Source organism: Thunnus maccoyii, chromosome 17 (assembly GCF_910596095.1).
Source record: "Thunnus maccoyii chromosome 17, fThuMac1.1, whole genome shotgun sequence".
Classification (NCBI taxonomy): Eukaryota; Metazoa; Chordata; class Actinopteri; order Scombriformes; family Scombridae; genus Thunnus; species Thunnus maccoyii.
Window position 1 is genome coordinate 8,336,888 of NC_056549.1, and position 59,612 is coordinate 8,396,499.

Sequence of the window (59,612 nt, forward strand, 5' to 3'; positions counted from 1 at the left end):
TGAACGTAATACAATAGTACAACAGACACTAATGATGAGATTGTCCAACCTAGTTTGAGCAGGTTAGTTTGAGTGTTTGGTATAATGAACTTGGATAATGATGCCCCTTTAGGTTACAATCAGCGATGATGATGATCATACACGTGAGAGGTCTTGAAAGTCATTGGTCTTAATTCCACAGTCCAATCTAGATGTAGATTTTGAAGAGTATATTTCTTCAAAATGTCAGTTTTTAGGCTATGAAATGATTCTGGGTGTCTTGTTTGATGTTCAGAAGACGCCAAACTGAGTTTACAAGGAGCTGTGATGATTCAAATGTGGCTTTAATATAAAAAAACAAATCAAAATTCATATAAAAATGAACCTAGTCACATAATTTAGCTTGAATAATTCACGTCGCCCCCGCTGGAGACAAGGTGAATTATTCCTTTCATCAGTATGGAAATAGATTCATATATTAACACAGAGTTAAATAAGAAAAAAAAAGAGAAGTGAAAGAGATCCAAAAATAAGCTTCTTTTAAAAAAAAAACCTTGCTCTGTTAAGAATCACATATCATTTATTCAGAATTTTAAGATATTTTTGGCCTTTCATTAAGAGAAATGTTTATTACAAAAACCACACAGATTAAGAAGAGGAGTCACTTAAAACATGTCAAAACCTCCAACACAACTATCATTCAGAGCACGGCCACAAAACAATCTAATAAAACATTTGGTGGGTTGATTTGCTGCTGTGATTCGTGATCACGGCGTTTTTCAATCATCTTTACCTCTCCGTTAAAGCCAACTTTGACATACAGGATCTTAACTGGATGTGCAAAGTAAGTTTTATGTTCACAGTGGATTTATTTGATCAGGAACTGTACACCAGGATGAATATTGAGGAAGAAAAAAAAACAGCTGACCATAATAATAAAAAAAAAAAAACACTCTTAGCAATACATCAAACCAGTCAATCCCTTTCAATATGTAGCCCTTCACTGCAACAGAAACGTCCAACAACGACATTGATTGATATTGTATTGTCATAAAATCCAATTCTATGTGCACTAAGTGATAAAACAGCATGATACCGCTTCACTTGTGTTAAATATTTTGGGTTTTTCTTTAAATGAATTTGTGTCAGGATTTAAAATTTTTCAAAAAAAAGACAAAAAAAAAAAAAATTTTGCTTCAAGAATCTGGTTGAATTTGACTAAAACCTGTAATCTTTGACTAAATCCATTGGCAAATAAAAGATTGAAAAAGATTAGTTAAGAGCTTACAGACATTTTTATGCTGCCTTGAGTGGATTTTCAAGTGCTGCTTGCAGAAAACTGTTATATAAGGCTGATAGGTATCCAACATTTGTGCTTTGACAGCTGATAACAGTAGAGGTTTTTTTTTTTTTTTTGCGAAGTAGAAGGTACATGTTCTGCAGGTTTCAATAACTTGGAGGGAATGACTGTAAATACACACAAGTATTAACATCGCGTCTTTTTAAATAATGTAAACATATACATCTTATTTGAGGTCAGAGCATTGATCCTCTTCATATCTATTTATATTTTTTTTTTTAAAAAAAAGAACAAACATTACTGGAGCATCGTCCGGATGTTTTTCGGAGTGGACTCGTCATTCAGGTGTTTTGTGGTGAATCTGAAGAGACAAAAAAAAAAGGTGATTTTCATTACTTCCTCAATTGACACCCTAAAATTAAACACTTCATTAACATAAACTGGATTTTCATGGTTATCCGGAAGCTGCCGACAATTAAACATTTGTGTCAATATTCAGCATCTTGATTCACTTCACGTCAAAAAAAACCATTACACACATCAACATTTCCCTGCAGATTTATCTTCTCGTCTGTGCGGAAACATTTCTGGAAGCGCAGAACACTAAAACCCAGACTGATGACATTTTAATGAAATAACCTACTTGAGGGCGTTCAGCAGGCCTTCTACGTTGTCTGCCGGCTGGTCCTTCAGGACTTTTATGCAGCCTTTCATCTGAGAGGAAATGAACAGAGAATGATCCACCATCCATCCAGAGCGCCGCCGTTACATCATTTGCACAGTTTAAACCATCTATGTGTGTGCCTTACGTCTATCTTGGACGACTTGTTGAAGGCGCCGTTCGGGTGGACGTGGTCGTAAAGGATGATGACCCCGACCATGACCCTCATGCAAAACAAGAGCGTGTCCTCGCTGCTGAAACGACTCGAATATTCCCTGAATACACAGACAAAGAAAGAGAGAGAGTAAAAGTGAAGAAAACGTGGATTAGAAAATAGGAACATTCCTGTTAAAGAGTGTCTAAACTGAAAGCTACTGATTAAATAAAATGCTTATGGTATATCATTTGTTGGTGTGCAGTTGGATGAATATATAAGTACATCCTGTATGTATGAACAATGTGTGAAAGAGCTGTTCTGTATACTGTGTATCCAGCAGGGTTCACACAACCAAATGGGCATAAACTCTGACTTTCAATGTCTTGTCTTGCAATTCAAGAACTGAACTTGACATGTTTTTGGGCAAAACTTAATGTCCGTAACAAATTGTGTCATTTATTGTTCATGATCTTATCAAGGCAAAAAAAAAAAAAGATAGTAAAATATTTTTAACTGCTGATGTATCAACACAACATCACAGGATTTGAAGTGTTGCTGTAAGAATGGAGACGGTTGACTTTTACGAACAGGAGTTTTTGTGTGTGTGTGTGTGTGTGTGTGTGTGTGTGTATGTGTGTGTGTGTGTGTGTGTGTGTGTGTGTAAAAGCGTTGTAACTCACGGTGTCTCCAGCATGACTTTACAGACGCTGGCCATGGTGCTGAGACAGTCCGTCGTGTTCTCCAGTGGAAGAGTCTTGTTCTACAGAAGATACACAAACAACACACATTATAACCATTGACTAAATTGATTTACCAAAAACACGATGCTGTGCGACGATTTTGTTATATCACTACTGTATGTATGTGAGGAATTTAGATTTATTGTTCCTGTGAAATGTATAAAACCCACCACAGTGTAACAAAGTGTGACTGTGATGCACGTTTGTCACATTCTTAGTGTGAACAGCAGCGTTCTCACCTCTGTCACAAAGTTTGTGGTCGCGTTGCTGAGCGTCTTCAGCATGGGTGTGGCCTCAGCGTAGAACAGAGACATCCTGTTGGCCATCTCGTTGTTGACTTCACTCTCAATATCCAACTGTCAGTGCAGAAACACACGACTCACATTAACTGGAGGTGTCAGTGTAGGAGAGTTCATTATTTGGTTTTATATGAACTGTTATTTGAACAGTTGAACAGGTATTCCAGTTTTAATGCTTCTGTGTCTGATAAAATGTGAGTCTGGCCTATTTTCTGGAGTCTGATGTGACATAAATAAAACAAAACCACAGTTGTCCTTTCTTGTATGATTAGACTGGGAGAGTCAGATATAAATAAGTGGATTTGTCCCCCTTTACTGCCAACTATGCAGATGTGAATCAATATTTTTATTTTCCCGAACAACTCACATTCATGTTGTTTATCCGGTTTCGACTGATGGTTCTTCTGTAGTAGCTGAAGTCGTTCTGGATGGCAGGAATTCTCATCTGATGGAAAACAATAAAACAGTCGATACGTTTAACCACCACTGTTGAAGAAACATGTTGTTTGATACAGTATGTGGCACTGAGTAAAGTAAAAGCGTGACAGCGAGCGTTTCAGACCTTGAGCTCATCAAAGCGGAGAGTGAAGTGGAGGATCTCGGCGAACTGTTTGGCCAGCGCCTGCTCCTTCTCCAGGTGCTGAGTGGGCGTGTGGGGTGGACATGTCAGGCACTCCAACAAACTCTTCAGAGCCTCCTCTGCAGACAGACGCAGACAGACGTCAGGTGTTGTATCAGTGTCGGGTCTCCAATTCAAAATTTCTCTACATTTATCTTGTTATATATTAAGTTCTTATAGGACTAAATAATTAACAACAATGTTACAGCCTCCTATGAGAAATATTATTCATGTCTCCACCCAGTTACTGCACAAAATCAAGCGCACCTGCAGAGCAGCCGCCCCACACTACACTGATATAACAACCTACATGAGCCTCATAAATAAGACTTGTGTTTTAATGCTGTTGTTCATCACCTGTGATGTGAAAACATCATATTTTCATACATTCAAGAGAAATAAAGTGTGCATCCTGGTGTCAGTTTAGTTATAAAATCCAAGCGCAGCACAGCGTCTCTCCTGCCAAGCCGCTGACGGTGCTGTCAGCCGAAGAGACGACCACACCGGACGGCGGAGGAGGAGACGGTAGAGACGCTGGTACACGTCTGTTTAAACAGTAGTTTAGCTGACTTCACTGAGCTGAGCGCTCTGAGCTGGAAACACAGTCACTCTGCGTCGCTCTGTTTCCATCACTTATGCATTTAGGCCATTTAGAGAACAGAATCTGTAAAGCCCGTCATGCTCTCACCCTGCGTTAGTCTGTGTATAATGACACAGCTAAAAAACCCAGAACGATTCGCTGACAAAACGCGAGTCGACTCAGCAACATTTACTGCAGACAACCAAATGTTCCAGTCATATGACGGGATTTCCCAGACTTCCTAATCACAAATTTTCAAATTAGTTGAACATCCTCTATGGCTGAAATTAGGGAAGCTAAATCTCCAAAGTCACATCTTTAATTTTAACTTTCATTTTCTGCATATGAGGTACATTTTCTCCTAAATCCTAAGAAAACACAAGTCAGCACTCTCACTTTGACCATGATGTGCTCTGTTCACTGGAAATACAAAAAAATCAACATCAAACAAAACATTTTTTGTTCAACACTGAGACATTCACACACCTAGTCTGAGAGAGAAACTGTAGAACTTCTTGAGCTTGATGACAAGCGGGCAGACGGAGTTCCAGGCTCGCTCCTGCAGCGTGTGGTCGCTGGGGTTTTGAATAGCCTAAAAAGAACGCAAACAGCAGAGCCACATCAGAAAACAACCATGATGAAGGACGTAATGATCAACCAGCGAGTTCACCACAAACTCTTCTGGCTAGTCATGCATTTCAGTGCAACATGATGTTAGTTCAACTTTTATTTTCTCCTCTGGAGTGCAAACAGTGCAGCTGGTTTTACATGTAGAAACTTTGTATAGTTCTAAATCATCAGATGTGGAAGTGAAGTGGATTTCTGTCAGTGTTCCTTACATCTCTGATCTCTTGACCGGCTCCTTTGTACGCCTGCAGGCCCGACAGGATGCTCTCAGAGTCCTGGAGGACTGAGTTCACCTGGTTCCACACCTCACGCTCTCCTTCTGTCGGCTGTGCATCTAACGCACAAACACACACACACAACAGTTAGCTTACAGTCAATATCAATACAAATACATTTGAAAACTCGCCTTTTCACATCAAGAATCTATTTGCAAATGATTCGTAGGTGCACAAAGATTAAAGTGTAGCAGATTTAATCTTCTAGTCTAAGTTTTACACTGTGACTTGATGTGAAACGGCTTTAATTCAATAAATAATAATGACATTTTGTATTAAATCACCATGAAACACTCACTCGGGGAACAAGCGCATTTGTGTGCTGAATGTTTCTGTCACTAAAAAAGTAGCTCATTGAAGTTTGTTCATTTCTGTTTTGAACTCTTTTATTTAAAAAAGACGAGTACAAAAACATTCAGCGTGATTAAATGTGTTCAGGTCAAAGCTTACAGCGTTATTTCACTTGTAAGCAAACATTTTTAGCTTTCAGCGCATACGGCGTTTCCACATGTCACTTGACGAGTCAGCCGACCAAAACGTACTGCCTCGGGCATCCGGAGTGATGCCGTTATTTGAGATGCAAACCTCAAATGTTAGATGTCTGCTAAAAACATAATCAGAACTACACTGATAAGACTGGAGCAGAGTGCGTTACTGAATCCTGCTTTCAGCTCTCAAAGTAGTCACGATTCCCTGTTCTCAACAATAAAGAAGCTTAAACACTAGATGCATTCAAAGCAGCAATATTTGAAGGCTGACTGTAAGAGAACTAGTGTGGAGGTGTAATATGTGCTGGAAACTGTAAATGTTCTACTACAATGAAATATTTTGGAGCAAGCTCTTAGATAGACATGGAGCTACAGTAGAACCTGGTTTATGAGGTGAATAATGACATGTTTTCAATAGTCAGAGCATTTTGTTTTATAAGAATGATTTCATGTTTTGTATAGATTCGTTTTTGGAGGTCTATAGTTCACATACACCTAATTCTACTGCACTCTGCCATGCCTGCAGCCTGCAGACAGGTTGAATGTTTTGTTTCATATTTCCTGCTTTGTTACAGCAAGAATACACTGAATATGCCTCGGTAAGGAGAGGCCGTAAATCTCCCATAAGCTTGGCTTGCTTCATTGTTCAGGAAATATTTTATTACGCGAGCAAATGCGCGCTCTGAAATACAATAAATAATGATACGCTTTCTGCAGAAAACTTCTCCGATAACAAGCTTTTGGCTATCGTGACCACAGAGAGTCAAACTCTACGAGACTTTAACTCTACGAGCTGCTCTAAATATAGAGCATCACTGACATTAAAAAACTCTGTGTGTCTGGGGCCTGTTTTGCATTTCAAAACCCTTCCACTCCCATCATTTCCTCTTTGCTGAATAAACAAAGCCTGAGGTCGGCTACATTGTGAGTGTGGCTGAAATGCCACTGTGGAGGCGTATTGTGTTTCTTTTTCTGTGGGAGGTTTTAGAAAAAAAAAAAAAAAAAAAAAGGACAAAGAAGATTTATTTGCTGTGTTAAAAATTGAGCTAATTGTCTATTTTATGTGAATATTAGGAAGCAGAACAGTAATTTAGTTGATTTAATATTCATCATACTCTATTCAATGCTATTTTCTGTCTTTGTTTAATGGTGATAAGAACTAATATTGACTATATAATGAAATCATAGGTTTAACTATAGGCAGTATTATGCAGGAAGGGAAACAAACATGATGTTAAACACAATATACATGCGACTTGATCAATAATGTGTTAGTACACACATTGTGCCACATGTGAGAGATGTTTCGGTTGATACTTATCATTAGTACACATGCATGCAGATGAGTTAGTAAAAGCAGACAGCAAAGGTCAAGGGTCAGCTCTATTTTTAATTCAAGTTGGCATGAAGTGAATGGATTTTTAAAACCATATTGAAATCAATCATGAATTATAATAATAGCAGCCTTCAGGAGGAGGTGATAGACATTCAGAGGAGGATGGTTGACTGTTCAATAGTTGAATAGGCTGACCCCTGACTAGTCAGAGCAGCTAAAGAGAGGTTAAAGGAAAAATGAATTTGGGATTTGGAGGGGGGAGAAGGGGAGAAGGGGAGAAGGGGAGAAGGGGAGAGGAGGGTGGGGGGTGTTGGCCTAGCAGGAAGACAGGCATAAGCTGTGCTCACTTTCAAAGTCAAGGAAAAAGTTTGGCCCCTGTTCAAGCTCTGTGCAAGTGAGCACTTTTAACAGATTCCCCATTTGGTTTCTGCAAGAGAGAAAATAAAAAAAAAAAGGCAAGAGACAGAAAGACAGACAGAGAGAGAGAGAGAGAGAGAGAGAGACACAGAGAGAGAAAGGAAAGAAAAAGTACGTGTGATGTTAAAAAGTCATCAATAAGTTATTCGAACAGAGACGGGAGAAACGGCAGCAGATCGGAGCTGAAAGAGCAGGAGGTCATGACCGAAGGGGAAAGAAAAGGAAAGGTGAAAAAGCAAAAAAGGAGAAAAAGAGAGAGAGAGGAGCATAAGCGGACTCCTTCATGGCTCCGTCATCGAGAGCAGAGAGACCTGCTGATAGAAAGGAAACAGCTGAGCGGGTTCCACCTTTATCCCCCCTCCTCCCCCTCCTCCTCCTCCTCCTCCCCTCATCTCTCTCTCTCTCCATCTTGTCTCTCTTTGTTCCGCTGCTCCGCCAGACTTACTTTCAAAGTCCAGGAAAAAGTGTGGATAGTTCTCTATTTCCCTTGTTAGGACTTTTAGCAGGTTACCCATTCCAGCAAACCTGATGGTCAAAATACAGTGGTAAAAAAAAGACATCAATACAAACATTTTTACACAAAATACAAGGATGGTGTAGTTTACTTGTGACATAACAGAGACAGTCATGATAACTTAAAGCAAGTTTATCACCCAAATATGACTCCGACTCAACAGAGGTTGTTTCTATTTGTTTTGACATTCAGTTTTCAAATGGATGTGTAGTGTAGCTGTTCTGGATGTTGTGTGGTCGTGTGTGTGTGTGTGTTTCTGACTCTACATGCAAATATTTGCAGCAAAGCAAACCGCAAGTCAAATGATTCAACTGTCACTGAATTTGTCACGAGAAACTAAAAAAAAAACACAACACCCGTTTCAGGCCACGATTGTCTACTCGTATCACTGTAAGAGATACAAGAAAAATACAACACAGTTCATGTTTTTTCAGATATAAAAGCTGCAAATGTGTGATTTTTTTTTTTTGGAGAAAATTTCAAATAGGAGACAAAGACAGTCGATGCTTTTGGCTGCAGGGAAGTTTTGTCTTAGCTGCAAATATCTGCAGTTACTCCAGAGTGAGATGATTAACTGCGACATACTTCAACTATGACCCTGTCTAAACACTGGAGCATGGTTAGGAGGCTCATGATTTGCGTTTATATTGCACATAAAGTGCAATGATTTTGACCCATGACATCTTAAACAAATCCTCTCATATCAAAGTGATGAAACTGAAGGGAAAACAAAATATTTTTAATTGTGATTTGCATGTTTTTTTTAATCAACAATGAACATTTTCTCATTTAAAAAGTGAGGCTCCCTACTTTGTCTGCACATTGTACACGTGAGTCTGTATGTTGTGTGTTTCATGGTCAGTAAAAAGGCTGAGAAAGCAAAAATATTCTTCCACCCTCACTGGACAAAGCCGTTGAGGTTCTGAACCAGTTTCTTGGCCTTTTTTTTTTTTTTTTTTACTCTTTGCTTTTCTAAAACGTGGCCAAACACAGGGATGTAGTCCTAAATAGCAGTTACACTCTATAAAGATTTTATTGGAGGCAAAAGGCAGAAGGTAGGTAGCAATTTACAGTGAGGAGTCTACCTCCCTCAGTCGTGGAGGGTGGTCACAAACTCTGTAATCACAGCAGGCCTTAAACTTACAGTAGCATAACATGAGGCCACGATTACGGTAAAAGAAAAGGAACTGGGAGTAGTATAACACAGCCAGGCTCAAAGGATTCCAGACAGGACGTTAACGGTGAGTGGGAAATAAAAGTTGTTATCTAAACGTCTTCTGCAAAAAAAATCAAATCCAGATGAACTATAAAAACATTTTAGAGTGGGTCTATATAGGACACGTAGCTGCATATTTATAAAACGCCTTCGTACTGTACAGTGAAAGTGTAAAAGCACACAGGCTTTTCTTCTCGCACACAGAGATCCAAGTTCCCTCCCCGACTTAAGTCATAGTGTGAAGTGACAACAAAAGAGACACTGTGCTGCAGTGTGCACATGATAATCACACCGCATTTCTCTGCACAGCCTCCAGCAGGCTGTTGACTATTTTTCAATCATGCTATTCATTCCTCATATTGCGCTCCCTCATACATTCCTCCATAAGTGACAATCTTGGGTAAAAACAGCCTCCTTACTGCTTCCTGCTGTAACATATTTGATCCTAGGAAAATTAGAAACCTTATAATGCGTCTGATTATCATGCAGATTTCATGCAGCCATGATGAAATCACGCTGATTAACTACGAGGTTGTACCAGCAGGGGGCGGTGCTGGTTTAGGTTTCACTAACAGGGACAGGAGCTGGATTGAAATGGTGTCATGTTGGTACATGTGCTGCGGTAGTCAGTCTACAGCCAGATTTTTCCAGACGAACCCTTAACCTGCGGCTAAAACAAGTTCCTCAGGAGTCTCACTCGCCTTAATCTCAAGCCAAACACTGGTTATGCTACCCTCGGGTACCAGTTACAGGTGTCAGTTTAACCGCCAAAACTGACCGCCAGTTTATCACGGATAACTGTTCAAGGACTTCTCAGCAACATCTAAAGGGGAAACCGAAGACCATGTGATGATAGAGGTCTGGTTAATATAAAACCAATAAAAGAAATATCAGCTTTGAGAAACATTCATTACAGTAAGTGTGTCACTTTAGAAGCTTTTAAGTAATCCCTAAAGGAAAATCTTTCACACTGTTGAATATGATTCATTTATCATTTCCCACACCGCAGCAGAATCACGTTTTACAACCTCAATAGAACAAATTTATAGCTTTGAATCTTTGAATGTGTGTTTGCATATTAACATTAGCTTGTGAGCCAACTAGATTGTGAACACCAGGGGAGTGTCGATGATTGCAGTGAGGTCATACAAAAATGTAGCTGCATTGCATTCTGGTATGTTAAAGCTACTGTTCATGAAGACAGTCATAATTCAGAGCAACACTTTGACCAGACAAGAGCCTTTGATATCTGTGTCTCCAGATGTGGAAGAAAGAGAAGGCAATAAAAAAAAAAAAAAAGAAGTTTCCAACTTTTCCACGGAGAAAAAAAAATGTAAGATACATTTTCAGAACATTAAAGATAAAGGGACAAAACATGACATAAATCAAGCTAACACTATGGATGACAGTAAGACTTAACAAGGAGAATGATACATGCAGCAGCTGTTTTCTAGTGCAGCTGCAAGGTACAAAAGTCAAGACGAACTCTATAGTTTATCACAAAGTCTCTGCAGAGTAGGAACTTGACTCACAAGCAATCTGACCAGAATTCTTAAGTCCGTAAGTAAAACAAGCCGAAGTGTGTGTGTGCCAATTCAAGCCTGCAATAAAACCCTGCGACAGTTAACTTGCAGTTAAGTGTGTGCTTTATTTCCCCCCTGAGGTAAACAAACCAGCTCCAGCAGCCTTCTCTACTATTTCTCGTCTCTCGTGAAGCCAAGACGGAAATGAAACAAATAGGCAGGCCTCCACCCCAAACAAGCTGAAGATATAGCGTACGCTCGGAGGAAAGTGCACGCAGTAAAAAAAAAAAAAAAAAAAAGACGGCATGAACTGTGAATAGTGAGTGACATCATGAGAACAGTTTCTTTTTTTTCCCTGTCTGAGTGAACTACATCTGTGTCAGCCTCTTTATGCTACTTGGGTTGAAAGAAAAAAGAAGCAAAACACAGCAAACACACAATTTCCTGCGTGAACGTCACAACAAAGTTTTCACAGCAGAGTCGACACAGCGGCGCAGGTGTAACTAATAACCTTAACGATCGCTCCGTTCCATTAAGAGTCCCCCGTAAGCCATAACACCCGAATTAAACGCATTTGTTATTGATTAATGTAACTGATCACACCTGTGCTTTTTCAAAAAAGGTTTATGGTGAACAATAAAGCACAGACTTTGGTAATGCTTCTGTGAAAGCCTTGAATCTATCTCACAGAGAGCTTTCTAAATGCATTAAATATTCCACATAAACTCTCACATGAGTTGTCATGTTTAGTCCATCTTTCATATCTCGCTCATTAATTCTTTATTAATACTCTTGATAACATGTCAGGCACATGGTTTAAAAAGGGCTCATCATTTGACCTAGCTTCGAAACCCTCCTTCTGACCGAACACAGGTCAGCAGAAGAGATGGTAGTTTCATTTAATGCTATTATCAGCCTTCGACTACTCGCTAAACAAAAAAAAAAAAAGGGTGAGAGAACCAGAGCGACCTGAGTGACTGAGCGAGAGACCGCATGGACTGACCTGAAAGCTTAACCTCATTTGGTACTTATGTAATTCTGTGTCATTCAGTGGTTTAACAGTAGTGTTTATAGAGCTACAGTTGCACACTCCAGTCTTTGAATGGTATCTACAAAAAAACAAACAAAAAACCTGTGACCGTTTTGTATGAATCAAACTAGGCCTTCAACCCACACCCAGTTAACACCTTCGCCCAAGATAACAAGCAGACCGACTGACTGTTAGTATCTACTGAGCTTCACAGAGCCATAAACTGCTCCCAGACACACACACACACACACACACACACACACACACACACACACAAACACAAGGTTTTACCGTTTTTAGTCTTCAGTCTTAATACCAGACAGGGAAGGAAAAACTACTCAGGGAATTTTCTCGTCTGCTCGGTTCCTCTTTCACAACCACTTATCTATATGGCCTGGACTGAAAGCGTGGAAACTTTGACTTTTCCCTTTCCCATAGCATCAACCGCTGGCTGACATGGGTTCGATTAAAGGGGAATAGCACGTAAAGGATACCATATAAAGAGATACTTTTGTGAAAAAGACACTGACGGTGCAACTAAAAAAAAAATAAAAAATTATGAATTACATACATATTTCCCTTTATGTCGCTCTCTACAAGAAGACCTGATGAGAAAAGTTTGGAACTACTAATCCAACTTTTAACATGCAAAATGAATTGAAAGTTTCAAATGGAACTTAATATTATCCTGTCAGTCAACTTGTCAGTGTTGATCAATGACCAATGCCTTTCCATTACACTTGTATGGTGCCACAAATTGTTCTCAGTGACAGAAACTGACAGTGAGACCCGCTGTCCTCTTTTAACCTCAATTTAAAACCTCTTGCTTCCAAAAAAAAAAAAAAGTGCCTATGAAGCTGTGCTGCAGGTTATTTGTGCTTTATAATTAAAGCAAGCACCGAGTGCTTTAAATGCATAGAGCGCCATGTTGAGTGCCACGTTTAAATTGCCTTCCTCTGCTTTCTGGAATTTGGAAACAACCTCTGTTGAGAGAGAAATCATGTTGTGAGCTGACAGACAAACCAAATGGTATATTGTATTACTACAACATTTAATACTGGTCTTCTATGTGAAAGGTAGAAATCATTTTAAGTAGCAGATTATAAGACGCCAACAGTATTTTAACATCTAATCTGAGTGTTATAAACCTACAAACCAACAATGTGGACAGAGAAGCATCAAAGTGTTTGAATACCAGAATTTCTGGATGAGGAACATTTTTCTTCGCAAAAGACAAACCCAAACCCAAAATTGTGTAACATTTAAGCGAAAACACATTTTGTTATCATTTCTGCAGTGAGAAAAGCAGCTCTAAACATGCACAAGCTAAACAACTGTTGTGCTCATGATATTCTTGTTTTCATTTACCAGTGTGACATGGTATTTGACATCTGCAGGCTTCAGCCCTTTTTTTCACTGATACAAAAATGCTCATTTAAATCCTCAAGAAAAGCCTGAATAAAGTCACAGAATTATGTTTAATCCTCTGTGGAAGCAGTGGAAGTTGTTGCAAACTTTTAACTGTATGATGTGTATATCTTTGGGTACCTTATGTGGGAAAGTTATGGAAGTTTTGGGAACCATAAAGAGACATTTAAGAGCCTTGAGGACGAGCAGTTCAACAGCCTCTGAGGGAGAAAGTTTTGCACTAACAAGTGCAGGCTAATCCCCGTTGTAATCATCTACATCGTAGCATTGTTGTTGGGCTGATGTGCTTACACTGCAGTCTTACTGAAACATGAATGTACTAGCCCGAAAACAAGTTCTGCTCTGTTCTGTGTGTGTGTGTGTGTGTGTGTGTGTGTGTGTGTGTGTTTGTTTTATGTACCTTCTCTGGTGGAGGACCTCGGGTTGCTGTCTATATCATCCGCTTTCTCTTTGTCTCTGAAAGAAGAGAGAAAAAAAATGTTAAAATCAATACGGATTGAATAGAGGTGATACGGGAAAGAAAAACAATCACACAGCATGTTTTAAAAATATGCATGTGTGTGTGTGTGTGTATTTCAGGGACACACACCAGACTTAAGACCAGTTCATTGAGGACGACTTGTGCAACTGAGGACAAAAACGGCGTCCCATATTGGTAAAACACTGATTTTGGGGTCAGTGGTTGAGATTAGGGTCTCCAGGAAGTTAATGTAAGTCTGTGTAAATACCCCAAAAGTGAGTAAACCTGTGTGTGAGTGTGCGTGTGTTGCCGCATGCACATGCATCCCACACACACGCACGGGATAGTCGGACAGGTACAGCATCATTTGTCCACATTAACCGACTTCCCCTTTTCTCCCGACACATACAAGCATTCAGATAACAAATACAACCCTCCCCCCCCACATCACAGAGCACACCACTGAATTATTCAAAACTGAAACCTACACCCTTGTCTGTTATGTCCGAAATAAAGCTGATTAAGCTTCTGTCTGTCGCGTGTTCGCTCGAGTATTAAATATCCTGTGACAAGCGGCAGCTGCTAATGGTCACTGGGATGCAACGCGACTCCCTCCAGGGTCAGGACAGAAAATAGATAACTACTTGCCGCGGTCATATTCTGTAAGAGAAATGAGCATAATGAACATTCAATGTGACACTTATTACAATGTTCACCTTGGAAAAAAACATCTCTTTATATGTAGCAGGCTCTCATTCCAGGTGCTAAAAGTCAAATTTAAAAATAAATATATATATATAAAAAGGATCATCTAAAACTCATCATTCATAACAGTTATACAGTAACCTTTACAAAATTACTTTTATTGATTTTGTGCTCTCGTTTTGTAATGGATACGTTTCCCTCCACAAAATAGCAGGTTACTTAAATATAAGGTCAAACTCTTCTGCTGCAAACACTCAATCATTCACTCAGTTCTCAATTAAAATAATAATCATTTGGAAAAGCTGTTCTCCCAGTGCTTAGAGTCCTGCCATCTAAATCAGGAACTGATTTACCTCTGGGACATCAGCTAAGTCACATTATTGGTGTTAAAGTCAGTTTCTGGACAAAACTTTGGACCGGTGTCGTCCTAAAACAAGTTTAGAGAGTGTAAAAATATGAGAGTAGATGTATCTTCTTCACTGTAGTTCTGAATTACAATAAAATAAGTGGCTAGAATGGGGTTTTTTTCATACTCTGTTGTGGATGGTTACCACATCTCACATGTACATGTTGTGTTGTTGCTTGACATGTTTTAGTTGTATGACCCCCATATACACAAGACTCTTAGCTGGAGTAGCCTTTATATATTACACATGCATGGATACTACTACAAAAGCATTTTGTTTCAAAACCACACAAAGTTAATGATACAGAGTAACTTCCTGTTTGCATGATGAAGCGATACGCAGTGGATGGTAAGGTTTTCTTATGCTGCTTTACTCAGAAGTTCATAAAGTGTCACACACACAGACACACACACACACACACACGTATTTACAGGACAAACTCACCCTTATCCACATGAAAGCAAAGTAGTGAACGTACCGGGCAGCAGGAAGCATACACCTTATTGTGTAAATATTCTCCCACACACACACACAAGCTAATGTTGCATTTAATGTACACAAACAAACACACACACACGTACTATGAGTAGTAGTGCAACAATCAGCTCTTAATGAACAGCTACTAAATGTCACTTATACAAACTATCTTTATTGAGACTAAAGATTAAGACACACTCTTCATCCCCATCTGTCACAGGAAGTAGTCTTCACTGGTCTGTGCTGACCCCCCCCCCCCTCTCCCCGTCTCTCCATTTGGAGAACCTGAACAGCAACAGAGCGAGGGGGGAAAAAAAAAAAAAAAAAGGTGGGATGCTGCAGATGGATGGATGGATGGATGGAAGGATGGAGGCCCCACAGGGACACTAGACACTCTCCTTAAAAGGGCATGATAGTGTGTGGCAGCTCCCTGTGGTCTGACACATGAGTGGACTTCACCTCTTCGCTATCACGCTATATCCATAGACACACACACACACACACACACACACACACTTCAGATGTCCCTTCTGGACCTCTTACACACACACACACACTTGCCAAAACACCATGTGGACAGCACAGACTGAGCGCTGATGAGAGCAGACACTTCACCATCACACTCACTTCACTTGTTAAAACACTCAACTTCTCTCTTTCCTTGCACATCAGCTTCGTTATCTTCCCTTTTCTCCCCCCTCCCCTCCTCGATTTTCTTTTTTTTTCCCTTTTCACTTCTTTCGCTTCCTCTTTCTGACAAACGTGGCTAGATTTCCTTTGGTTTTCCAGCAGGCCAGACAGTCAAGTCATTTACAGGATGACACGGAATATGATTCATTCAATTAACCAGGGAGTCCATTTACAAACTCTGCCGGCAGATATGGTTCCAGATTAAACAAATAGCCGTTAGCTTGCCGAGCAGTCATCCACACAGCTCGTTATTTAGCCAGTAAGTTAGCCCGATGAGTGTAAACGAGCCATACATCGAGCCAGGCAGTAAGCAGATGAATCAGTCAGTTTAGTAGTCCGTCAGCTAGTAAATCTGTCAATCATCCCTGCAGGTGGTGGAGCCAGACAGAGAAGGGAGGCACGTGCAGACTCCAAGAAAATAAACATGTTTTTCAGGAAACATCAATCGAGAGCCAGGATGGAATTTTCCAGTGACACCACAGGAATAATACACATAATAATAATACAGGCCATTATGTACCGTGGTGAGCTATTAAACAGTATGATTGTGCTCTAAAAAGAAGAGAGCAGTAATGTATTTGAACATGAGAGTTCAAGAATATGACATCCAGACTTAAAGCATGTTATCTATTAACAAACAAGAAGTTTTCATCACCTCACAAATCGCATCTGTTGACGTCTCTCGACTCACCCTGAACTGAAATATCAAAAAACATCAGTGTTTTTGAATCCTTTAGACATTTAGCTGCTGCTGTAATTGCAAATGACTTTAAGTGAGTAATAAGTTAGTGTCCTCTAACCACGACCGTACCTTGTGATATAGCTGCTGTGAGCACATATTGAAGGGAAAATTCATTCAAAAACCTGAAACACAAACATTTTAAAGTGCTGTAATTGATGTGGGGTTTTTGCAGAATCATCCGATATCGATGTTCTGTTTGGCCTTGAGGCTGCTTATCTCGCTCTATGTTGCAGCTTTGCTCATGAACACCATGACAGCTCGACTGTTTCTCTTTCTCCTGACAGATTTCACCTGTCCGGACTATAATTTGAGACACTATGACCTTCCGTTACAAAGCTGTTTTAATAACTAGCCTGGACCAGTACAAACAGGAGTGATAAAGACAAATAAAAAATTTTAAAAAGCCGTTCTGTTTAATCCTTTGACACTTAACTTTAAACCCTCATGTGTCGATGAATTATGGTGACCGACTTAAGCTGTGGTGTTTTCCTTTATAAACACCCGCCCACACGGATATAAAACACTCACTCGCATGAAAACATTAACAGCCTCCTTTCATGCAACAACCACACATCCCGCCTGCAAGGCCTTGCCTAAAAGCTATCCGTTTCCATGGCGACTACAGAGACGTCCGTTAAAAACAGGGGAAGCACATGATAGAGTGGAACCCAAGAGAGGGACGCGAACATACACACTTTGTTCTTCAATAGTTTACTGTATAGAAAAAAAAGGGAAGGTGTGTGTGTGATAAAAAGCTGTTTCACTTCTGGTTGAAGAGGCTGCAAACCCTACTGGGTAGAGAGTGACAGACCGCGAGCGTGTGATGAAGACGAAGAGGAAACGCTTGAAATAATCCTGGGGGGGAAAAAGGGGAGGAAAAAAAAATATTGCCAAGAGAAAGGAGGTGTGTATCCAAACAAATCATAAAGAAGGAGAGCATCATTTCAGTGTGTTGCTGAAGGGAACGAACTGTGACTAAAGAAAGTAGAGCGTAACTGACTGAACAACACTGAAGAATATGATCCACATATAAACAGAGAAACAACATCTTCCACTGTTGTTGCTGCTGCGGATGACGGGCTGAAAAAGGTACAGCTCTCTCTTTGAGGCGGATTAACGTGTATGACATGGAAACTTCACATTGACAGAGCGTAATGAATGTTCTACTCCAACAGTCTGTAGCCAAAGTTTACACAAGAGGACAAAAGACCTCATATTCCACAGTTCACCAGGTTAAATGGACCATAACGGCGAACATTCACGAGTCCCTCTTATCTGGCTCTCATATCAGCTGTTTTCACAGCGTGTTTACAAGCCCGTATCGGCCTCAAACCACTGAGTACTCAATAAATCAGTGAGCACATATTACAATCTAAAGTATATTTGTCCAACATCAGTTTGAAGTGTGGATTTCTTCCCGACGAAGCCAAAAACTACAGCGTTTACACACATCTTACGCTTTCTTTTTTTTGTGAGTGTTTTCTCAATTTAAATACTTTGGACTTCTTTCAACGTATCCTGCGAGCTGTAAGCTACATACTCTATAAATGGCATCTGTTGCTGAGGCTGACATTTATTGTTGCCATTTGACCTGAACTGACTCACCTGTGCAGTCGCCTTTGTAGCAGTGATTTTTTTTACAGTAGCCACCAGAATGACTGGTGAATGAGTCATCGACACAATGCAAAGTGACAAGCAGAAAAACCCTCAAATCACGCCGGCGTATGCCATCGCACAGGAAACTGCATTAGCAAACAGTGATTTCAGCTATGGCATTACTAACAGTGAGTTAAAGAGAGCTGACAGGAACTTAGCGAAGCCACAAACCAGCTTGAAAAATTACCCCAAACCTCTAACTAGGACAACAACAACGACAAAAAAACCCATTATAAACCTGAACGAACTGGATTTTAAAGCAAGACTATTGAATTGTATGATAAGGTTTGTATCATACTGGATGTCCTCTCCACATATTTTCACTACAGCCATCAGTCTATGGATCTGGACAAGCTCAATGAATTAACATAACTTCCTGTGCGTTTTTGGCTTGCAGTGATGGGGAGAGTGATGAGCACACACACACACACACACACACACACACACACAGATACAAAGTCAGTCAAGGGAGAATTTGACAAGGCCGACTGACTGCAGGAGAGGAGACGACTAGCTCGGAGAAAAAAAGTCAAGAGTCAAGGTCGTCACGCTGGACTGGGAATACAATGCTTCCTTGAAAAAGGCGGTCGTATAAAAACAACAAGAGCTCTAAAAGTGTAGGGATGCATACTGTTTTAGTGCAAGTCTCTCCTCTCTCCGCTTAGTCAAAACATTTTCTTTTCCTGAAGGAGGAAATAGGCCATGACCCACGGATCCATTCCTGATGTTTTTTTTTCTCTGCTAGATTTAATTTCCACAATCAAAATGAGCCTTAATTCAAATTTAGCAAAGGCTACAAATATGATAAACATGCTTTAGAGCACAGGGTTGGAGGAAAAACATAACTTTGCAGCCCTGTATAGTTCAGTCGGTACATTATGGTGATAACATTATAGAGCCCAGGAGCTATCATGGGTAAGGCCGTAATCAGACCGAATCAGGCGTTGTGGCGGATCTCCGCAGGGGTCTCTCTAGCTCGTTCTACCACCACTTCTCTCTCTCTCTCTCTCTTGAAATGAGTCGGGAAGCCGTCAGCAAAGTCTAACTTTGCTTTTAATGTTATCAAACGAAGAGAAATATCCTCCCCTTTTCCTTGTAACGTCTTTGTTCTCCCTCATGGCGGTGTTGTACAGCTCTGATATGATCGCCGGGTTGCATATCTCCAAAAGTTGATTCTGGTTCAACTTTCCCGCCACAAGCCGCTGCTGCAGCTCTGTGACCCCCTACGCCCACAGCCTACATGCACCTCCTATTCAAATGAATGGGAGGACTGGCGTTTACTTCATATTTACTTCACTCAGAGCTGCAGCTAAATTTTTGTAACGCAAGCACAACACTTCCTGTCGCTATTTCAAATCTAAAGCTTTCTACTGGCGAGCCACTGCTAACTACTTGTGGTGTACTTTTTTCCAGAAACAGCCACAATAAGCCGATTAGATGAATACGTACACATGACAGGTTTGAGCAAACATCAAACATCCAACACGTCACCACTCCTGACGTGCTAACCATACAGAAACCTGGCATACTGGTGGTCATCATGGAAAACTAATATTTTGCCCCCGAAGTAAAGACATTTCTCAGTCAATCATTTAGTTTCAATAATAATCCACAGTGTGGGCTTGTTTACGAAACAGGGATCACAAATCCAGGCACATGAACGACTATTTAAAGAGCACAAATTTGTGTGCGACACCGGATTAATTCCAAAAGCATGAACTTCCAAAATATTTTACCCCTTGATGCTTGCCAGGCTCCATATAACACTGACACGGTTAGGTATTCAATTGTCACTAGTTCCATCCATAATAATGCACACACAGTACTCTATTGTGTTTTTGAACAAGGAGTTCACAAAAGAGCATTCAAGTCACTCGAGTCATTTGAATCATTTAAAATATGTCATATTATGAGACATATCAACGGCCGACATAACACTTGTACCGTGGAACAGTTTTCGTTTGTTTAAAATGACCAAACTTTATGACTATTTAGAGGCAAATTCAGCTGTTGCTGCGCCGTTACATCCTCCATAAAACTGACAACAGCAGGCTTTGGCACAAACAGCGGTTAGCGTGACAGCTGTTATGTTCACAGACATCCAGGATTGAACCTGTAAATCAATTATTTACATGAATGAGCATCAACTCCGCTGCTGGAAATTGCGTATTTCTGACATGGCTCCCGGGTCACGCGAGGGGAGTTGGTGTGCAAATTTGTAAAGAGCAAAGAGTGAGCACACGTCCCAGGCGAGACCACCTTTTGGCTCGTGATTTCCAGTTAGGAGATAAATTGTGTGTGTGTGTGTGTATAGAGGAGTGCATGCGCCTTTGATGGCAAAAGCCTGTCTCCTATGTGGCATGAAAACCGAATGATGGAGTGAGCATGGAAGAGTGGGCGGTGGAGGGGGGGGGAGTTACATCTGGCTCAGTACGATCTGCCTTCTGCAGACACCCTCTAAGGGTTCAAACAAGGGTTAACTCTGAATGGAGGTTCAATGGGCTGGAAGACTGCAACCCTCCTGTGAGTAAATGACTGTGTGTGTGTGTGACAACTCTGGAGCATCTTCCCTCCATTCTGCATGGCAACAGCTGATGAATGGATGATGCATTTGTTACAGCCCAGTGAGCTCTGGGTTTGGAGATTTTTAGGGGGCGAGGGGGGGGGGGGTTGAAGACAAGAGGAATAGTGACATCAGTAACCATAAAGATTCACTCACTTCACAATGTTGCATGACAGCAACTCCCCACAACCTGTCTTCAACACTGTTCTAACACAAGACGCACGTAACCCACAAAAGAACAACAACAACAACACATGAATAACAGGAAAATGTCAGAATTCACACAATCGTGCGTAAAAGCTTTCATTCATCAAACCGATACTCAGTTGAAAAAGGAAACGTGTCTGTCTACATGCAACGAAAACCTCAACCCCAAGAACAGGCGCGGAAACGTCAGGGGAACTTTTTCTGTCATGCAAGTCGAGCTGCACAGCTTCATGCGTGCAACTGTATTCCTATATGCAGTACAGTTCCTCTATATTAAACATTTTCACTTTCTATATATTTCTAGAACGTCTCCTGTAGTTAAAATAATCAAGAAAATGCAGGTTTTTCACCCCTCAAACACTATTAATTAATAATTCCAATCATAATATCTAGAACTGTATAATCATCTTTATCCGTTTAGCCTTAACTGGGCAGTTATGAACTTACATAAGTGTTTCTACGTGCTAACGACGTAAGAGCACATTAAAAACAATCACAGATGTAACAGGAAATGCTGATGCTTTCTCTTTCAACACTGGAAACTCCAGGCCGGCTGAACCTGAATTGCAGTTTGTGGAATCTGGTTCCAGTTTGCTTCCTCTTACTCAGGCTGATTTGTGTTGTTCATGTTGAGAAACAAACAACTGCCAATAATAAATAAATACATTTAAAAAAAAAAAGGGCTTGTGGTGCTGTTCAAATACAGTAAATCCCAGACGGAGGAAAATTACCTCCAGGCAAAATGCTTCTTCTACGTTTTGGCTGTCTGGGAGTTTATCTACCAGCCACTTTGGCAAATAATCAGATATAAAGATCTTGTCATGACGATGTATTTACAGTATCTTGTGAAAACATAGTAATTACGGAATGAAGCATAGACAGTATCCAGTTTATAAAAAGTTATTTTAACATGTCATGGTGAAGCCTGGATTTGAATTAACTGCTTGCCGCCATTTTGGAACCACAAAATGCAAATCTTGGGACAGGAAAAGGCTTCAGCGGTGTCACAGTTTTGAAAACAAGTAGCAACCGCCACAACCGACAGTGACAGGCCGAAACAGCTGTTAATCAAGAGAACAAGCCTCTGTGTATTAAATCTGCATTTTCTCCCTCCTATCTTTGTTAGGGGTGTAACGGTACACATGTTCGTCTTGAACTGTTCGCTACGGGGCGTTCTGCGCGGTACGCCCTATGACACCAAACAATCACAGATTAATAGCCTACAACAATCTAATTAGGCTACATCATGGCACGTGCAGAACATAAATACAAAAGTGGGAGTTCCCACAGAGCGCTCTGGCAGTCCATCAGTGTATGACTATTATCTCAAACATGCAAGTCAGATTAGCCTCCGCCCGAGAGGCCGCTATCTTCACTAGTGCAGATTCAGACAAGGCCAAAGTGACAGCGAACGCCGCAGGAGTGTTTTATCCCTTTGCAGGTGCACAACCATAATTAAGAGAGTTCAAAGTGCTCACGATGACGTACTGACATACTGCATTTAGTTTCATTTATTGACTGTGGTGCAATATTTAAGCGCCTTCTGCTTTCATTTTTACAGCAGGAATTATCAGCCATGAGCTCAAATTCAGTGTTGATGTTTCCCCGCTGTGCCTAAAACACATTTAACTGTGACCCCTGAACCATGACCATTACATATGGTTATACCTAGATATGTCTATATATCTTTCCATGTTATTGCACATGTCAGTTTCTAATAATAATGTTTTGACACTCTAATAGTAAGACTGGATGGTTACGTTACAATGAAGCACATGGCCTGTTCTATGTTTAAATGTCTGTATACCGACCCAGTAGTTCTTATGTCTGTTAAGTCGACCTATTTCCGCTCAGAGGGACTTTGTGTAAACCGAAGGAAACCAAAATCAACACCAATGACCCAAAATAACTTCTGTTTGGGAATCTCTAGGAAAATGACTGGCAAGCACAAACGAATTGTTTAACTGGTGTGTCTCTAAGTGCCAGTTTTATACTTTTTTATATGAAATGCTTCTGTCTTTCCTGAGTTACTTGTTCTTCTTGTTGAGCATTCCCTTATAAAGTTGCCATCAAATCATGAAAGGTGTGACCTTTGGTACTTTTATCTATGTATACTCTCTACCTGCTCAGTGTTTAGTTTTATTGCTCTACTTCAGAAAGCGTTGTAACCTAAACTATTAATGGAAACTGCTACATACTAAGTAGATTAGTTGGTAGTAGTAGCAGCAATACGTTCATAAAAACTAAAAACCCTAAAATCTTGGGTAACTCAAACTAAGGATGTGTAACAAATAAAAAATATTAAGGCACTTTGGAGAGAAGTGGTCCTTAAGTGGCATATGGTCAAGCTCTTCTCAAGTTAAGCCCATTAACTGGAGCCCGTCAACAAACAAAAAAAAAAACACACCAGCCTGCCGCTTAAACAAAAAAACAACTCGATTGGCCTTTCTGCGTCCAATTTTAAAATCCCTCTGCTGTTTTGACTGGCCAGGAAAACAGGCCTTCAAAATTGGGTTAGGGGAGCTGCGTCTCCCTCAGGCTCCCTTCGCTGGAGCAAATGTGACAGCAGGGCGTGTTGGGGGGGTTGAGCTCAGCTTGAGGGGAGGTTGGCTGAGTTTTGCCCTAATATGGACACAAGCCGGGGGGGTGGTGGTGGGAGGGTAGGGAGGGGGTTGCTGTTAGAAGGAGAGGGTGGGCTGGGTGGAGAAGGGGAAACCTGCCCAGCACCACCACAATGGCAGCCTTGCTTCCCTCCGCTCTATCATTGACTCTTTATCCCTCGCTCTTTGCAGTCTACTTCACATACCAGCACATTGAACTGTTTTGGTCTACTGAGCGTGCTCTTTGAGGACTCCCAAGTCCCTCTTCCAAACGCTCCATACGCACTAAAAGGTCTCTTCAGTAGACTCGTACATCAAGCACAGCTTATTTCTGAATACTCACGTTGCTCTCTCAACTCACAAACCGTACATCACATATCACATAGCCACACACTTGAGTCAGTGACACCGAGGCGAAGTGCTGCGTCTCGTCCTCGTCAGCAGTACTCGGCTCTGTTCAGCTGCTGGCTCTGTGATCCCTCTCGTTCAGCCAGCTGGGCCTGCTGCCTAATTTTACACTTGCTCACTACAAACTCACCACTATCCCTCCTCCAGTGCACATCTGGTGTGTGGAGAGAGAGAGGGAGAGAGAGAGAGAGGGAGGCTGACAGTGGCAACAGAGACGAAAACTCACAGTGGTCATTTTTTTTTTCTGTTTAGGGAGCTGAGGAGAAAGGGAGGGGAGGGGTGTCCATGGATGCAGTAAACATTTTCGGAGAGGCTTCTGTCAATGCTGAGAAAGAGAAATTGGTGGAGAGAGAGAGAGAGACTGCCAAGGCACATATGAGAGCATGAGGAGAACAATAGAAGGAGGAAAACAAATCAAGGCAAAAGGCGAGTAGGAAAGTAAAGGAGGGCGTTTTGGTATTTGGACAGGAGGAGGAGGCAAGAGTGGCTGTCTGGCTACTACCAGTCATTGCTGCGTAGAGTGGGACTCCAGGCGTAGAAATTCCTCCTACGTCTCTGCTCAATGCCACTTCTGTTCTGCCAAAGCCCTGCATGTCAACAGCACTGCAGATACAAAGGGAACCATGTCTGTGTGTGTGACTGAGGCTTGTGTGAAACTAGTGTTAGAGAGTGTGTATGTGAGAGCATCAAGCAAAATCTCAAACACTGCGGGCTCCTTCTCTGCTGGGTGGAGGCAACCAATATCATTTACTGAAGCTACCAAGACCCTGGCAGCGAGCTTATCCTAACCACTATAACAGATGTGCTTCCACCAAAGCTAACTTAAAACCCTGAATCAACTCATTCTTACTTGACAGCTGATACTAATGTTTTGATGAGTATCTATTTAGTATGGGAAGGAAGTTAACTAGAGCTAGGCTATACATTGTCAAATATTGATAAAATGATAATGTGACAGGCTAAAGTCTAGTATTTGGTTGTTGTACTATTACTCAAAGCTCAAAACAGTCTATTTCTTGTCTTTAATACTGCAAATTAGTAAAGTGAAACAATTGTCTGAACTTAATAGCTTCTTCTATGAATCCATCAACCTGCATTCTCATCATACTCACGATTAATGTTGATTGTTTCTCAAAATTTCTGAGTAAACCCCTAATATTGCTTTATATTACCAATATTTAACCCCTTACTGTTAATCTCTCCGCACACTGAACTACAGGATACAAAATGCTGCAGTGTGTTGACAGTATCTCTAGTAATTTCTGCAAAAACAGACGCAGGGAGTGGGGCACAGGGGTGTTCCTTATGAAAACAAACCTATTTATGGCTTTTTTTCCTTTATGGCTCTAATGTGACGGATCACTGCTAATCACTTCAGAATGGTCCGAGGCGATACTTGACCTTTACAGACCATACAGGCCTTTGGTCTCTGTCATCAGACTGTTGTTTCAACCAAGGCCAGGATCAAGTGCACTTGCACAGTCAGTCATGCAACATATCTAGGTCAATGGTTTTTTTTTTTCTGTCCGTGTATGCTGCTTTCACTTTGTTACCTTCGTTTTTGCATCTGCAGGCTGTAGATCTTGTATCCCTTCCTGGTGAGTGAGAGACTAGCTCAACAAAAACTCACAAAAACACACGAGCCTGTGCAAAGCACAACCAGAACACAATGTCAGAGAAAAGGAACTCTGACTGCTGATAGTGATAAGAAATGCTTTGTATGTCAAATATGTCAAGCTTTGCCAAACTGTGATGTGACTGGCCAGCCTCAGGAGGCACTGACCACTTTTACACACACACACACACACACACACACACACACACACACACACACACACACACACACACAGACGACAAGGCTGCATGTATGCAACTAAAAAGAAACTTGTTTTTCTTGCAACACCCTGCGGACCTCCAAGTACTTACATAATCATATTATCACGATTTATAATCTGCATTCATTATCACAATCCCACAATCAGGATCAGAGTTTAAGCCATTATTCCACAGCCCTCTCCCTCTCTGTCTTTCTCCCTCACACACAGACTTTAAATCAATTTCGACACAGTCGGTGCCCTGCTATGACCAAGCTGCTTTTGTTTTGGTTCACCAACGTTCACCGGTGACGACTGTCTTCTTAAACATCCTAATATTTCTGCTCTCACAGACCGTTAGCTTGTCTTGAACAATAAACAGCTGTAAATCCCTGGATTCCTGCACCTGCTGAGATCAGTGAATGTGCTGCTGAATTGCAAGAAGCCTGTCAGGAAAAGGCCGAGATCCTTCTGCCAGCTGTGGAAAGTAAAAAAAACAAACAGGTGGCACAGTTAGTGTGCTATTATCTATTAAGACTTCTGTATCACCTTCAGCTAGTGGTGCACTCTGTGATGCATATTGATGTATATATATATCTATATCATAAGCCTTCACTACATTCAAACTAAATGTGCTTTCAGCAGCATCATACCAGCAAAAGAGAAGTGTCTAGCAGGTAAATTTAATTTCACAAAGCAGAGAGAGAGATTCAGAAGTGTAAACAATCTTTGTCGTTTGTTAAATTGCAATCAACCCTGTAAAACTGAACACGATAACATAATAACAATTGCTGATTTGCAGTGTCTGTGCAGCATAAATACGATCCGTCAGGAACACAACACAAAAAACATATGACGAATACTGAAAATATGTGGTTAATCCAGTCAGGGTAACTCTCTTTTATCTTGGTAGTTTCATTACTTCCAAACTACTTTTGTACTGTAACACATTTTCCAAGGCTGTCCAATTTTCCAATGGCCTAGAAAGTATGATGCTTTAGGCATTTGTGCATAAATAAACTGCCAAAGCAAAGAAACCTGTTGTTGAGAGTAGTTTGCACAAAAATCGATAGGACAGATGGTGTGCATTTTAAATAACCCCGTCATACCACCACTCATGTTTCAAAAACAACAGACTACTTATCTGACACGATGCAGCATGAGATCTTACCAGGTTAAATAAGGCCAATGAGGGGGAAAAAAGGGAAAATAGAGACAAAAAACCTTATTCCTTAAAGATTTCTGTGCATTAATACATGTGGGACATGTGGTTTGAAAGTTGAAGGTTTTGAATACCCTGACTTAACCAAAAAAATGTAATTTCCTATAATAAAACAACTTAAGTGACTCCAGTGGGGAGACTCTGTTGTTACATGAGCAAACAACATTACGACAAACCAAAGACAAACACAGTAGCAGTAATATTGAGAAACAGAGAGTAAAAAACAGAACAGAATTGACAAAGAGGTCGACTGATTAATTGGTTTGAGCGATTAGTCTGCGCTGACGGGACATTTTACAACCTATTGGAATCAGCCGAACCGGTCACGCAGGAACGTACATAACTGTTTTGCACGGAGGCTCCGTACACAAAGTCGAGGTAATCATGGTTTTCACTACCATTATAAGACTCAGGCACAGTGCTCGAGTGTTTTTTTCCAGTGCATAAGCCGAATGAAGAGAAAGTAATACTATGCTGAGAGTCTCCACCGCGTTTTGCTGTCGTTTACTGTCACGCTGCTTCTCTGTCCTCTCCTCTGCTCTCTGTGTTTGACACACACACGCAGTGGAGAGGCCGACGGACACAATGAAGTGAAGATAACTCGAGTTGACAACTACGCTCGTTACTGTAAGTGCAGTAAAACCTTTGCAGGTAAAAAGCCGATGAGAACTTTATCGTACCACCTGTTCAACAAGCATAAACATGTAGAAAAGTGATATTTCCAACTGCTTTTTTCCCACAGTCTCAGGGTGTGTTTTACACAACCATGGCCCGCTTGTTGTTAAGCTATTAGCGAAATGTTATGAAAAAGCTCAAACAAAAAGCAGTCTGTATGTAGTCTAACTGTTTATCTTTGCCACGAACCTTTAAATGTGGCAAACTCTTTAAACAGGCTGAGACGAACCAGCCCCTCCTTTCTACCAGCAGTACCTGCAGGCAGTGAATCACATCAGCAGCACAGGGAGACTGATGTCTTTGTTGTTCATTCTTTCTAAAACTTCAGTATTTTGATGTCAGAAATATTATTTATTTTACTGACATTTTAGATTTGTTTCCAGAGAGATATTATTGAGTTTATAAAGTAACTTTGCTGTTGTAAACGTTACTGTTGCTCCTCTAGAAACAGTATTTACTTGTATTTAAAATATATATCAATTCAGTGTTTCCTCTGTTTTCATTTAGCAGTAGTGCATCACCACCACTGCAAACATATGTATGAGCCAAGTGTAGTCAAGATGCATTAGAAGTAATGATTATATAATAATTAAAAGGATTTTTAACATTAAAACCTCAACTTTAAATTGAATTATTGCCCAAAGCACCACAGCTGTATTCAAATTACAGAGGAAAACACTGCAATTCGAATCCTGTTCTGAATTTATTCTTTGGGTAACAGTATTGATAAAGAACCGGGCCGAGAAGGGTGTGGACAAGATAAAGATAAAATCCTAACATACCATCCCTACAGCTGGTTAGTGGATTCGCCCTGACTTTGGGAGGATGAGCACGTTTTAGGTATTTATTATTTTGACTTCGATATTCAGTTCAACAGTCATACAGTTTCTAATAAATAATAAATTAACTCATAAATTGTTCATTTCCGACAGGGCGGGTGACATCAGCCGAGTAATCAGTTATCAGCTTTTTCCTGCTTTCGTTATTATATCGGCCTTTAAAAATCCCCTATCGGTCGACCTCCACCCTGCACAATAGCAGCCGGCCCAGCAAACTGAAAACTGCACAGCAAAGAGACTCACAGAGAGCTGTTGTCTCACTGACAGGATGTGAGTATAAAAAGTGAAACGTGAGCGGGAAGTGTGCGGGGTCATAAGGCAGCGCAGTTCGACACACACTCGTTCCCACAGACAGGCAGACAGACAGATAAAAAGCCAGTCAGTCAGGTAGTTTGGGGTAAAACAGGAACTTTGAGCAGTCGGTTTGATTCACATGGTGTTCTGCTGTGCCATGGTCGACTATACACAAATAACTCATTTCCTCAGAGGGGAATAAAAACAGGAGGGGATTGAGGACGGCCAACTGTGAATAAAAATATGGGAGGATTGTGAGCGAGGAACATTATTCCTGGTGGACGTTGAACACTGGTGGCTGAAGTGTTCAAACATTTTAAGCTTTTAAGAGTTAAGCTGTTCCAACAGCTGAGATTTATTAATCCTGTTTTGCCAAATTGTGATACTGAAAGGCTCCTTGTGTCAGCGGGTGCACAAACAGCTAGTTTATAAAGTGATAAATGATAATTCTGATTCATGGGCCGTTTTCACAGCAGACATTTTGACTTGAGATGTTACTAATAACTGGTTTCATTCAAGTGTCCCAGTAAGTCATGACAGTGTGCCAGCGAACACAATAACAGGACCTAGAAACCTCAGTAACTAAATGGAATTCAGACATTGTTAAATTTTATTATTTACACCTGTGCTTGTCAAATTGTCTTCTGTGAAAAAGGCCTATTATTGATAGTGATAACCAGTCTTAACACCTACGCAGGTGTTTTCACTTATTGTGCCTGATTAGATACCTTCTGGAGGTGCATTTGTTTCCCTTCATCTCAACCAGGAAGGAAGAGAGACACACATTTGTAGAGCTGAAACAGTTAGTCCATTACTTGATAAGTGGATTGACAGAAGATTAATCAACATAGATGTGTCATTTTTCAAGCAAAAATGCCAAACATAGTTGTTCAGATGTGAGGATTTGCTGCTTTTCTCTGTCATATGTGTTTTTAAACTGTTGCTCTGTCAAAATATGCAATGATGGGCTTTTTTTTTGACATTTCATAGACTATTAATCAAGAAAACCATCAAGAGAATAATAAGGCAGATAATGAAAGTAATTGTTAGTTGCAGCTACAAATTTTGCTTCTAGAGTTCAATCTGATTAATTTTGACATGTCCTTCACAATGTGAAAGACAGGGTGGGGTCTGACATGTCACTCAGGAAGTATCGACTGTTTACGCCCCTGTTCATATGACTGCATGCTAGATGAACGGAAACAGAAGAGATGCTGAATCAGAAAACCAAACAGTGCACCTATGTGACTGTGCAAGGCCTTTAGAGAATAACTTTACACAACTTTATGCATCTTGTGTCAATAGTGAAATGAAATGACTTAATATTGTTGTTGCAACATGTTACACAACCTGAAATGGAAATAAAAATTCTATGACTTCAATTTTCAGTATTTCTCAAGAATTTATGTCCCTAGTCTGTATCCCCACGTCTCCTTCACTTTATTTCTCTCTTTCTTGCTCACTTTTTTTCAGAATTAAAGTCACACACGTACAAAAGTCTGTTAGTTGAGCATCTGAGGCTCTCGAGCCTGTGAGAAGTCTGTTGGGTTTTCTGTTCCAGCCCAGATGGCAGTATTGGCTTGAGTCAGTGGTGGCTGGTGGTCCACTGTAAACTAGATGATTAGTCGTCGATAACAGGAGGAAAGCCGAGCACTCGGAGCCAGGAGCTGAGCAACTGAGGGATTCAATGTCTTAGCCAGTTTGTTCAGACTGAAGGAAATAATGACTTCGACAAGTGTAATTAGTGTTCCGCTTTCCCTGAAAAGGACACGTAAATAAATATGATGTGTACTCAGCAGCTCTCATCAGTCAGGTATATTTACAGACATCAGACGTGTGCTCAGTAACTTCTGTCGTTCTTCAATCTGAAATCAATTGACCTGCTTTTGAATTCATTTCCTTGCCCGAAGCACATTTTTAAGTTGACAACCTAATGTTTTAGGAAACTGAATACTTGATTGATCTACCTAAACCGCTATCTCAGTCTGAAAAACTGTGTAAGAGTTTGAATTGAAGAAGAGATTAAATGACATGTCGTTAATTTACCAGACAGTCTGTCTTAAAACAATCCCTCTTAAGAAGCTGCGACAAACGATTATTCTCATTACAATTAACTTACTGATCTTTTCTTGATTTGGTCTATAAATGTCAGAAAATAGTGAAAAATGTCCATCACAAGTTCCTGAAGGCCGAGACGATGTTGTCAAATTCCTTGTTTTGTCAAACCAACAGTCCAAAACCTCAAGATATTCACTTAACTATCACATAAGACAAGGAGAAGGTGCAAATCCTCACAATCCAGACACTGGAACTAGGAAATATTTGGCATTTTTGTTTGAAAAATTACTTGAATGACTAATCGATTATCAAAATAGACTGAAAATAAACTGGTTAACTGGCTAATCACTGCTAAATTCAGTTTGAGGGATGTTAATGGCCCGAAATAAACCTCAAATACACCATTATGTCATTTAATTTCATGTCATCTCCTGTTTTGTTCCAGGATCAAACAGGTGCCATAACTGCTGTGGGTTAAAAGTAACTCATAATTAGATACTGTAGTAACTGACCGTATTAATTACTTTCTATTTGTTCGGTGAAACTTAAAGGAGGAACTTTACAGTCAGCACATGAATTGCAGATGAGCTAATACTGCTAGCTCCATCTAAGGAGGCATTACAACAGCTACTGGATCATCTGCAAAACTTCTGTCAGACCTGGGACAGTTAATCTGGAAAAGACTAGAATTATGGTCTTCAAGAAACCCAAAAAGGTCGTTACTGGGCTAAACTGACAAAACACACACACAGCTACATGCATTTGGGACTAAAAACGACCTCTGCAGGAAATTTCAATCCAGCCATTAATGATCTCAGACTGAGACGAGGGAAGAAGGGCTTTTTATGCTATAAAAAAAGTCTTCAAACATAGATACAGCTGTTAGAATCTGGTTCAAAATATTCAAATTTATAATCTAACCAAGTTTTACTGCATGGTAGAGAAGTGTGGAGTTCAGTAATAAATCAAGACAACACCCAGTCGAAAAACCCTGCACACTGACATTTGCAAGAGGAGCATTTTCAGAGTCCACATGAACACCCCCAAACAGTGGATGCGGAAATAGGCCACTTTCTCTCCTTAATAAGGACACAAAAAAAGAGCAAATCAAATTCTACACTACAGCACCTAAAAGCAAGTGACCCCGACTCCTACAGTTACAAAGCTCTCCACTGCCAAGAGGAGAACACAGAGAGGAGTCCCCCCTTCAGCCAGCTGGCCCTGAGACTCACCTCCTCCAACAGCACAAGGCCTCAGGACAGCCCTCACACAATCTGGCCCAACCAAAATTACATTAACTATTGGACATCTACTACAAAAAAAACTCAAAGCAAACTTCAATGGCATTTGGCTCTGAGCAGACAGTACACGGTAGCAGACTTATCTGACCACCGTGACTGATCAGAAACTGAGAAAGACATTAACTATGTTCAGACTCAGTGATCACAGCTTGGCCAAAGAGACTGTCTGACACAGGCGGACCTGGCTGCCTCGACAAGACAGGCTGTGTCAGCTCTGTCTACACAGAGAGAGAGAGGTGGAGACGCAGCAATATTTCTCTGACCAGACTAAAATGCAATGTCTACTTGGAGAAAATAGTGTCGGCGTCATAGAAACAGCGAGATACGTGAGACAAACAGCACAGCATGACGGCCGTGGTTAAGTCTCCTAAAACTCCTTTTGATTTACTTCTCTACTTCATATGTTTTTACATTTGATACTTGAGATTCTGTATTAATATATCATTGTTAATTGTTTCTTTATTGATCCTAGAAACATTAATTCATTTGATATACAGTAGACCAATGATACACACACATACAGAGTGGTCTAAGGACTGATTGGAAAGTTAATCAAATCAATCAAACAATCTTTCACACACACAAAACATTTACTGTTTTCTGCCATTTTCTTGTTCTGTTTATTTATTTATTTCATTTTATCTAATGAATTGTATTTTTCTTCCATCTCATTATTGAATTGTATTATCCTAGACACTTTGGCAATATTGTTCACCTGACATTCGTGCCAATAAAGCATATTGACTTGATTAATGTGATCCAACGTGCCAGAGACACTGTGGCAGTGCTGCAGGCTAACCTCAGCTGGCATCGACAGTGTATTAGCGATATAAGAGGGCTTCACACTGCTTGTTCAGCTAAAACCTCAATCAGATATTAGGCTTGGCACTGGTGCAGTGTGCACTGCTGGAAGGAAATCCTTTGGGATTTCTCATTTAGTGTCACAAAGCAACTTGTGATTCATTGCTGGACTCTACCAAACAAAAAATCGCTGCTGCAAGCAGTTTCATTTGGAGTTTGAGAGCAGCTAAACTGCAAATATCACATTACCTCTATCCGGCCTCGTGAGAGTTTGAAGCAGCACATTTCAGTAGCTAGATGCCTTTTTGGAATCATACTGTACTGACTGTAATGGCTGTAGTCGTCCTATTTCACACATCAGTAGTCGGGATCAATGCCAGCTTGCCAGTTGTGTTTTAGGTGGATATTTCTTTGATCATAATCACCCAAAGGTGAAGTATTACACAGGCTGCTGAGTAATTTTGGTTTAATTTTGACATGATTACATATTTTCATCTGGTTTTTAGTGATTGTGGGGGTTGCAGAGGTTAAACTTTATTACTGGCTACCTTATCATGATATAAATAATATGCTAAACACTTTCCACATACTTTTCTAAGGTCAGTATTCATGCATTTCTTTCTTATCAGATTTTCTTCAGAAGTCGTGGCAGTGCTCTTGTTGTGGCAGCCTAGCCGTAGTAAAAAAGTACTAAAAGAACACACTGCGATGCAACAAAAGGCTTCCCCCTGTGCTTGCTTCAGGCAACCTGTAATGCAACAGCAGGTTAAAAACCACAATGTGCAAAAATGCCACTGCTCCAACAGGGTGTGAGATGCCATATCCTGTTTTTCTGTCACAAACTCAAACCCTGCGCTGTGAGAAAACTAAACTATGAGATTTCAAACTGCAATCTAACAGCCACGGTTCTTTCAGGATGGTAGAGCAGCGTTTCAGTCACACACACACACACACGCTCACTCAGAAACGTGCTGCATTCAGACGCTGCCAAAATACATTTGTAAAGTCTGACACGTCTTTTGCTGTTTTCGCTGTTTCACATCGCATCAGCACGGGATCTGAACCCTTTACATGGTTCACAAGGGCGACACAAAACCCAACAGTAACAGATTAGTCCGTTTACATTAGCTGCACACTCGTAACAAAAGGATACGATTATCAGGTGGATATTGTAGGTATTGCCAATGCCAGGGTGCTCAGACACAGGGCCGATCACTGGGATGTTCCCTCAGCAACCTTCAACTTCAATATTCTTTTACATTCATAGAAATATTCCAGGGTTATACTACAACATAGAGGTCTTACTATTACAACAGCTAAGCCACAGATATTTTAAAGCAAAAGCATGATACCTCTTTAGAGTGAAACAGAACAAGACTTGGGTTAACACATTGAAAACCAAATGCCACATCATATGCAATTCTTTTTACATCTTGCCACTTGTAGTAATGACTTGGCATGTTCTTTTGCGGTATGTATAAAGCCCTGCATGTCCCCTCTTGCCCCCGCTGCTGTAAAAGTGAATAGTGAAGCACACAGCTAGGCTAAGCCATGCAAAAAACATGCAAAGCATTTCAACTTCTTCCAAGAGAGATCGGGTTCATCCACAACAGCCATTGTCCAGTATGTTTAAGTCACAGAATTCAACCAGCATTCCAGAAATGCTCCAATTACAGCCTGAAATACCAGCTGGAACAAAACACATATGCACACGCACACACATGCAGACACACACACACCCTGTTGCTGTGAAGTGCAGCTGTTGCTGTATGTCCTCTCAAACAAAAGAGCGCCATTTCAGTCAACTGAGAACCACGATATAGCACATTCCTCCCACAACTTACAGAAATGTGCGTCTCAGGCTGGTTTCAAATGTAAGCCATGAGCCTGCATCAAATGTGTGGCTCACTTAGAGTCCTAACACTTACTTTAAGGACCCTTAAAGTAGTTGAATGGTTCACTTAACTGCACAAGACTCACAGACTGCATGTCGAGACAGCCTTTTTTTTTTTTTTTTTAAACATGACTCATTTCATAACTTTGCCCCCCAACAACAACATAAACCTCAACATTACAAAGCCTCGAAGTATTGGTGTGGTTTGGATTAGTTTTATTCTGTCATAAAACAATCTCCACATAACACACCAGTCCAAACATTCACCTAAAAAACAAATAAACACAAAGATTAAATCAAACACAGAAAAAAATCACACAAATACAGTGTTTAAGTATAAAAATGATGGATGATATAGGAAAATAGAAAATATAACAGGTTAAAATAACTCCCCGCTGTGCCTCTGCTATATTTCTGACATAAGTGAAAGTTGTGACATATTGAACTGAATGACTCATAGATGAAATGAAGTTTATGTACTCCTAAAATATCCCATGGGGGCAAAATAGAGTCAAGTCGGTCATGCAACTCATGTCAAGAGGAGGAGGAAGAAGAAACAGCTGCATTTACAACACAAGTCTGAGACCCTAAAACATTTAACTGAGCTAGGACAGTTTACAAGCTGAGAAATCCACACATTAAAGCAAAAGTATTAAAATATCTTACTATACTTTGTGCAAATTATCTGCCTGTATATGTACAGTACATTGTTGTCAGTTGGGAGTGGACTCTTATTTTTTTTATTTTTTTTTTTAACAAACTGGGGCCGAAAGCAATACTGATATCGTTCAGTAAGGTGACAACGACAAAACTCAACTGAAATGTGGCTGCACCTCAGCTAGTACTTGTAAAGCTAAGTTTGCTGGCTAAACAATCCGCCTGTTAGCCAGCAAAGCAAACTCTGGAAATGTTACCACATCAATAGAAAAGTCTGGTAGCCTAAAAGGGGCACAAAAGGGTGTTAAAAAAGCGATATAACGCCACCACATAACTCATTTCAGCGCTCGAAAGCGGCTAATATAAGCTAGCAGGTTAGCGCTTCCTTCTCCCGGCATCTCTTCCCATGTGAACTCGTTTTGACAGTCACTGATTTGACGGGGATACACAATTTGGCACGACACCAGGCGAAGTAAGCGCAACTTTGCGTCCACAAAACAGGAATAAAAGTTGGTTAAAATCAAAAACTCACCGGTATGTCTCCTTGGGTTGTACTTTTAGTAGGTAATAACCGAAGTGTTGGTCCGAGCAGTACTTTCACCGACCTTGGCAGCAACAGAACACAACAACACTCTCAGCACGGTACCCCTCCCTCTGCCACCAGAAAAAGCAAGAAAAAGGGAACTCAAAGTATCAAGCCCCGCCCACTCACGTTTTTAATTGGTCAATATTAGGGACAGTGCGAAATGAGCCAATTAAATTCACCATTGTTTTATTTCTCTGTCCAATAGTAATGCCGCAAATTATTTCTTCTCAGCAGTGCCTGCCAGAGATTTTCTGCCTATAAGTTGAAGCTGAAAATGAATTTTGTGATGAAAATACGATGAGTCAGTGAAGCTTAATCTTTTATATTTCTCCAGTGCTCATTTAATATAGTTAATCCTTTCATTTAGAATTAAAATACTCATGCTTTAGGTCAGTGGTTCTCAACTTTTATGGTTTATGACCCTATAAAATAAAGCAAAGTCTACTTGGGACCCTTCCTCACACTTTGTATTGTAATGAAAGATGACTTATTTTGTTCTATTTTAATAACTTAGAAGCAAATGTAGCAAAAATTAGAGTATAGCTTGAAAAGAAAAACAATTTTGTTTGTCAGAAATCTTTTTTTGTTTTATGCAGATTCTATTTTTATACATCTTATGGATTTTGAAGCTATTATATCTAATTAAAAAAAAATTAGGAAACTTATTTGAGGGAAAAAGGAGCAGATTAATTGATAATGCAAACAATTCTAATTGCAGCCCTGAATAAGGGTAATCTGTCAGGATTCAGATAACCAATTGGACTTTATCAAACTTCCTGCTTGTAACAGCATGTTTAGCCAGATCTAAGATTGATGGATGAAGTCAAAGGCATGTTGGAACATTAGTGGCTCTATAGAATAGGGGCTTGCATACTTGGCCCTGCAATGCAAAGCAACAAGGAAACACACACACACACACACACACACACACACACACACACACAGATGCATACACAGCTTCTAAAAATGTCAAGGCTTTACAATCAAAACAGTCTTTTCAGTGCAAGGCCACATGTAGCTCGCTCATGCTATTCCTGTGTGCTGCCATACCAGGTTGCCACGATGCACGCCTGTGAGTCTTGAGTCTGTGGGAAAGGTTGGAAGCTCATTGTTGTCAGCATTGTGGTCAGAGGTATGTACAGGGTAAACACACCTCCAGAGGACTATAAGGGCCAGCCAGGTCAGATGTTGGGGGTCAGAGTACACCCACGTCTTCCACTACCACAACCGCTGGTTGTCATAGAGTTGAGTTTCCTTTGCAGTAAGCTTACACACACCCACGCAGATCAAGAGACAGTCAGCATTTGTGTTTGTGATTCTATACTGCAATTATACTACATTACATAATTACCTATTGATGTGTTATATCACAATATACCATGATTGTAATTGTATAACTCACATGTGGGTTATACAGTTATGAAACTATGCCTGCTCCTTCATTACCTGAAGATCTCAAGGAAGAAAACATTGCATAGTTATAGCCTTAGGAGATTACTTTACTTAAGGATTGCAATTTAAAAGTTGAACACCAAGATTTATAGGATACAGCAGACATTTTCACTGTCTATCCAGAAACCTAAATGCATATATTTTACTGAAGGCGTTGGTCCAGCTGTTTATTCTTTGACATTCAATAGGACTGCTTTGGAAAAAGACTCCTGAAGTGTCCTTGTGCTGCACATCGACCTGTTTGCTGCAGGGCAGCTGCTCTACACTGACCCTGACCTCTGACCTGGCTGCTGCCACTCTGAAAAGGTGAAAAATGCATATTTTCCCTTTGGGTATTGGCCTTTTAGTTTGTCACAAACAGCCCTACGGATTGTCCAATTGTATAAAATTGTCCAAAAGTGACACCTGGTGGCGATTACTTGTAGTGTTGTCAAAATTGTTGCAGCAAAATGATCCTCATTAGACCAGCCACTAGAGAAATCTTTGCTGTACTGACATTGTAAAATAACAACGATAAAACCGATTAGATGAGACTTAACATGATCGCTCTGGGAAGCTGGAAGCCAATTAGGCTGTCACTTGTCACTGTCGCTGCATTAAGTGGTATTAGAACAGATCATATTCTCTAATAATACACTATACTACTACTACAAAAGTTTCCTACAAGAGCCTCTAGTTCCTCACAATGCAATGGGCAGTGCAATAACTTCTAATCCTCTCAGCATGATAGAGGAATCAAGTTTTTATGTCACCATTAAAACTGGAGTCAACGGCTCCACAACTGGCCAGTTTTTGACTGTCCAGGTAATGTTGTTTATAGCGAGACAAACTATGACTTTATAATGAATGTGAAGTAAAATGTTGGAGAAGTATAACACCTGAGTGGAAAGAATAAGCTTAATAACTGATACCAATACAGTATATACTCTTAAAGTCATCCTTTTATGACAAAACTTTAAAGTTAGAAAACTTATTTGGCAACATTACATATACATGTGTTGTATTTGAACTTTGAAGCTACTATATATGATATATGATGCTTGTATTGGGTAAAATATTTTCCTTCAAATGAAAATAGACAGATGTTTTGTATATAATTTCATATCATTACCCCTAAAATATCTGGTATTTTTTAAAAATTCAATTTGAAACTAAATTTCTGTAGGTTTGATCAGTGCCTGCCTGTATAACCTCTGTAATGATTGACCCAGTGGCTGAGTGCAGAGCTTTGGGGTTTTTTTTTACAAAATGACATATTGAACTGCTACATCAGAAAATTAAAGTACATTATATGAATGTATGTAATATTATATGTGATAATGAATAATTAAATCATTAACAGATTTGAAACAAAACTATAAGCAGCCAGTGATGAGTAAAACCAAAACGACCTTTGTCCTCCATTGCTACAGAAATTCTGAATGATTTTCTTTTTGTCTCTACAACCTTTTTTTTTGTTTATGCATACACTGAGTGAAACACTGCAGGGAAACATTCTCCATCTGGATAAAAAGATGACCACATTCTTGTATTATATTTAGACATGGCTTCAAACAAAGAGGTCATGTTTAAGGTCAATTACACATGCAAATGTTGCACAGAAAACTTTGATTTGCAAATATTAATGGCTCTGTCCATGCAGGAGAACTACTGCTGAATTAACATTAAAATAAAATCTTCAGCCTCTGGGTGGCAGTAGCTCCACACACTGCTAACTCAGCTGGCTCTGCCTGTATTTGCACCAACTAAACTGAATATGATGTCAATAATCTTTTTCCTTTTTGTACATTTTTGAATGCACTTAAAATGCCTTTTCATCCATTTCTTACCTGCGATGTATAATTCTTTATGATGCAGCGACTGTATGTGGAGTTTGCTTTCATTTACCTACCGTATTATAGGATTACATTTGCTTTATGCCTCTTATAATGGACAATCATATTGCAAATGCATGTTAAATGTTGTACTGTACAGTATAATCTCTCCATTCATGGTGACAGGATTAAGATCCCATAATCCCCTGAGAACAATATTTATAATAGTGTATGTATGGCTACAACAAGGTGGGTAGCATTGATTGTTATGCATCTCTTAAGGCAGTTTGAGGCATGATGCAGCAACATGCTAAATATGTTTTAATGTGACTGCGATAAAATGACATATTGGTAGGTAGATTGGAGAGGAAGTTTAGAAGTCAAAGGCTAGTTGAAGCCAACAGCGGCCAGCGTGGCCCAGTAGTGGCCCTGAGCAAGGACACCCAAACCCTGTTTACTGTCTGCTCTAATTTACTCCCAGGATGGGGATTGAAAATGAGCTTAATATGGTGACATAATGCAATTGGCTGTTGTTTCCAAGAGGTGACTTCAGATACATACCGTTATTAACATTAAGGCCCCGGAGGTGGAAACAAACACGATGCCATGTAAGTGCTCCCTTCTCTGATTGCTCTTGGCATTGGGCAAAGCAGAACACCAGTTTCCACTCTTTCATCTCCCACTGTCCATACTTGGCCGGATGCTGGGACACAGTTGCTAACGGCTGCGTGGACTCATTTTGGATCACTCTAGCTGTTCATCAGTACACTTATATAAAAAGGACACTAGAATAGCCTAAAATACTATGTTCAAGCTTGTTAATTGGTTTGATTCACAGTCATTCCCCCTTTTTGCCTGTTTTCAGTGTGCTTTGGTTTAAAACAGAGGCAGGGAAAATGTTAAGTTATACGTCAACATTTCCATTTTTGTGGGTCAGAATGTAAATGCTGCCAGAACAGATGTGAGTATGCACGGTTTCTAAATGTCACCGCTGCTGTTTGATGAAAAGGCTTTTTGTTGGCCAGTGGACCAGGTGTATAGAAGTGTCATTGCGACTTCCTCATAACCTCACCGCGCTGCAAAGCATCCAAATGTCAGCCTCCGTTTGCCCTGGTTTTCAGAAACACTGGGTTCTGTTGTGTGGTGTGTTGCAAGCTGAGCAGAGAGGACAAGATGAAGTAAATCCACCAGCTGTTTTTCCATCTTTCTCTGGTCTGGTGACACCCGACTAAACTGTTCCACTTGTTTGCAGTTTCATAGTGTTTCATATTTATAAAAGCTACCACACGGAGGGGATGGATTAGCTTTAAAACAAGTGAAACCTCACTGAACCTCAGCCCAGGGGAAGCTCCTGGTCTTGCTGGAGGCCCCCTTGCTTGGTCCAAGCTGCTGCTGACTGTCTGTTTCACTTGTTGTCAGACTTTGAGAGCATCCAGTCTCACCTCATCTGCAAGCTGTCTGCCTGAATGTTTAAAACACCACAAAAAGGATTCATCTTGTATCATCAAGCTCACAGCTATTTGAGGGGTCTTGAAATTAAATGAAATGCTGTTTGAATTTCGCCTGCCCTAAAAGCAGGCAGTGCCTAAGTGCTCTGCTGCTCTAAAGCACCCATGTGCCTCGCAGAGTTGTCACACTAATTGGCTTCTGTTCTCTGAGCGTGCTGTACAGTCACACGCACACACACACACACACACACACACACATACATCTTGACAGTAAACAGTAAACAGCCTTTCTCAGATCTGCCAGGCTCTGCAGACTTTGGAGCACTTGTTGGATCTTTCTGGGCATTTTGATCTAATTAACTTGGTCATAACCCCCTTCCCCTCTTCACTGTCTCTCCGTCTCCTCCTTTCTGCCTGTTTCTTTGCAGCTCACTGAATCATTATCAAAGCTGCTGCTTCCAGACCTCAGTTGCAATGCTAGTGGTTTCTATGTTGCTTTCTCTGTTGTGCGTGCATCTCTCTCTTTCTTCCTTGCTCTTCTCCACCCTTTTCCATAACTCCTTGTAAACATAGTAATGAGCAGCAAATGAAAACTGCACCTCAGTAGCTATGGGTGGCTCTCTGCAAAGGATTCCAGGGTTACTGTCGGCAACAACATCTCCTTTTGTGTCTCAATCAATAGGCAGAGGTCCACGGTGGAATTATTGGTGCGGAGGTATGTCAAAAAAGAGAATAGCAGCAGCAGCAGCAACAGCAGCAGTCATCGGGGTACCGCCTTATTAGTATGTGTGAGAGTAAGAAAGAAAGGAGAGAGAATGATAGAAATTATTCATAAGACAATGCACCTAACACCTAAAACCCACAGCATTCTCAAGCTTTTGTGTACCTACACCCAGGGCTTTATCATCAGATTAGTGTCAGACATTAACAGGGAGAGTGGGGATCAGGCAGTGAAGGTAGATGAGCATTTGTTGCTCGCACTGAAATTGAAAAAAAAGTCTGTGTTCACCCTGGAGCTCGACTCTGAGCTTGAATATTCAAGTCTTGTCAGACTGCACCTGCGATGAAAGCCAGCATATGTTGTAGCTCAAACAAAATAAATGCAAATGATACTCTGGTGGCAAATTGCAATAATGATTTTGATCTTGAGCTTCAAAAACAAAGGAAATAACATAAATGAGAAATTTGATTGAATCAAGCTGTGGGCTTGGTTGGATCCCATATGGTTTGGGTATGAACTTGAATTCTAAAATGCTGATGGTTGTTTTTACCAGAAGGGTACTATGGTCTATTTTTGGTCCATTGCTTCTCATTTCTCACTTCAGACTGAGCACATCAAGTCAGCATCAGTACACTTGGAACTAAAGAAACAAAGTAAAGAGGAATACAAACAAGCAGAAATTGTGAAGAAAACACATATATGGCTTAAAATTATCAGCCAAATCCTGATTACCAATGCTACACCTACAGACACCTATACTCATGTATAAATATATGCAAATTAGGTGCCATTTGGTGGCCATTTTTGCTACTGACATTGATGATGTCAAAAGATTTTGAGGATGCTCAAAACCTTAAACCTGAAGTAACTGATTCTTTGGCCACTTGGGGGCAGAGGAAACACCTTTGATGTTAATATGACGCACTTGCTAACAAACAGTTGCCCTATCTATACATCCAGCAGATACAGAAGAACATAAATATTAATTTGGAGTTGTGTTTTCGGCCACCTGAATTTAAGCTCAATATTCACTCTCCTATAAGTTTTGTTTTGGTCTCCTGTTACCTTTTCGCATACAAGTAGTCATTTGATGCATTGTTGATATAAATACATTGATTATAGTCACATTAAAGCTGCACCAATCATTATTTTTATATTAACAATGAATCAGTTGGCTATGTGTAATGTGAAACAAACAAAGAATTATCACCCAACTCTGCATTTCCTCTCAGCTCTACTCGGCTTTTTAGTCTCTTTTAGCACATTGTTTTGGTTTTCCTGCCTGCAGAATTTTACCGTCAACCTCATTTTCAGGTGCAGGAGGCAACTGTTTTGAGCCTAAAAGCTCTGATAAACCTAATTTACGCATCTTTTCCAGCATCAAATGACAAGATAGAAAAAGTTAGCTGCTAGCAGCTAAAGAGCCAAATATTTCCCTCAGGAGTTGGTGGAGACAAAAACAGAGCTTAAAGGATTTAAATTAACCAGGTGGTCATAAACACAGCGCTGAATGAATGCTAATGTGCTGTGTTCCTGTGTTTGTTATAACAGTGTATAAGGTATGTCCATGTTGTCTTTTAAGCTTGTTCAAGTGGCCAAAAGATCAATTAATTCAACCAATCATCATCAATCAATTTTCAAAATGATTGCATTATGAATAGAACATAGAAAACAATCTACTGCTTTACATAATGAAGTGTACTTTATTAGCACAAGTAAGTCAATGAAAACCATTTCAGAACCTGTGTCAAAAGTTGTATCAGCACTGAAAACCGTCGGAGTAATCCTCGACCCCCCCACAAACACACGCTGTTTTGTTGTGGGCAGTGGTGCTGGTGTTTCCCCATCCCTCTCCACTGGCAAAGACCGAGTGGCTGCTTGACACCATGTTCTTATGCAATCAGCCAAGGCATCAGAGCATGACTATCCAGGAGACGCGAGGGACTATTGGGTGCCAGCAAGAGCAACCGAGTGCTGCCTATGAACGCTGGGAGGGAGCGAGAGAGAAAGAAAGAGAGCGAGGAAGGGAGGGAGAAGTCAGTAGATGTGGTAAACAACTCAGAAAAGACTCCTGTCAAAGCCATGTGAGAGGTGAAGCAGATACATACAGAGGAAGGAAAGACCGTTAAGGAGGTAAAGGAGGAAAGAGGGAACTCTCATTAGGGAAGGAAACAGGAACAAAACAGGGGAAGAGATTGTTAAAAAATGACAGAAACACAGGAAGGAAGACGAAAAGAATGAGACAGCAAACAGCAGGGACGCCCTGACGGCCTAATGGTTAAGGCTCATATACCATATAACCGCAACGTCCATGATTTGACCTTCGGGGGGATTTTTGTTGCATGTCACACCCCTCTCTCTCTCTCCCCTTGTTTCCTGACTCCCCAACATTGACTCTCAAATAAAGGCAAAATGCCAAAAAAAATGGAAGGAAAAAGGAGATCAGAAACAGATAGATGAGTGCAAAGAAGGAGACAGAGCCTGGGAGGGATGCTGCTGTCTCTTTGGCTCTGTGCAGAAGTCTGGCATGGCCACAGAAGCTCAGAGTCGGGACTAAACACACTGCAGTAGTCACGCACTGTTCTCATCAGTCTCTGTCCAGCAACACAGTGCTTTTTGATTTATGCCTTAATTAGCAAGATGTAATGATGGTTAAAAATACAGGCCCTTAACTTTATCCAAATAGGGAATTTATCTACTTATGACACATTACAATAGATAGAAACCTACAAGTACCAACAGAATATTGTAAAGATACAAACAGGATGACGCTCAGATATGACTCTTTTTTGTGTGGAATTTCTGAGAATATCATTTAGCTATCTGCCATTTAGGTCTGAAAAAGGACAGGACATAAAGAATCTGTAATAATAAGAATAGACAGACCTCTAATATATACACTACATTATAGAATTACAGTGCATCCTCATTTTTGCTTGTCTTCAGTTTTCATTCTGCATGCAGAAAGTGCCCTGTTGGTAATATCATGTGTCCCCTTGGTGAATTGGTTCTGCTTATTAGCGCTATTTGAAGTTCTGCAGTAATTGTCTTTTTGATAGAGAGAACTGAGACATGGAGCTGAAAAGAAAGAAGCATTGTGGTTTTGATGATTGTACATTATTTGGCCCAGTGGTCATCTTACCCCATATTTCATAAGGGGACTGGTGGCAAAACACGTCTTTATCTGGTGTGTCTGGTAACAATTTAGCACGCTGTACATCCATTGCTCATGGTCTAAATAGTTCAAAATGTAGACTTTTAGGGAGACAAAATTAGTGTTATTTCATTCTTCAACCTGTGGAAAACTTAGTCTTTAAAGATGTACTCCAGTTATTTATTACTGCACTTCCATGAAGTTGTGGAACTCACAAGAGACAGAGTTCTCGAGACATGTTGACAGCCATGCTAGCAGCTCTGTGTAGTTGTAGCTTTGAGCCAACTGCTAACATCAGCATACTCACAATGACAATATTGACACGCTGATGTTTAGCAGGGATAATGTTTACCATGTTCACCATTCTAGTTTAATGTGTTAGCATGCTAGCATTTTCTAATACAGCTGAGGATGATAAGAATGTCATTCGTTTTGTAGGTATTGGAAACATTTAAATTGTTAGTTAAACTTTTTACAATTCATCCAGAGGGGGACACAAATATCTGTACAAAATGCTTTTTCATGGCAATCCATCCAATACTTGTTGAGACATTTCACACGGAACCTCATGTTGGCACTAGAGTAAAGGTCAGAGGATCCCCAAGGTCAGTAAGCTCCATCCTCTGGGGAACATGAATGAATCCAGCAGCTGTTGAGATATTTTACTCTGGACCAAAGTGGTGGACCGACCAACTGACACTGCCATCCCTAAAGCCATGCAACTCAAAGCTGAAACAAAAAATGGTTGAAATCAATGAAGCAGATATATCCTGACTTTTATTCCTCAGTGTGGTTCCAGAAACGACTCCCCCAGTCTCTAAAGCAAACTTCATGTTACAAAATTTCAATCTCAGGCCCAAAAATTAGATAAGTTATATTTTCAGACTTTTGTCAGCTCTCCTCAGAGCCAAAGAAGACATTACACACCTGTTTTCACTGGTCAAGTTGTACTCTTCATGTCAAGTAAACAGAACTTCATGTGTAAAATTGGTGAAATGCCCTTTTAATATTAATGAAGCTCATGACGTTCACCTCCTCTGGCACTACGAGCAGTTCCAAAAGATTCATCAGTCCAGTAAGGCTTCGACATGTGTCATTAAAATGAATTTACCAACCTGCCTTAAAGCTTTTTCTTTTCATTGGTAGTTGTCAGTGGATACTGAACCATGGCGGTCTCCCTACACACTCAATTGCTGCCCCCGCCTTGAGGATTACAATGAAGTTGTCAGATTACAGAAGCCCCCTTGATGTGCATGGGGGTTTAACGCTAAATTTAGCAGGCCCTACAAAGTCCTAACCATCATTCAGTTTAGCTGTTCAGTAGTTTTCATGGATTTATCAGCAGTCATACATGCTCTCTCATTGCTGCAGCTCTGAACTAGCATGGCTAACACTGATTTTCCATATGAAGCTAACAGCATTGTGCTTTATACCATCCATCACAGACAGATCCACCGTGTACCACTGTATAGCTCTCCTCTCCTCACGTTTCCATCATCACAGTGGTGTTGCCACCCGGTTTAACGACCACTGCTGCTAGTAATGATGCTGCAAAGTTATATACAGCCTCCTATGTGTGCTTTGAAAGTATAGAGGAGGGTGGAGAGACAGACCAGTAAACGAATAGGCTCTGTGAGAGAGACAGAGGGAGACAAAGAGTGATGAGGTAAACAAAGTAAGAGAACTTAAACAGGGAGGCAGATGGAGCTATTGAGATAGAGAGGGTGATGGGAGGCTCAGGGTGTGTGAAAGCAGAGAAACCTTGAAAGCTTAAAACCTTTGGAAATTTGGCTTGAAATAGTTAAAATGCACATATGATATCAAAGTTGAGTGTCTCATTAAGCATCCACAAAAATCTAAGTGAAAATAAATGTTTGAACTATATAAACATGGTTCAAAAAACAGCTCATTTTGCTGTTTACACCATTTCTTAAGAGTGTGTAGATGTGGCAGATCACGTTTTGATTGACATCTCCCTGGCTATTGGCATGTACTGTGAGTTGGGCGGTGCTTGGTTTTGGTTCGTCCGTTTTCAACATGGCAGCCGGGTCACAAACTTTCTCATATCACAGCTAAACAGTACACTAAAATATGTTTCTGAAAACATTTGAGTCGAGAAATAGGTGATTCAGTAACAGCATCTTGATTCATATTTGATCAGCACGGCCCAGTTTGATCTGAGCTTCGTGAGCCATGTGTTCAGGCGTTGCTTTCTGTGTTTCACAACACATTGCTGAGAACATGAAGGGCAGAGGTGGAAGAAGTACTCCGATCCTTTACTTCAGTAAAAATACCAGTACACCAATGTAAAAATACTCAATTACAAGTAAAAGTCCTGCATGAAAAATCCTACTTAGGTAAAAGTACATAAGTATTAGCAGCAAAGTGTACTTAAAATACTGAGAGTACTTTGAGTGTTTTATTAATTTTACATGTAACCAAGCGTCTCCAGGCATGAAAACTGACCACATTCAGGAGTTTGGAGTCATATTAACTCACCAGACTCCCCCTGGTGTCCATAAGAAGTGACGCAACAAGAACTCTGATCCTTCAATACCAGTAGAAATATTTCAGTCAGTAAAACAGACAATCCTCATGAACTAGACTGTTATGGTCTGGTTAAGTAAAATCTACAATCTGATTTGACCTATATGTCATATATCACTCCGACAAAATCATACTGGACAAAATAAATTGTGGACATTTGTCAAGACATGAGCAGTGAAAGGACGGAGCTGCAGTAATTCACATATAGAAGATACGATCTCATTTAGGAAGAAGGATATTGAGATAATCACATGTTGTTGGCAAAAGTTACAAAATTATGTCAAAAAAACAACCAAAAAACAGATTTATTACAGATTCAACGAAACCTTCATGTCACCAACCGAACCACAGAGCCAAATAATCTGATGCATTCGTGTTCTGTGGGATTCAGAACTGCAACAAATAACTATTGATTTGTTTAAATGCATCTAACATTTAAAATGAACCTTTTACTCAAGTTTACATTCTGAATTTAACCTGTTTCTCAGAAATACTAAAGTAATTTCATTATATTTTTTATTACTGGAATTTCATCATTTCTACAACAATGATTCATTTATCTGTTGCTCATCTAGTGTGTTTGCTTTATTGTAATCAATAGAAAATTTGATTAAACTGAATACCAGGAAAATTAAATTCCTCCGTTCTCGCTGGGAGGAGCTGAGAAGCGAATGAGGGAAGCGAGGAGCCACGTTAGCCAGATGAAAAGCACTCAGTATCCCTTTTAAACTGCTCCTCTTCCTGGAATGAATCAGCGCTTGATAACCCCTCTCTCTTCTTCCTGCTCTCAAACACAACAAGCTCCACTCTGTGCTCATATTTCCTTGTTCCTTCCCCTTCAGATCAACAGTTTGAAGATGGGTGTAACCAACACGTAATGTACTACAAGAGCTGTCAGGCTGCATCCTCTGCGGAAACACACGTTGTTCGGATCAGAACTCAAACGTGTTTCACTTGTCAGGAAGTGAAACTCAGACAGTCATTGCTACTGAGAGCTGAAATGGCGGAGAAAGGAGATCAGCTAGACCGAGAAACCTTCTCTTGTTCGATCTGTCTGGATCTACTGAAGGATCCGGTGGCTATTCCCTGTGGACACAGCTACTGCATGAGCTGTATTAAAGGCTTCTGGGATGAAGAGGATCAGAGGAAGAGCTACAGCTGCCCTCAGTGCAGACAGACCTTCGTACCGAGGCCTGTCCTGGTGAAAAACACCATGTTAGCAGCTTTAGTGGAGCAGCTGAAGAAGACTGGACTCCAAGCTGCTCCTGCTGATCACTGCTATGCTGAACCTGAAGATGTGGCCTGTGATGTCTGCACCGGGAGGAAGCTGAAAGCCCTCAAATCCTGTCTGAGTTGTCCGGCCTCTTATTGTGAGAAACACCTTCAGCCTCATTATGATGCAGCTCCATTACAGAAACACAAGCTGGTCGACCCCTCCAAGACACTGAAAGAGAACATCTGCTCTCATCATGATGAGGTGATGAAGATGTTCTGCCGTACTGATCAGCAGAGTATCTGTTCTCTCTGCAACATGGAGGAACATAAAGGCCACGACACAGTCTCAGCTGCAGCAGAAAGGACTGAGAGGCAGAGAGAGCTCGAGGTGAGTCGACAAAACATCCAGCAGAGAATCCAGGACGGAGAGAAAGATGTGAAGGTGCTTCAACAGGAAGTGGAGGCCGTCAATCGCTCTGCGGATAAAGCAGTGGAGGACAGTGAGAAGATCTTCACTGAGCTGATCCGCCTCATCCAGAAAAGAAGCTCTGATGTGAAGCAGCAGATCAGATCCCAGCAGGAAACTGAAGTGAGTCGAGTCAGAGAGCTTCAGGAGAAGCTGGAACAGGAGATCACTGAGCTGAAGAGGAAAGACGCTGAACTGAAGCAGCTCTCATACACAGAGGATCACAACCAGTTTCTACACAACTACCCCTCACTGTCACAACTCAGTGCATCTACAGACTCATCCAGCATCAATATCCGTCCTCTGAGCTACTTTGAGGATGTGACAGCAGCTGTGTCAGAGCTCAGAGATCAACTACAGGACATCCTGAGGGAGAAATGGACAAACATCTCACTGAGAGGGACTGAAGTGGACTGTTTACTGTCAGAACCAGAACCCAAGACCAGAGCTGGATTCTTAAAATATTCACGTGAAATCACACTGGATCTAAACACAGCACACACATATCTGTTATTATCTGAGGGGAACAGAAAAGCAACACTCACGAGGAAAGGACAGTCTTATTCTAGTCACCCTGACAGATTCACTTATTATCATCAGGTCCTGAGTAGAGAGAGTCTGACTGGACGTTGTTACTGGGAGGTGGAGTGGAAAGGGAGAGGAGTCGGTGTAGCAGTCGCATACAAGAACATCAGCAGAGCAGGAGGCTCATTGGAATGTGGATTTGGACACAATGACAAATCTTGGCTGTTATATTTTGACATGAATAGTTATACAATTTGGTTCAACAATATCTTTACTCCCGTCTCAAATCCTGGTCCCTCCAGAGTAGGAGTGTACCTGGATCACAGAGCAGGTATTCTGTCCTTCTACAGCATCTCTGAAACCATGACTCTCCTCCACAGAGTCCAGACTGCATTCACTCAGCCTCTCTATGCTGGACTTCGGCTTTGTTATGATGTTGTCACAGCTGAGTTCTGTAAACTCAAATAGACAGAAGTCATTTCAGACATCGTGTGTCAGATTCTGTTATATTTCTTCTTTTTTTTTTTTGTCTCTATTGTTTCTGAGAGTTTGTTGCTGTGGTGTTTCTGAACTGCACAGAGATCAGCTGTCAATCAAACTGAGATTGTCAACATTTTTTTTTTCACTTTTCATTTGTTGTTCTGTTAATGTTTTCGGTTTCTTTAAATGTCACTTCTTCCTGTGTGTTTTTAGCCATGCAAGCTGTCACTGCTCATGAAGATGTTTTTAACCTTTACTGACGTTTCTTCAGATGAAAATGTAAAATTCTCTTTCTTCTAAATGTTAGTTTCATGTTTGTATTGATGTATTTGCTGTTATTTCTCTTCCATTTCAGCGTCTTAAACAGACAAAACAGCAGAACTTCCTTCATCATAGATATTTTGTTCTCACCATTTGGTAAATTCATTACGAAATGTACAATCAAACTGTAATTATCATGATAATAATCAACAAGGAGATAATTTATTATGTTCGTGTACATATAGCTGACATTCTGGGTTGAACAAACTGAAATGAAATCATTGAAAAAGAGTCACTTAACAGACTTTACTGATTGGATGTGTGAACAATCTGAAGCTTTACTTAATCAATAAAGTTGTTTTTTCAACAATGAGCAAAGTATTTTCTCCTGTCTTCATCTCAGGATCTCATTCAAAGCTTCTGGAGAAAATGTGAAACTAAAATAAGAGTTTATTTGAGGCAGTTTTCCTCCTGAAACACCACTAAGTACAGAGTTCAGATCCGGAGCAGACAAACGTTTTTTAACACTTTATACTGTTGAATAGTCTAATCTATAACAATACATATATAAGAAACTGAAATATTTTATGTGTAAAATACAGATCTGATAGGTAACTAAAGCTGACAGATAAATGTAGTGGAGTGAAGTATAAAGTAGCATCAAATGGAAAATACTAGTAAAGTGCAAGTACTTCAAAATTGTAGTACTTATGTACAGTACTTGAGTAAATGTACTTAGTTACTTTCCACCACTGATGAAGGGAGAAGGGGGAGGGTACAAAATGGTTGGTTTGCAGAATTAATTAAGTAATTTTTATAATAAATGTCAGAGCATAACCACACTCAGTTCAAACCCAATATCAGGAATGTTTACAAAAACTTAAATGACAATATTTCAACTTTGGATTTAAACTAATTTCTAATACTTTATGGATGCTTACTGTTATGTACATAAGACACTTAATTACATAGTTAGAAGACTATTGTGGATTTGGGTTTCCAGTGTCTTTAACTCTTCCTGTACTGGTATTTCTCTGTCGCAGTAACCATTATTATTTATTATATCTTCTTTGGAAAACAGCATAAATTAGACACCACTATCTTTTGTTGCACATTAAATAAAAGATAGCTAACATGGTTTTTAACATAAAACTTCCATCACAGTACATTAAAAAGAAAAAGAAAACTTCAAATAAGGGCTATACAATTATATTATTTGGTTTGGAGAAGGCGTTTTTCATTTTTAAAGCAGCACAATTATTTTTTTTAAAGCGAATGCTCATATACATACACATGTTTGAGATATTATAACCTTAGAGTTGACATGGCTAGAGTGCTACTATAGCAAACACTTACCTGTTTACACTAAAACGCTCTACGTAGAGCAGGGCAAAACTGATGAGTCAGGTGATCTGTGGTCTTGTCAATGACACCTTTTATTAGACTTTGTCATTTTATCTATAGTTAATCTAAAATTATAGAGTAGTGCAGCTTTAATTGAGAAAACTAATTAAAACTAGGCAGAAATCTACTTTGCATGAGTCTGGAGTTGAATCTTGGTTGTTAGAGTTTAATTTACTCCATGTGAGACTACAGTACCTGTTTCTAGTCTTGCCTCCTTTATATACTGTAGTTCCTTTGTAGTGGGGAAGCCTCTGTGTCTCTGACTTATATTGTTTGGTAACAATTGAATTTCCAGGCCGACACGTGTTTTTGCATTTGCAATTTTAAGAGTACATTTCTTGGATATATTGCATTGACATACAGTGTGCTGTGTGGACCGGTTTGTTACAGTTCACAGATGCTTTTCTTCGCTCAGTGTCTGACTTTAGACTCATAAGTGGTGAGGAACTTCCTCCCTCACAGGCGTTTTGCAGTCTCTTGTCCCCTTTGCTCTTTCATGGCTCTGAATTTAATTCAGTGGTGTCAGCCCCTCGGGAGCCTGGCTGCTCCTTCAGTGTGTTTGAACTCAAGCGTGAAACTATAAAAAAAAAAATAAAATAAAAAAGAGAAGCAGTCAAAAGAAATGGATTTCTCTTGTATGCGGATGCTGCTGCTTTGTAGCAGCGACCTCACCCATTTCATCAGTGCGTGTTTGCACTGTTGATTAGCTGTTTGGAGAGTAAAAAATGTGATCCTCTGACAGGAGCTCTGACAACAGCTGTTATTTGTCTACAGACACAATGGACTTTCAAGACAAATAATGTTTTGAGTGTATCATTCCTGTAATGCCATGGGGAAATTCTGTTCACTTTCTCTGAGAAGACGCTCTCCTCATTAACGCTAAAAAAGCAGCGAGAGAGAGAGAGAGAGAGAGAGGGAAGAAGAGAAAACCAACTTCCTTTAGTAAATAATGGATATTCTCTGAAATATACATGAAAGTCTCCATTCTGCACTTGAATTATGTAATCCAGGGCTCTGTGAATCAAGCGGCTCCCAATCCCAGTCAGTGTTGGAGTCTGGTTGCGTAACACTCAAGATGGAAGTCAAGAGCTTGGGGCATCATCATTATTTCTCCTTAAAACAAACAGCGTTCCCTTGTTCTAAACAGTGGCAGCTGTTACCATATTATATAAAAACAGATAATTGCCATTCTTTCTCTGTTCTCACTGTTGTTCTTTTCTTTCCGCACACTCCCACGTGCATTCATGCATACAGACTGCTTAGCAAAATGAGACAGACGCCCGCTGATTGCCTTGAGTTTTGCTTGACGGGGACTGACGTGCAATCAGTGGTTGGAAGCGTTAGATTTTGCTTCGCCGCGGTAGTTTGCTGCCTGCGCTGAAGAGACGTAGAGGGGCCTCGGTGCATTTGCATCAAGGCAAACATAATTAAGCTTATGTTTTGTTTTGTCTGTTTCAAGTAATTTTGCAGCTTGTGGGGCTTTTAACACTTTCCAACATCCTGAATATACAGAATGGCAGATAATTCAGGCCTCCCTCACCATCAAACTGCACTTTCAGGATTTTTTGCCTCTTCTAACACCTGATTTCAAATAAATTGTTGCGGATAATCGAGGATGGAGCTCACAGTCTTAAGTAATGATGTGATTTACTGTTCTCGGTGAGTCAATCGATGAGACAAATTAACCTTTTCTCTTTTGACTCAAAGGCAGTTTTAAAGGCTATAATAGCACCAGCGCACATCTTATCTGCCCAGACGGAGGTTTTCCAGATTCTTTGCTCCACCCTTTTGATGCTAAGTGAGGATGACCATTTTTTACAGCTAAAACGACAATGATCTCATTGCTGAGGCAGTTTAAATCATGCGGCCCCCATTTGAGCCACGCTTCGTCAAATTACCCAGCGTGCAGCTTTGGCCGACAGGGTAAATGAATTGGAATGCAAGGTTTTTATCTCACCTCATTTTCTCCTTCGGCGTCTAGCATGACAGTGTTATCTACTATCAGAGAAGATCCTTGCAGATTTATCACCATATTCCAAGGGCAGACGCATGATTGGCAAAGGATGATACTCTGCGCACAGTTGGTTTGTGCTGCGCAATACCCAGTTTCCATCTCCAAGGGAAGGGTTACAAGCAAGGGAGGGGAAAGTGCTTTAGTTACATCCCTGTTTCCATTTCCATATGGAAGCCACAGCAGATGTGTCCCCATTCTGCATGCAACCAATATTAATGGTCCAGCGTTTTTACAAAGAAGTCTTCCTGAGAGTGGAGACACACTGCAGCAGCACTGCAGAACACATGTCAGTAGTGACGTTTGTCTGTCAGTGATGGCTATGTGTTCAGAGAGGTTGTCCCACTATCTTACCCTCAGTGGCAACTTCAGCATGGAACCAGAGCCTTTAAATAAAACTGGTAAGTAAATATGTGTTATTTATTTATTAAACTGACACAAGAGTTTATATCATGATATATATTGGTATTATGATTTAAAAATCCAAACCAGGTATGTTTTAAGACATAAAAATACTCCAAAATACTTCAAATAATAATTTACATTGTTTGGTTTTTCCACAAAACAAGTTTAAAAAATCCTTAAAGGGGACCTATTAAGCTTTTCCTTATTATCAGTTATATATATAATGTTACAATGTCGGATGTTCATATTAAACGTGGCCAAAGAGTCAAATAATGAGGCTTCAGACTGCTTTGAATGCTTGGTTTCCAACGCTTTTTTCTACTTTCAGCCTGAGCTGACATCGACTTGTGATGGATTTCTTTATATGGTCATCTGCTCCACGCACAGCGCGCCAGTTCACTGCTCCAGTCTGCAGACATTATGGCATTTTTTCATTGTTTTGGGGATAGTCACACCAAGCATATGCGGCTGGGCAATGGCGCAAGTGGAGCAAATCCCCATTATTCAATTAGTTGGAGCAAAGTTATGCTACCCCACTTTTACTATTTTCAGCAACTGACAAAAACAAGTAAAAAAAAATCACTCATTTTTGGACCACCCTTGGTGAGTTCAGTCAAACCCCTTGCTGATCGATCAGAGTAACCAGACAGTGCAGTGACAGACAGACAGAGTGGAGCTTTTCCTCACAGCGTGAAAGTGTCTGTATTAACAAACAGTCAAATGTTCAGCAGTGGAAAGTGATTTATTTAGACTTCTACAGACTACTTTGTTTTAGTTTCAGTTTTAGTCAGACTTTGGATGGAATTATTTTTAAATACAAAGATGCATCTCTCCTTTCATCCAGCTGCTCTGTGCTTTGCTCTCATTATTCTCTCATTTTTTCATACAGGAGCAAGTTTACTCTCAGGGGTGGTTTCGCAGTAAGATCTAGCCCTCAACTAAAACGGCCCTTTTAAGTCTTGTGGAGCAAAAGTCACCTTCTGAGTTGTGCATTAAAATAGTCCTTGATTTGAGATAATGTAGGTTAAAATAATCTGCTTTTGAAGTTATAATTATTAATTCCTGATAACATTACAGCTACATCAGCTAGTGGTGCTATTGAGAATAGCTCCCACTAGAACCTGTGTGTAAAATAAACAAGTGGGATTGGAATTAGATAGAGGCCATTTCATTCATCAAAATTGTTTGTACTCAGTTGCATTTGTTATACTTTGGAAATGGCCTTGTGTGTATTCAAAATAGCAACCCTCAGGTTTAACATTGTTTAACCAGGTTTATCCAAATCATATTGTGATGTTCTGTAAGGCTAATTAATTTATATAGATTGTTTGTCCTTGTTTGACCTTGAAGATGGCCTAGTAGCCTGCAATCTACTAACATTTTAGGCTACATAATGTTTTATAAATATAATTTCAAATATGAAATAGCCATTCTTCTGATAGTCATTTCCTGTCCTGATCCACCCAATTATATACTGTTCTTAATTCATTCTTGGTTTTCATAGCACCTTCAATCAAACTAATCTAGACTAGTGCAGGTGGCTGTTTCTTGACTTAATCCAAGAGGTTAGGTGGTGTAGAGATGCAGGAAATTTGTTTTAAATTATAATGAAAACAATTATATATCTTTCCAAGTTTGCGCCTCCATTTTAAAACATAACCAGGCAGATATGACTCAAGTCGAGCTGGCACACCGTGAATGTTTTTCCATTACACAGCATGCCAAAGTAAAATAAGTAGTTTACCTGTTGGAGGTGTGCTGGTCGTCTGCAGCTCTTCATCAAACATCATAAACATCATCATCGCTGTTTCTGCTTGTACTATTCCTCCCTGCATTATTTCTGACTGATCCGCTGAACAAAGAACTCCAAATGTCTCCATGTATTGTTGTGTCAACCGGTTTTTAGCGCCGCTAACAAAGCTCTCATAATTTGGTGAGGGACCCATTTCATTTCCTGTAAATTCTTCACAATAAAAGTCTCCCATTATTGAGTCATTTAAAAGCTTTTAATGTGAAGCAGTAAAGCAGGAAATGTTGGGTTTTCACCAGCAGTCACTTAACACGACTCTGATACGGCTGGCCCTCAGCAGCTTCCTGAAAGCTGGCCAATCAGAAGAGAGTGGGCTCATCAGGAGGGGGACCTTAAAGAGACAGAAGCTAAGACTGCCTGTTAAGAGACAGGGGCTGAACTGAGGGCCTGCATAAAGGCCTGTATAAGATAAATAAGGAGTTTTTTGAACTGTGAATCATGCAAGGCTACTCTAGTGGAGTCCCAGAATAAAAACATACAGCTGGAAACGAACATAATAGGTCCCCTTTAAAATGGCATCTACTCCTCCCTCATTGAAAAATCCAGAATCCATGAATATGCAAATATTCCAAACAAAAGATGTCTCATATCTCACTGAAAAGTCACTTCTGAAAGCTGCACACTGGACCACAATTGGCTCCAAACTTGCTGTGATGTCACGAATCATGCTCGTAGGTACGCACCTTAAACTCAGATTGTTGGCAAGCAAAGAGTAACTTTCTCCCTTTAGCAGATGAATGTGCAAACAGTCTTTGAGTGACAAACTCTGCACATACATCATTCTGCACAGTGAAGGTCAAACATCCACCCGAAGTAACAATAAGAAAAACACAATTTTAGAAGGAGGGGAACTGAAATGAATGTAATAGAGGATTTTATTCATATTACCCATCTAGACTAATATTTTCCTTGAGGAGCATTTCACACATATACCAATGCAGCATCAAAAACCTTCTTTTGCTATGTAAGCAGTGTTGAGCTTTGCCATTTCTACTGTTTCAGTAGACGACATGTTGATCCTTAGCCCCAAAAACCTGATGGAAGCAGGATGTTTTGCGATCAGTGTATCTAGCGTATCTCATTCTTTGCATGCACTGAGACTGCTTATTGATAGCTTGGGAAGTGTGTTCAATTCAGTAAGCTTAGTTTCTTCCAGCAACAGCCTTGCATCGAGGTCAGTGAAAACATTATGTGGCTTTCTTCTCTTTGCAATATCTTAGCCTGAAAGAGTACACCTTTGTCTTTTTCAGTAAAGGATTATTTTGAGTTTTGAGTTCTTTTTCTCATAAAGTTGAATTAATTGTTAGCTTTGTTGTCCATGAAGGCAAAAAAGAAAACAGATAAATCCTGTGTCAAACACAGTCGCTATGGTTACAGAGGCCTTACACAAAGAACTACACACCTACACACCAATTCTCTCCTTCCTGGTGATCAGCAATTGACAAGGTTTCATTATTTAGGAAGGATGTTGTGTCAGTTAAAAATCAGTCGCACTGTCGCCACAACAGTTGCAAAATGAGACTAAATGGTTTGAGTATGGAGCCTTGAAAGATCTGTGATGTTACATTGACTTTCCGTCAACTATGTTTAGTGATTTTCTGCTTTTCCCAAAACGCCTTTCAACAATCTAGAAAGAATGGGTGTTAATGAGTTGAAATCAGCTGTGGGTTAGGAAGAGAGAGAGAGAGAGAGAGAAAGAGAGAGAGTTTAATCTGTTGGGATTAAGCCAAGATTTTTACTCTTTGGTGAAGATTTTTGTAATTGCTACATTTAGCTATTTATATACTAGGCTAAATCAGATCGAATTTTTAAAAATGTAATGTATTTGCCAGGGAGGTACATGTCTTTCAGTTATTTTAGGACAGTCTTTGTGCTGAGACCTTTTCACACTTGCTTCCCTTCCTCAGACCATCATTGTTGTACTGTGTACTGTCCAATTGGCACCCAACAGTCACAATCACATCCTTTCAAGTCTGTCCGAGAAGAAGGGTCATTCTAAAGCTGAAGTACACCCACTTTCCCCGCTGCCTGGACAAAGTGTGATTGCTCAATTCAAAGGCTCACCCTCACTTGATGACAGCCTGTCCTCACAAGAAAAACAACAGTATAGGTCTAAAATTCAGGCCAGCAAAAACAGCCTATAGTTACGTTTACACCATCTGATGGCTGTAGTAATTATGACCCGGGGAAGTTCAGATGGTCAACATAAGGTGACTTGACGTCATCTGATCTCTTCCCCAGACAGGTTGGGATAGTCAGTTCTAGTAAGTGTGACTGATTTCTGGCACAACATGCTTCTTAGATGTGGACTTTGCTGCAGGAGACCACTGTTCGCTTCCCGTTTCCAACCGTGAGTCGTCAAACCGTAACATTGTGGGGTTTACTGTTGCCAGGACGATGAAGGTTACGTAACTTTAAGGAAGAATAAACCACGTTTCAAGTGATCATTTTAACCCAAACCATGATCTTTCCCTAACCCTAACCAAGTGTTTTTTGTGCCTAAACCTTGTCACACTGTAAAATATCATTATTTTTAACAGTGATTTGAACAATTGACCTACTTGGTTTGGTCGCCACCCATCTTATAGAGGGGGCTGAAAACACTCATATATATCGTTTTGGGAGTCATTGGAAATAGACCTATTCTGACGTTTCGAAATGAGGACGTGTTGTCTTTGAAACGTGTCGGAGCATTTGGACACAGAGCACAATGCTTTTCTTTTCATGATTTCTTATGAGATGTTTCAGTGCCTGATATAAATTTTCAATGGGAAATGTGTCCACACGGATATGTCTCTGTGCTTTTTCTCAAGGTTAAATTTGAAGGCTGGCTGTGCTGGGCAGCTCCCAAGCATGAATAGTGATGAGTCAGAACCAGAGTTTGATCCAGGATCTTGCTTGAAAAAGCAGCTATCATGTGAACTGCTTGTGATCTTATATTTTACAGCCTATGGTTGTGATAAAAATCCATATTGCAGGTTTTGATTGTCAAGTGAATATATTCCACTTCCTCCATGTATAGAAACTGTCTAATGTTGAAGGGTTTGAAAACAGCTGAGAAAATGTGGTCTGGGTTTAGCTGGTCCTGTTTTTACTGTTTCCTCTCTGTCTGCTTATTTTGTTGGGAAACACAAGAAGAGTGAGGTGACAAAATATGACAATTCCCTGGGTTTTGTGAACAGAATCATTACATTTTTCAGTGTAGTTTGCCATGTTGTCAACTGTGTCGGTACAAGGCTAGTTATTTGTTATTGCTGTGACTGAATTTGAGCCAAACTCTTGAAAAGTTTTGGTATACGCTGTATAAATATGAAACTGTTTCCCTAGAAGAAGCCATTGTAGATGTTACAATCTATTACTTTTTGTTTTTCCAGTGATTGTGAGAAATCTGTAACCTTCTTTTTATACGTGGCACCAAAAAGTTCACTTACCTTAATGTGCCTGGGACAGTTCATGAGCAGAAATGGATAAGTGGTGAAACATCTTCAACTGCAGTACGACAGTCCAGAAGATTTCATTTCAACCTACCTTACTATGCAGATGAAGGTAATTAATCTACACAGTTCTGTGACATATATTAGACTACATGTACAATATGTTTGTGCAAAGATAAAGATGATTTTGACTCAAGACTTCACTTGGACACAACAGCTA

General features: G+C 40.2%; 2 protein-coding genes across 5 annotated transcripts; one reads left to right on the forward strand and one right to left on the reverse strand.

Annotated features, from left to right (window-relative positions):
• Positions 1 to 541: 541 nt before the first annotated feature.
• fam49a (family with sequence similarity 49 member A) lies at positions 542 to 36,334 on the reverse strand. Of its 4 annotated transcripts, XM_042390468.1 has the most exons (13): positions 36,192 to 36,334; positions 26,325 to 26,396; positions 13,590 to 13,645; positions 7,924 to 8,003; positions 5,175 to 5,296; positions 4,822 to 4,927; positions 3,699 to 3,835; positions 3,504 to 3,581; positions 3,077 to 3,193; positions 2,778 to 2,857; positions 2,089 to 2,215; positions 1,923 to 1,993; positions 542 to 1,640 (listed from the first exon to the last, which is right to left on the reverse strand). In XM_042390468.1, exons 4-13 carry the CDS (start codon positions 7,991 to 7,993, stop codon positions 1,577 to 1,579), a joined length of 972 nt encoding a protein of 323 aa, XP_042246402.1. In that variant the 5' UTR covers positions 7,994 to 8,003; positions 13,590 to 13,645; positions 26,325 to 26,396; positions 36,192 to 36,334; the 3' UTR covers positions 542 to 1,576. The 4 variants fall into 4 exon arrangements, with proteins under 4 accessions (XP_042246402.1, XP_042246401.1, XP_042246403.1 ...); XM_042390467.1 differs by lacking the exon at positions 26,325 to 26,396; XM_042390469.1 differs by lacking the exons at positions 26,325 to 26,396; positions 36,192 to 36,334 and adding an exon at positions 26,274 to 26,296.
• An 11,627-nt stretch (positions 36,335 to 47,961) lies between these two features.
• LOC121882628 (tripartite motif-containing protein 16-like) lies at positions 47,962 to 50,088 on the forward strand. Its single transcript, XM_042390997.1, has one exon. It carries the CDS (start codon positions 48,259 to 48,261, stop codon positions 50,053 to 50,055), a length of 1,797 nt encoding a protein of 598 aa, XP_042246931.1. The 5' UTR covers positions 47,962 to 48,258; the 3' UTR covers positions 50,056 to 50,088.
• Positions 50,089 to 59,612: the final 9,524 nt, after the last annotated feature.

Excerpts from the sequence above, each read along its gene's own strand:
- fam49a (XM_042390470.1), bottom strand. The coding sequence starts at position 7,481 with ATGGGGAATCTGTTAAAAGTGCTCACTTGCACAGAGCTTGAACAGGGG. Across the intron at positions 3,582-3,698 it reads TCCGCTTTGATGAGCTCAAG|ATGAGAATTCCTGCCATCCA; the intron begins GTCTGAAACGCT and ends GTTTTCCATCAG. Across the intron at positions 3,194-3,503 it reads ACCGGATAAACAACATGAAT|TTGGATATTGAGAGTGAAGT; the intron begins GTGAGTTGTTCG and ends CTGCACTGACAG.
- LOC121882628 (XM_042390997.1), top strand. The coding sequence starts at position 48,259 with ATGTACTACAAGAGCTGTCAGGCTGCATCCTCTGCGGAAACACACGTT.